This window comes from Muscardinus avellanarius (assembly GCF_963383645.1).
Source record: "Muscardinus avellanarius genome assembly, chromosome: 11".
NCBI classification, from domain to species: domain Eukaryota; kingdom Metazoa; phylum Chordata; class Mammalia; order Rodentia; family Gliridae; genus Muscardinus; species Muscardinus avellanarius.
The window spans coordinates 68,245,081-68,315,005 of NC_137797.1; the positions used below are offsets into that span (position 1 = coordinate 68,245,081).

At 51.9% G+C, this 69,925-nt stretch overlaps 3 protein-coding genes across 3 annotated transcripts in view; all 3 read left to right on the top strand.

Annotated features, from left to right (window-relative positions):
• Positions 1–34,143: 34,143 nt before the first annotated feature.
• On the top strand, positions 34,144–40,900 carry KRT78 (keratin 78; the record flags this gene model as incomplete). Its single annotated transcript, XM_080705893.1, has 9 exons — positions 34,144–34,585; positions 35,022–35,236; positions 36,125–36,185; positions 36,768–36,863; positions 37,851–38,015; positions 38,335–38,460; positions 39,723–39,943; positions 40,502–40,536; positions 40,617–40,900. The coding sequence occupies exons 1-9, from the start codon at positions 34,235–34,237 to the stop codon at positions 40,898–40,900; spliced, it is 1,554 nt and encodes a 517-aa protein (XP_080562019.1). The 5' UTR covers positions 34,144–34,234.
• A 4,737-nt stretch (positions 40,901–45,637) lies between these two features.
• On the top strand, positions 45,638–56,590 carry KRT79 (keratin 79; the record flags this gene model as incomplete). Its single annotated transcript, XM_080705865.1, has 9 exons — positions 45,638–46,105; positions 48,604–48,824; positions 50,398–50,458; positions 50,575–50,670; positions 53,588–53,752; positions 53,943–54,068; positions 54,869–55,089; positions 56,119–56,153; positions 56,409–56,590. 9 exons carry the CDS (start codon positions 45,638–45,640, stop codon positions 56,588–56,590), a joined length of 1,575 nt encoding a protein of 524 aa, XP_080561991.1.
• Positions 56,591–64,234: 7,644 nt separating this feature from the next.
• KRT4 (keratin 4) overlaps positions 64,235–69,925 on the top strand; it is a gene marked incomplete at both ends in the record, with an annotated part of 7,929 nt that continues 2,238 nt past the window's right edge. Inside the window, 5 exon segments of the mRNA XM_080705856.1 lie at positions 64,235–64,454; positions 64,457–64,977; positions 66,866–67,080; positions 68,181–68,241; positions 68,574–68,669. Coding sequence (XP_080561982.1) covers positions 64,235–64,454; positions 64,457–64,977; positions 66,866–67,080; positions 68,181–68,241; positions 68,574–68,669 — 1,113 coding nt within the window.

Below are 69,925 nucleotides of genomic sequence, written 5' to 3' on the forward strand. Positions count from 1 at the left end.
GTGCTCTGATGAGGACTGAAGGGACACAGACGTGCGGCAGTACGGGGAACCCTGGATCTCCAGCTTTCACTACAGCTGCCCAGCTGCCCTGAAGAATGGGCACCAACCTTGAGGCAAGGGTGCGCTCCTGCTAACGATGTTCCTCAGCCGTCCACCAGGGGGCAGCAGAGGAACAGAGAGGAAACTGCAGGCGGCCCAGCGCGGAGCTCGCCTCCCAATGTCAGCCTTCCTATTTCTGAGGCCAGACCTGGAGTCTCCTGCATTGCAGGCTAGCACTAACCCACAGAGTGGTTTTGTGCGAATCAGAGGAAGTTTTAGTTCTACCCACCTATTTCCAGCACCCTTGGCATAGCTGGAAAGTGGGTGGGTGGGTGCAGGAGCTGGAGCTGAGCGGGGCGCAGCAGCCCTGTTTCTGCATCTACGAGGTGCACTATTTTTTGAGAATCTGCAGGAGCTCCACTAGAGGGCGCCACACTCCTTCTGGCTCCCATCCTTCCAGCAGGGGGCAGCTCTTGGCTGGGTTCCATCAGCGAGGCCAGCGCAGGAGGCCCCCGCCTGCACAGGGCCGGCCAGTGGAGTTGAGGGGAGGGTGGCAGGCATCAGAGGAGGCACACCTGCTTCCGGAGAATGCAGCTGGCCTTGGAAGTCAGCAGCTCAGAGGTCCAGCACCCTGTTGTTTGGGGGCTTAGAGGGAGCAGAGCCAGGCTGACAAGTGTCCTCGCTGCCCGTCTCGTGTGTCTTCTTCTGGTTGAGTCTATTCTTATCATGGCTCAGACCAAATTCCTTCCTTGGGGATGTCCCAGGATCCTTATGACCTGGCTGAGGGCTGCTCTGCAGTCGCCCCTTCCCTTCCCTAATACTCTTCCTGGCAGCTTGCTTGAGAAAGCTACACACCTGGACCCTCATTCCAGGAATGTACTTCAAATGCCTGGCCCAGACACTCTGGGCCATATCTTCCTAACTTAGGATTTGCTTAAGTCCTTCCTGGGCCCCGTTGAGGCCCTGCTCCCCACTACCAGAACCCCACCCCTGGCTCTTTTGACTACAACAAGGTCTCCCCAGGCAATGGTGAGCATGGCTTGGGCTATGGCTGCTGTCTCCCCATGCCCCGCACTCTGTCTAATGGAAGGAATGGCTGCCTGTTCCCTCCCTGCCCTCTGCAGCGGCAGCCTTGCTGGGCGGCAAGGAGCTGGGCGGCTGTGTGTGCTTTCCTGCATGTGTGCACACACATGGAGGGCCTCAGGCACAGAGACAAGGAACAATCACGTGGGAGGTTATGTGCACGGGCGCAGGCAGGCACCGACAGGCACAGACAGACACGCTCACACAAATCCAGAAACTGTGAACACAAATGGGACTGATTAAAAAATTCATTAAAACAAACAAGGGGGAAGGAGGGGATTTTAGAGAGACCAGGGAAATAGAGACAGGGGGCTTGAGGGAGGGGGGAGGGAAGGGAAAGGGGAGATCCTGAGGAATGAAATTGACCCAATTATGTATGTCCATGTACAAATAGCTAACAGTGAATCTCACTATTAGGTATAATCATGGTACCAATAAAAAAAGCTGAAAAAATTTTTTTTTGCAGTACCGAGGACAGGACCCAGGGGCATTCTACCTCTGAGCTACACCCCCAGCCCTATTTTTAAATTCTTTATTTTGAAACAGGGTCTCACTGAGTTGCAGAGGCCCTCACTTAAGTAGCTGATGCTGTCCTTGAACCACTATCCTCCTGTCTCAGCATCCCAAGTGCTGTGATTACAAGCATAAGCCACCAGGCCTGGATTAAAAAAAATTTTTTTTCATTGAAGTATCACTTGCATGGAGAGAATGTACTTGTGTCATAAACATACAGCTTGATGAATTTTATTTTTTAAAATCTATTTTGGCAGTGCTGGGGATGGAACCCAGGGGCATTCTACCTCCTAGGCACAACCTCAGCCTTATTTTTACTCTTCCTTTCTTCCTTCCTTTCTTTCGTTCTTTCTTTCTTTCTTTCTTTCCTTCTTCCCTTCTTTTCTTCCTTCTCTATTTCTTTCTTTTTTCAGGTCTGGGGATGGAACCCAGGAGCATTTGACCTCCAAGCTACACCCCCTGCCCTATTTTTTATTCTTTATTTTGAAACAGGGTCTCATAAGTTGCAGAGGGCCTCACTAAGTAGCTGAGGCTGTCTACGAACCGTGGTCCTCCAGTCTCAGCCTCCCGAATGCTGGGATTACGAGCGTGTGCCACCATGCTGGGCTCTTATTCTTTATTTTGAAACAGGGTCTCACTGAGTTGCAAAGCGCCTCACTACGTAGCTGAGGCTGTCCGTGAACCCTGATCCTGCGGTCTCAGCCTCCCGAATGCTGGGATTACAAGCGTGCGCCACCACGGCTGGCTTAAAAACAAAAACAAAAACAACAACAAAAAACACCCCTGAATACTTGATGTTAGTGGCATCAGGATTTATAAACAGAGCAGGTCCAGCTCCAGAGGCCTAAGTGCGGCCTATAAACAGCTGTTACTTGACTCCAGTCAGGAGATGGAGGAGCGAGGGGCTGGAAGGAGAGGCCCCTCCCTGCCCCTCCAAGGCCCCTCCTCAGTGTTGCCCCTGGGCCTTGGCTGCTTTTTGAACCCGGGCCTTATTCCCAATGCCTCTTCTAGCCTCTGCCAGGCCCTTAGGTGGCCCTACCTGGGTCTGCAGGTCCTGGGATGCACCATGGTGCCCTAGGTCCTGAGGCTCTGTGCTCAAAGCAGCCCTTAGCGTGCGTTTGCAATGCCAGGAGCTGGCTGTGAGAGGGGCCAGCTCTTAGGTTACATCTCCCAGCCTCCCAGACTTATTGTAGCTCCAGGAGAGGGGCAGAGCAAGGGGCAAAACAAGGCCTTGGGTTCAATGTGTGCCGACTGCAAACATGAAGGAGGGGCAGTGTGCAAAGAACCTCCCCAACCCCATTCATCAAGCAGAGCTGGCATGGCTACGCTGGGGACAATCAGTGACCAGTGCCTCAGGATACGGGGCGAGCCTATGCTTCTGGCCTTCACAGCGCCGCTGTGTCTGTGTATGTTTTATGGTGGCTGCATGAACCTCTGTGTGTGGATGAGGGTTTGGTGTGATGGCGCATTTCGGCGCTGGGACATTGTGTGAGGCGGGCTGGGAGAGCAGGATGGCGCGGTGGCGTGCAGGCTGCGTGCTGAGGGGCCGAGGCGGGTGCTGGCTGTCTGCTCCCGTGTGTGAGGATGAGTGTCTGTGGGTGAGGGTCAGCGTGGACGGAGCACCTGGAGTGGGACAGAGGTGGAGCACCAGGTGTGCATGGCTCCTTGGAAGCTGCCTATGACTGTGGGGACCCAAGGCAGGTGAGGAGGGGTCCATCCAAAAGAAAGAAGGCGCCGGGGGTGGTGGCAGCAGGCTCTAAGCTGAGCTTCCCCCTTCCCTAGGCCTGGATGCAGTCCCCCTCCTGGGCTCTGCTCTGGGGTCAGGTGTCCCGCCTCCATAGGTCTGCAGAAACGGGCTAGGTGGGGCCCAGGCCGGGCCAGCTGCTGAGGTGGCAGGCTCAGGAGGGGATGGGCCGGCGACTGCGGGAGCAGCGGGCAGCCTGCCCTGTGCTGAGCTGGCTGCTGGCGCTGGGAGCAGGCAGGGCCCCACCCAAGCAGGCTGGGGCAGGCAGGGCAGGGCCTGTCTCGGGCAGGGAGGGGATGGAGCCGATGGGCAAGCCCAGGCCTTGTTTTTGCCAAGGCGGAAGGTGCAGGGGCAGTGGGGTGTGCTGTGGGGATTCCTTCTGTGGTGGGGGCCGAGGCGTGTCCCGCTTGTGGTCTGGACACACTCATCCCTGCTGTTGTGTGTGTGTATGCACTGGAGCTGTGTGTGCATTTCTATTCCTGACACATTGTGCACATGCATCCACGGGTGGAGGCATGGATGGACTGTCCCGAGTGTGCAAAGGTCTTTCATGAAGTATGTGTGGGGGGCTGGGAGCCCGAGCTCTGTCCTGTGTGCACACTAGCTGGAAAGGCCTGTGAGGCTTTTGTGTGTTGTGTTTGGGGAAGACCTCCATGTGAGTTAGTGTTCAGAGGGATGTTTCATGGAAGGTGTGTGTGTGTGTGTGTGTGTGTGTCCCTCTTGTGCACATAAACAGTCCAGGTCTTGGGCCCAGAGGGCAGCAACAGCCTAGTAAGCGGGTATGGGGAGCGGAGTGGTCTGGGTTTTTGGTTGAGATGTGAGTGGCGCTGGCTGGGCCTTTGGACCGGCTTGCTCTGGCTCCTTCACACCTCCACCTTCTCACTCCTCCCGCCCTCTCTTGTTGGTGGTTCTGACAGTGTGTGCAGAATGACCCACAAACCATAGTGAGTCTGTGTGTAACAACACCCACTCTGTGCGGTGCTTGTGGCAATTGTTTTTATTCGGAGATAGGGTCTCACTGTTACCCAGGCTGATATCGAACTCCGAGGCTCACGGGATCCTCATGTGTCAGCCTTCCCAGGAGCCCTTCTACCTCTGGGCTACACCCCCAGACCTATTTTATACTTTTTTATTTTTTGAAACAGGGTCTCTTAAGCCAGCAGGGCTGGCTTTGAACTAGCGCGATCCTCCTGTCTTCCCCTCCCAAGCGCGGGGATTACAAATGTGCGCCACCACGCCCGGCAACCTATTTTGTATTTTATTTGGTAACAGGGTCCCACCAAGTTGCTGAGAGCCTCACTAATTAGCTGAGGCTGGCTTCAAACCTGTGTGATCCTCCTGTCTCAGCCTCCCAAGCGCGGGAATTACAAGTGCCCGCCACCACGCCCGGCTTTGTAACACTTCTTAAGCCAGGTGTGGGAATTGTGGGTCTCTGAGTCTGTGCACGCCCCCACACACTGCGGGATCTGCACGTTAAGTGTGTCTAGTAGTTGCCATGCGTGCGTGCGTGTGTCCTTCACAGAATGTGTGAGCCAAGCTCAGTGTCCTTCCCCAGCCCGGTCCCTGCTGGGAACCTGGCATGCCCTGTTGCCTCCTCCAAACCCCACATGTGCTGACAGCGTGTTTCTGCTCCCCACTCCATCGCCTCTCACAGCCGTCAGGGATCCTCGCTGGGAAGGAAAGCCTGGGGAAGTTGAGGACTGGCCTCCCTGTGGCGTTGGCGGTTTCCCCCCACATTTGCTGTAGTTCACCGGGGCCAGCTGGAGGCCATCTCTAGCGAGGGTGTTCAGGGGGCAGCCGCAGCCTGTGCAGAGAGCGTATGTCTGAGAGCTACACGGTCAGTCCTGGTTTAAATTCAGACTCACAAACTCAGACACATCACCATAAGCCTCAGTATTGCCTCTTAACGTGGAGGTGGTTGGTGTTTGTTTTTGGAGCTGCTATGAGCAGCAGCAGATGAGATGATCACAAAGCTCCCAGGTTACTGGGCACCCAGCAGTCTTTGCACAATTAGAGTTCTTTTCCTTTTCCTTTTCCTTTTTTTTTTTTTTTTTTTGGTTTGCCGTAGTGGGGATGGAACCCAGGGTCATTGTACCTCCCAGCTACACTCCTAGCCCAATTTTTATTCTTTATTTTGGAACAGGGTCTCACTGAGTTGCAAAGAGCCTCACTAAGTAGCTGAGGCTGTCCCTGAACCACGATCCTCCTGTCTCAGCCTCCCTAGCATCCGGATTACAAGCGTGCGCCACCACGCCCAGCAAGTCCTTTTCTTTTTTAAAGGATCCCTTTGAGCTCTTGCTTGGAGATCATTTTAAGGTCACTTTGAGATCTTGCAGGAACAGCCCTGCGGTTGGAGGGGCTGCCTCCAGCCTGACCTGCAGGGTAGCTTCAGGGCCCTGAACAGGTGAAGGTGGCAGAACGGAGCTGGAGGACTGCTCCAACATAGCCCCAGCACCCGTCCTGGCTGTCAGACAGCAGCGCAGCGCCCATGTGTGGGGGTTGGGGGGGCGTGCAAAGATGATCTGGGAGTGGTCCTGGAGGGACCAAGATGCAGGTGCCAAAAGGCCACAGTGAGTGGATCAGCTGGTCCTGCAAAGATGGCTGAGAGTGGAGACCAGAGGCCTCTCTCTCCTTCCCCTTTCTCCTTCCTTCCTTCCTTCCCACGGGCATTCCACCTCTGACTTCCACCCCCAGCCCTTTTTATTTTGAACCCGGGTCTCACTAAGTTGCTGAGGGTCTAACTATGTTATTGAGCCTGACTTCGAACCTATGGCCCTCCTGACTCGGCCTCCTAAGTACTGGGATTACCAGAGTGCGCCACAGCACCCGGCACAGAACCTCCATGTCAAAGGGACAGAAGTTCTCCCTAGTCCACAGACAGACACACAGAGCCCCCAAAAGATCCGACACGGGGTTCTGCTCCCCTCCAGCGGGGCGGATCCTCCCACAGGGGTGGGAGCAGCTCCCCCACCCCGGGGACGCGCAGGGGCGGCGGGCGGCCCGCTGGGCTGCTGACTCAGGCCGTCCCGGCTTAGCGGCGGGCGGGGCTTGGGTGGGAAGAGGCCGGGCGCGCGTCCAGCCCCGGGGTGGGGTGGAGGTGAGTCACCGGCGAGCCGGCAGCCGGCGCCGCCCTGGGCCCCGCGGGCCGTGGGAGCGCTCGCGCCAGCCAATGGGCGTCTGCCACCCGGCCTAAGCGCTGGCCCCGCCCGCCGCCGCCGCCGCCGCCCTGGTTCCCAGGGCCCTGTGCAGCCCCGAGAGACCCCATCCCGGCGCCCGGCCCGGCCCCGTGGTCTCTGTGCTGGGGCGACGCTGTAGGAGCCCGGGGGGGGGGGCTCGGCTCCTCCCCAGGGGCTCCCTTCCGGCCACCCCTCCTGCTGGTTAGGGACCTCTGCCCTGGTCTGCGGGGCACTGTCCCCCCCCCCCTCGCAGGGAACAGACTGCCCGGTTTGCGACGCAGAGGCACCAGGCTGGCCGTAGCAGCCTTGATGGCAAAGTTGTGTGTCCTGAGTCAAGCACCACCTTCTGTTTTCAGTTTTAGAAAATGCTGTCACTGTCCTCGGGGAGGATCGCCGTTCCTAATACTCTGGAAATCCCAGCTTCTGGCTGGCCTGCCACAAATACAGTATGCACGACTCACCTGAGCAGTTTAGACTGAAAGACACAGATACACACAGACAGGTGTCCGGCCTGGGGTCTCATATATGTGCATAGGAGCACACACACAGACTCAGAGCAGTTGACCCAGCATCTCAGCTCTGTCCCTTTCTACTTAATCTGACTTTTGGTCAAGTACTGAATCTTTCCAACCCTGTTTCCCTAATCTATACAATAGGGATAGCTAAAATATCTTCCTTATAGGATTGTTGTGAGGATTATAGAAAAGTGCTTGGTACACCGAAAAAAACGACAAATTGGGAACTATTATCTTCCACATAGATATATTCTCACAAATACACTTGTGGACACACACTCTTCACATACAGATACACAAAATCTCAGACATCTGTTCACATCAACACGGGTGTATTTGCGCAAACATACGCAGACACAACAGCCCCCCTGCCCAAGGAAATCAGCAACCCCCGCAACAACCATAAAAGCAGGTTTTACTGCCCAGGGTGTGATGGGAACGGCAGCCCAGCTGGGCGGGGGCTGGAGGCCTCGGCGTCGGGCGGTGCCTGCTCTACCAGGCACCCACTCAGCCCCAGGCTCAGGACGCCTTCGTTCCCCAACACACCCCTTTCTGTCCCCAAGAGCAGTCACCCCATCCTTTCTCCACTGTTGCTTGAAATCAGGCCCCACCTCTCCCAACCCCGCCTGAGCCCCAGGGTGGGGACCCCCAAGGACTTGTGCCCTGTGTGGCTAGTGGCAGGGTGCCATGACCTGGCTTTCTGGGGGGGAGTTGGCAGGGGTGGTCCTGTTCTCTGGGCTGGTGGGTTCCGGTTCTGGGGATTTGGTTGCTCAGTTCCAGAAATAGCCGGAGGGGACCACCAGCAGCTGGGAGGGCCCTTGGGGTCCTGGTAAGCTTGGGACAGTCACTCTCCACTATGCCTACGCTTCAGCTGCCGGCTCATGTTTGACCTGCATTCCTCCCCAGAGCTGGGGAGGCTTGAAAAGGGTTCTCAAGAGCCCATGAGAGCTAAAATGAATACTTAACTGTTGGCCATGGCTGCACCAGCCTGAATCGACACTTAGCATTTTCCCAGTGTCCTACTGTCCCCTCGTCCAGGAACGCTAGAGGATACTAGATAGTCTTAGTACCAGAGACTGTCAGAGTGGCCCCCAAGGCTCCTGAGTCTAGTCCTAAGATGAGAGCCCCACATCTGAGGCCACGCAGGCTTCCTAAAGAGCAGCAGTGAGACTCAACCCGGGGCTCCTGTCTCCCCGTCCAAGTCTCGGTGCTCTCCACCACCCCCGCTATCCATGTTGGTGGCAAGCAGGTCTGCTTCTCTCCTGTGGACTGTCCAGTCTGAGGGGCTGGGGCTGGAGACTGGGGTGGGAGGGACTCGGGCCTTGTCCTCTGGAATGCCTAACCTGATGGGAACATGGGTGTCAGATTCTGGCTGGAGGCATATGTAAAGGTGGGAACTGAGCCGGGCGTGGTGGCGCACGCTTGTAATCCCTGCACTTGGGAGGCTGAGACAGGAGGATCGCACAGGTTCGAAGCCAGCCTTAGCTACTTAGCGAGGCTCTCAGCAACTTAGTGAAACCCTGTTTCCAAATAAAATATAAATAGGTCTGGGAGTATAGCCCGGGGATAGAAAGCCCCTGGGTTCCACCCCCAGTAACACACACACACACACACACACACACACACACACACACACACAACACAGTGGGAACTGAACATACCAGATGGACAGACCTCATGGATTTTGGAATGTTCATCAGGTAGCTGCCAGGACAAGGATTTTGAGGGAGAAGGTGGGCATGGACAAGGTGAAGGCTTGGGCTCTGGACGGTGGGGCTGGGGCCTTGAAGGAATGGGGTGCGGCTTGCCTTTTGTCCTTCCTGGACTAAGCTTGCTGCTGTTGGCCCTGGGGGCTGGGTTCTGGAGGTTGACCATGGTGAACCATGTAACTTTGGTTAGGATTTTGGGTTCAGCTGAAATAGCCAGAGGAAGGCCCAGCTGTCTTGTTGGGGCCTGGGTCTTGATGTAATGTCCCGTAACCTGCAGGCCTGGACACTGGTCACTCTCAGGGCTGGTCCTTTGGGGGAGCTGATTCTCCCACTGTCCTGCCAATCTCCACCCCCCTGCTCTACAACGACCCAGCCTAAGCTTCCCAGGGGCCACCTGGGCCTCAAGGTCCCTTCTGTGTCCTGCCAAAGGTCCTTCAGAGGACTGACAGGCCTCTCGAATGCCCAGGCCTTCTGCTTCTTCTCTGCCCTCAGATTTCCTGTCCCCTTTCTGCCCCCAGGCCCTGGATGAGCCAGAGGGGTGGGACTCCCAGTTGGCAAGACTCAATTTTGCTGGCTGGGAGTTTTTCAGGGTGTTAATTAAAAGGAGACACCCAGAGAGAATGACTTCACTCGTTCACACACACACCCTTTGCCCTGCCCTCCCCGCTGCCCCCATTCACACGCCTGAGCCAGGGCAGGGGCGGCAGGCAGAGCCCCACGGCGAAGGCAGGGGCCTCGTGGATGTCAACAAGCAAAGTGCAGGCTCAGAGCATTTTTGACATTTTCCCCCCCATCCAATGTTGCTGTCTCTGCATCTGTGCTTTTTGTTTCTCTCCTGCTGAACTGGATGGGCAGAAACTGCCTCTGAATGGGAAGGGAGCTGGGTGTTCCCCAGGGCGTCCCTGGCAGCTCCCTTGCTGCGGAGGTCTCCTGACTTCAACCTGCCAGCTGTAGCCCATTCCCCCAGCGTCACCCCTGTGGGCCTCAGTACAGCTGTGTGAGTCTTCTCCAGCTCTCTACAACCCTACCTGCTTCCCAAATTCTCCCCAAAGTGAAGCCACAATCTCTCCCGCTGCTGGGCTGCAGGGTGGTTTATGGTACCCTAAGTGGACAGGGGTACCGCCAGTCCCCAGATACCTGGATGGTATTACCTGGAGCTCCAAAATATTCCTGCTTTTCTGCTTGGTACAACCCATGCTAATCTCATTATTCTTGGCTACCTGGGGGATGTGAGCTTCTGGATTGTGTCAGGATCTGGTGAGGGACAGACCCCCCCCCCTCTACCCTTTGGTGTGAGGGAGCACCAGGTTGGATCGGAGACCCAGGCAGCAGCCTCTGACTGGTGTGGGGCGGGGCCAGGGCTGGCTCTCCTCTGCCTCCCTGCGTTCTGGGATCGCCCTCTAGGGGGCGCCCTAAGCCAGGCTTCCTGAGAGTACCTGGCGTCTTCAGATGCTGGGTTCCATCTCAGACCCTCTCCCCACGCCTGACACCCCAGTTGGGGTTCTCCCTCGGGGCCCCCTACCCCTCAGGAATCTAGGAAGAGGTACGAAGGAACGGAAACGATATATGACCCAGAGGCTTGAAGTGACAGGAGTGACAAGTGTTGGTGGCCCGACGGCACAAATGCCATGCAAATGAGCCTGGCTAGCGCACCCTGCCTCGCACCAGCCCCTTCTGGCCCAGGCACCTCTTCAGGAGCCCCGGTCTGGGAAGAGAATATCTGCCTCTTTCCCATCGATTTTTGCTGCTCCTCCCCACAGGCAACTAACTGTTGCCAGGCGCGTGCTAAATGCTTAGCTATTTCCCTTAATTGTCACAATAACTCACAGGCAGGGACAATTACCTTCACTTTACATATGGTCTCCATGGGGCTGACGAATAGTACCTCGTCTCTCCCCTTCTCCTTCTGTAAATCAGGTTTTGAGTGAGTTTGAGAAAAAAAAAAAGTAACAGGACCTCACTTGCACCCTTTGGAGAACAGGGTCCTCTCGAGAGGTCTCAGTATGGGGGCTCTGATCACAGTGTGGCACAAAAACTCTGGCTGCTCACGTGTGGGAGGGGCCTCTAAGGAAGGTGTGCTCACTCCTTCCCAGGCTCTAAGGGACGACCTCTCCCTGCCCAGCCCGGGTCCCCTGGACCTTATCCTGCCCACTCACCATGTCCTTCTCACTAACTTTGCATGAATAGGTTTCATGGTTTAACTTCAAGTCCCCTTGGGTGCATCACCAGCCTCTTCCCCTGGGGGGAGCCAGGCACACCAAGGACCAAGGAACTATTTTTTTTTTTTTTTTTTGGTGGTCGTCGGAGTTGCACACAGGTGCATTCTATATTTGATCTACATCTCCAGACCTTAAAAACCTTTTCCTCTTCTTTTTTTTTGTTTGTGGATCTAGGGATGGAACCTGGGGGCATTCAACATCTGAACTACACCCCCTGCCCTAGTTTTTATTCTTTTAATTTGAAACAGGGTTTCACTAAATTAAGGAGGGCCTCACTAAGTAGCTGAGGCTGTCCATGAACTGTGATCCTCTGGTCTCAGCCTCCTGAATGCTGGGATTACAAGCGTGCGCCACCACGTCTGGCTTCCATTTTTCCTCCTTTCTTCTTCTCCTTCCTCTTCCTCCTCCTCCTCCTCCTCCTTCTTTAGTGGTACTGGGGTTCCTGGAAACCCTTCTACCTCCAGGCTTCACTCCCAGACCTATTTTATATTTTTATTTGGAAACAGGGTCTCTTAAGCCAGAGAGGCTGACTTTGAACCTGCGCGATCCTCCTGTCTCCGCCTCCCAAGCGCTGGGATTACAAGCCTGCGCCACCACACCTGGCTCATTTTCTTCTTTTTTAAAAACAGGGTCCCAAACTGGGTGTGGTGGCGCACGCTTGTAATCCCAGCATTTGGGAGGCTGAGACCTGAGGATCGCGGTTCGCGGATAGCCTCAGCTACTTAGTGAGGCCCTCTGCAACTTAGTGAGACCTGGTTTCAAAATAGAGAATAAAATATAGGGCAGGAGGTGTAGCTCGGAGGTTGAATGCCCCTGGGTTCCATCCCCAAACCCGCAAAAAAAAAAAAAAATAAAAAAAAAAATAAAAACAGGGTCTTGCTACATTGCTAAGACTGGCATTGAACTCACGATTCTTTTGTCTCAGCCTTCCAAGTATTGGGATTACAGGCATGAGCCCAGCGCACTAAGGAATTTCTTTGGTACTGGGGACTGAACCCAGGGGCATTCTACCTCTGAGCTACACCCCAGCACTTTTTATTTATTTATTTGTTTGAAAATAGGGTCTTACTAGTTTGTGGAAAGCCTCCCTATGTTGCCGAGGTTGTCTTTGAACCTGCAACCCCCTGTCTCAGCCTCCCAAGTACTGGGATTACTAGCATGCGCCAACATGCACAGCTTTTACTAAGGAACCTTTAAAGGGGCTTTGGTGCCGTTTCTATGCCTCCTTCTGGCAGAAGAAGTTCAAGAGGCCCCAGGCTGGGGCACAGGGGCGGGCTGCAGTGGCACTTGCCCCCTTCTCCTTCCCTGGAGTAGAGGCCTGGAGAGAGAGTGGAAGGGTCTTGGGTTTTGACACTGGTTCTTCTGGCATTTATCTGGGCCTATGGAACCTGGGTGGGGCTGTGAGTGAGGTCCCAGGCGAAGCTGGTCTTCCTGCACCAGCCTGGCCTCAGTGAGGGCCCCTTAACCTCATTTCCCCTCCCACGTTCTCCTCCATTTCCCCTGCCTGTCCCTGCGGCCCGCCTTGCCTTCTCAGACCACTGCCTGTCTCCTCTCTCCTGAAGTGCCAGGCAGGGGCCCCTTCTCTGTCCCTGCTCCTGTGGTCACCTTGGCTGGTCATCTGGAGTTCCCTGAGTCTCTCTTCCCTGTAGGCTCAGGGCTTGAGTAGCCCCTCCCTGTTGCTGGGAATGAGGGTTGAGGAATGAAACCCAGGCACATTCCAGAGTTCGGGGCGCTCTGTCACCAGGAAGTTGCCCGGCATCTGGGTCCTTAGGGCCTGAGACCCGGGGCAGCGGTGGCCATGAGGAAGATGGCTTGGGCCCCTTTGGGCGGTGATGTCACGGGGGGACATGTGGTGGGGGGCTCAGCCACGTGCCTCCATTTCCACCTTTTCAGCCACACTGCACGAAACCACAGAGCTGACCTCCGCACCCGGTGTCGCGGAGACTGGGCCGCTCCATCTCTTTGTGAGGCCCCCGCACTCTGCCAACTGCCCAGCCCACTCTTCCCCTCCTGGCTCCATCAGGCCTGAGGGTGTGCGCGTATGCGTGGATGAGTCTTTTTCTCTCTCTGGATTTCCCCTGCTAAAGGAAGAAGAGCAGGGCTGTGCAACCAGCACATACAGAGAACATACAGACAGATGTGGGCGTAGACCTCGGAAGACTTCTCAGACAGACCTGGGTTTAAATCCCAGCGGTGCCACCATTGGTTGTGTGATCCATGATAAGTCATTACCCCAACCCAGCCTCGGTGTTCCCATTTATAAAGTGGGGCTAAGAGGTATGATGTGTGAGGTGCCTGGCATGCAGTAACTGAAAATCTGTATTGCTCTTAATACATGCGCTCTAATACATACAGTTTCCTAAGGAGAGGCCATGAGAGGAGGCACCCTCTTTTTTGCACAACTGGGGATTGAACCCGGGGGCATTCTACCTCTGAGCTACACCCTCAGACCTATTTTTATTCTTTATTTGAAACAGGGTCTTACTATGGGTGGAGGGCCTCACTAAGTTGCTGAGGCTGGCCTTGAACCTGCGATCCTCCTGTCTCAGCCTCCCGAGTACTGGTATTACAAGAGTGCACCACCTCGCCGGCTCCCAGCCATATTTTCTGAGTTTGCCTTTAAAGAGCTGGTGTCTGCCCCTGGGAGGGGATGGTTGTGGGCTCTGACGCTGCCCCATTGCCCTCTGGCAGGGAGCTGCCTGCTGCCTGTGGGGCCTGCCCAGGCAGGCGGAAGCCACTGTCAGGTCTGGACAGGAGCTTAGGCTTTTGGAGGTGAGGAGCTGTCCCGGCCTCAGCGGGAGGGGGAGAGCTGGAGATGCGGGGCCACCCGGTGTGAGGGTCCCGTGTCAGGGATGCCCAGGAGTGTTCCCTGCAGGAGTGGTGGGGAAGTAAGGGGTGCTGGCATTGTTTTTGATCACTGGGGTGGGTTTAGAGCTGGGCTGGGTGGTATTAACTGCTTTTTCTTTTCTTTTCTTTTTTTTTTTGTGGGTCTGGTCTGGGGATTAAACACAGAGGCATTTGACCTACGAGCTCTACCTCCTGCCCGGTTTTTTATTCTTTATTTTGAAACAGGGTCTCACGGAGTTGCAGAGGACCTCACTAAGTAGCTGAGGCTGTCCGCGAACCACGATCCTCTGGTCTCAGCCTCCCGAATGCTGGGATTACAAGCGTGCGCCACCACGCCCGGCTATGCTTTTTCTTATAAAATATGAAAGTTTAGAAAAAAAATCAAAGTCTAAGGTGTGAGGCATAACCCCTTAGCTTGGGGCATTTTTGTCACTCCTGAATCCCCTTGCACTGAAAGATGTACGCTCACAATGGGGGCGGAGAACGTGGACAGTCACAGCCAGCCCTCGCACACTATGTCCTTACACACTCATGGCACACAGCGTCATAACATTTGTATCGCTCTCTCACCCATGCTCACACACTGATACAAGCACTCTCGATCACATTCCTGAAACCATACACTCACCTCCTTCCTTCCACGCACACAACCTCGTTTTGTGTTCACACACAAGCTGCACATTCCGAGCTCCTACACTTTTACGCACACACACACACACACACACACAATCACGTACAATCTCTGCACGCCCACACTCGCTGCCCTCATATTCATTTACAAATGCACTGCCATACACCGGGTGCCCCTACACATGTCCCTACGTGTCCTCTCTCCCTCTCTCATTCTAGAGACCAGAAGTGACAGCTGTGCTGAGTCCTGGGGGACCAGCAGCCATCAGTGCAGGCCTGGTGGGCGGCCTTGAAGGTCATAATGACAGCAACAGGGATGGAGGCTCAGAGAGGCTAAGGCACGTGCCTGAAGCCACACAGCAAGGCAGTTGAGTGGACTGCACGGGAGCGGAGCTGACTGACCCCTACACATCGGCCCCTCGGGCCCCTGTCTCCCTGGCACTCAGCCTCACTACTGTGATGGGCCCCAGAAACCCCCAGGAGGCCGGGAGTTCACTTCCAGGGAGTGCATGGATCACGGATTTTCCCAGGTTGGCCAGGAAGGCTGGGATTCTCAAGGCCCAGACATCACTGGTGCTTTGAGTCTCCCTTGGTTGGGGGCCTCGGACTTTATCCTCACACCAAGCACTGGGGAGGCGATGGCAGAGAAGGGGCTTCTGGGCCACCAGCAGCAGTCCCAGCTTCTGATGAGGCCTCCCCTCCTCCCTGCGGGGCTCCCAGGCTGCAAGACCCTCGGCAGCCTCCAGGGGGTGCTGAGAATGGGAGGAACCTGCTCCTGCTCCTGCTGGGAAGGGAAAACGGAATAATCCGTGTGCTGGAAAATCCTGCAGAGGTGTCCAGGACCAGGGCTGGACTAGGCTGCGGTTCCTGGTGGGCTGATGGCCGGCTCGTGTGTGTGTGTGTGTGTGTGTGTGTGTGTGTGTGTGTGATCAGATGGGGCTTCCGGAGCACAGCTCTTTTCTCCTCTGATAGAAACCAGGCAGTAGAGTTGATGAAAAGTCTGAGCTGTGCAAGGAGACAGTCATAGCACTCACAGTTAATCTGCGTGTGTTTTTATTGACACAGATGGGGAAAACGAACGTAAATCCATATGTGTAATATGATCCCGTTTATGGGAAAAGCATATTGATCCAGATAAATGCTGCTTATACAGAGGCCATGCTAGATAAATGAACACATATCGATGCCTACTTACAAATGTGCATGCTACACAGTAGACATGCACACACACACATATATACACAGAACACTGCACACAGCCATGAAATGCAAACCCCACGAGATCTTGAATTTTTTTTTTTTTTTTTTTGATGCTGGGGATGGAACCCAGGGGCATTCTATCTCCGAGCTACACCTCCAGCCCGAATTTTTATTCTTTATTTTTTGAAACAGGGTCTCACTGAGTTGCAAAGGGCCTCACTAAGTACTAAGGCTGTCTGTGAACCGCGGTCCTCCTGTACACGTGTGTGCCACCACGCTTGGCTGAGAACTTGGATTTTATATTTCGTTTGCTACTTTAGCCCAGTGCTAGAATAGTACTTGATACATGATAAGTATATAATAAATGAACATTGACTGAGTAATGTTAAAAGATATTTGAATATAGAAAAGTTTGGAAAGCTTTATGCCAAATATTAGTAGTGGCTAATGCTGGATGGTAGTTTATTTTTGGGAGAGTTTGATTTTTCTTTTCTTTTTTTTTTGTGGTACTGGGGATTAAACCCAGGGGTATTCTACCTCTGAGCTACACCTCCAGCCCTATTTTATTTTTATTTTGAAACAGGGTCTCAATAGGTTGACAAGAGTCTCACTACTTGTTGAGGCTGTCCTTGAACCTGGGCTTGTCCTGTCTCAGCCTCCCAAGTACTGGGATTACAAACCTGCACCATCATACCTAGCTGTGTCTGATTTTTTTCTAATTTTATTTTATTGCCTGTTTTCAACAATGAGCTCATGTTATTTGTATAAAGAAGAGAAGCCGGTTGTGGTGGTGCATGCTTATAATCCCAGTATTTGGGAGACCAAGACAGGAGGATCGCAGGTTCGTGGCCAGCCTCAGCTACTTAGTGAGGCCTTCCATAACATAGTGAGACCCTGTTTTAAGAATTAAGAGTAAAAAAAAGCTTGTAATCCCCGTGCTCGGGAGGCAGAGACAGGAGGATTGCGCTGGTTCAAAGCCAGCCTCGCTGGCTTAAGAGACCCTGTTTCCAAATAAAAATATAAAATAGGTCTGGGAGTGTAGCCTGGAGGTAGAAGGGTTTCCAGGAACCCCAGTATCACCAAAAAAAAAAAAAAAAAAAAGAAAGAAAGAAAAAAATAGGGCTGGGGGTGTAGCTCCAGCGGTAGAATGCCCCTGGGTCCCATACTCATTATTGCAAGAATAATAATAATAAAAGAAGAGGAAAGCCGGGCGTGGTGACGCACGCCTGTAATCCCCGTGCTTGGGAGGCTGAGACAGGAGGATCGCACAGGTTCAAGGCCAGCCTCAGCAACTTAGTGAGGCTCTTAGCAACTTAGTGAGACCCTGTTTCCAAAAATAATATAAAATAGGTCTGGGAGTATAGCCCAGAGGTAGAAAGCCCCTGGGTTCCACCCCCAGTACCACACAAAAAACCCCAATCAACCAAACAAACAAACAAACAAAGAAAGGAAGAAGAAGAAGAGGAAGTATCACAAGCCTTAGGATCTGTTTGCTCCTCCACAGATTCAAAGCTACAGGCCTAGACTTCAAGAAGCCAGGTGGTAGGTTCCTGGGATCTGGTTGATCTCCCCCCATGAACCCCACCAGCATCCTCCTGCCCCAGTTTCCTCCTCCCCTTGCCCCCTCCCCACCCACAAGATTCATCTGGCCCCATCCCTGGCTCCTGGGGTTTCATGCCACACTAGCAGGCCAGGCCTTCTGAACAATAGCCCGGGCTGACTCAGGAGCTGGGAGGGCGCCCTGGGCAGCACAGCACCCTCCCCTCTGCCAGGGCAGGCCAAGAGGAACTGGGCTGATATTTGCAGCAGGAAGGATTAAGGTTAGGCCTCGGAGCTTCCTGACCGCACAGGAGGCTGTGGGTCACTGAGGCCACAGAGCCAGCCTCCGTTCTGGAGGCAGCAGGTGCACCCCGTTCTTCTCCGGAAGGATTGTTGGTTGGAGCTGGAGCACCTGCCTCACTGCTTGGCCCTGAGGAGTGGCCGGCTAATGCTGTGGCTGCTCGATGGCGTTTCAGAGCTTGTCTGAAAAAGCGGTGTTACAGTCCCCTTCCATGTACTCTCAGAGTCTGTTCCAGGCTGTCCAGATGCAGGAGGAAATGAGTCCTGGCTTAGTGAGTGCTAGTCCTTTCTTTTTTAAATATTTTATTTAGTGCACTGTAATTTTACATCATACTGGGGTGTAGCATGTCAGACAGACGCAGGTACATAGTTCTTGGTGCCCTCCCCACTGGGGCCCTCCCTCCCTCCCCATGGATGCCTCTGGCATTGAAATTGGTAGTTTTGTATACATTAATAGCATTATTTCAACTATTATACCCTTTATGAATTTATTTCCTATCCCTGATCCCCTCAGTCACTCCGCGGGAGTCTCTGCTCCTCTGTCTGATGTTGACCTTATTTCTGAGTCTCCCTTCCTTCCTTCCTTCCTTCCTTCCTTCCTTCCTTCCTTCCTTCCTTCTCCTCTCCTCCTCCTCCCCCTCCTCCTCCTCCTCCTCCTCCTCCTCCACCTCCTCCTCCTCCTCCTCCTCCTCCCTCCTCCTCCTCCTCCTCCTCCTCCTCCTCCTCCTCCTCCTCCTCCTCCTCCTCCTCTTCTTCTTCTTCTTCTTCTTCTTCTTCTTCTTCTTCTTCTTCTTCTTCTCTCTCTCTCTCTCTCTCTCTCTCTCTCTCTCTCTCTCTCTCTCTCTGCAGTACTGGGGATGGAACCCAGGGGCATTCTACCTTTGAGCTACACCCCCAGCCCTATTTTTTAGTCTTTATTTTGACGTAGGGTCTCACTAAGTTGTGGAGGGCATCACTGAGTAGCCGAGGCTGTCCTTGAATCGGTATCCTCCTTTCTCAGCCTCCCAAATGCTGGGATTACAAGCGTGCACCACCACACCCGGCTCCGAATATCTCTCTAGCTTCCACATCTAAGAAAGAACTTACATCTACTAGTTTTTGGAGACTGGCTGTACTTGCTTAGTATAATTTTCGAGTTCCATCCATTTGATTTATTTTTTTGTGGTACTGGGGATGGAAGCCAGGGCATTTTACTTCCGAACTACATCCCCAGCCCTATTTTTTATTCTTTATTTTGACATAGGGTCTTACTAAGTTGTGGAGGGCCTCACTAAGTAGCTGAGGCTGGCTGCAAACCTGTGATCCTGTCCCATCTTCCCAAGGACTGGGATTATAAGTGAGTACAACCATGCCTGGCTGAGTTGCATTTATTTTTTTTTCTGCAAAAGATGAAATTTTGTTCTTCTTTATGGCTGAGTAAGATTCCATTGTGTGTATATACCAGAGTTTTGTGGTCCATTCAGATTGACGGACACCTAGGCTGGTTCCATAATTTGACTATTGTAAATTATGCTGCTATGAACATGGATATGCAAATATTACTATAATAGACTTCATTTCCAGATGCTCAGGAGCACCATCGCTGGCTCATATGGTAGTTCCATTCCCACTCTTGCAAAACCTCCACACTGACCTCCTTAGCACCTGAACTAGTTTGCAGTCCCACCAATAGTGTATCAGGGTTCCTATTTCCCCACAGCCTCGCCGGCATGTTCTGCTGGCAGTTACACCAAATACAGAACAGGCTGGAGGATAACCCAGCAAAGTCCATCTGTTCACTAGGCAGTGAACACTAGACGAGGTGCATCTCCTTACAAATTGGAAGGAAGCCTGTAAAGAGTGGCTGTTTTAGGCCACATTCCCAGTATCAACAATACTACCAAGGAGGAGAGACCATCTTTTTGAATAGACAATAAACACAATAAACCCTGCCCAACTCACACAGCAGCTTAGAGGCAATAATGTGCCAAAGCAAACACTGAACTGACCCAGTCACTTCAGACCATATAGCCACTTAAAGAGACAGTGAGGGGCCGGGCGCGGTGGTGCACGCTTGTAATCCCAGCATTCCGGAGGCTGAGACCGGAGGATCACGGTTCATGGACAGCCTCAGCTACTTAGTGAGGCCCTCTGCAACTCAGTGAGACCCTGCTTCAAAACAAAATAATAAAAATTGGGGCTGAGGGTGTAGCTCAGGGGTAGAATGCCCTGGGTCATCCCCAGTATGAGAGAGAGAGAGAGGGAGGGAGAGAGAGGGAGAGAGAGAGAGAGAGAGAGAGAGAGAGAGAATGAATACGAGGGTTGAGCTTAAACATGATTAGAAATCCCTGACATTATGGGAAAAAGTTCACCAAGCCTAAAACTAATCCCCACAATCCCATAACCATGGGACTCACTGAAGCAGAGGTGTAGAGGATGCCAGATGGAAATTTCGGAATTTTGATATCTATCTCCCTTCTTTTCTTCCTTTTCTTCTTCCTTCCTTCCTCCCTTCCTTCTTTTTTTTGGTACTGGGGATTGAACCCAGGGGCGTTCACCTCTGAGATACACTCCCAGCCCTATTTCATTTTTTATTTGGAAATAGGGTCTCACTAAGTTACAGAGGGCCTCACTGAGTTGCTGAGGCTGGTCTTGAACCCGCGATCCTCCTGTTTCAGCCTCTCAAGTACTGGGATTACAAGTGTGCGCCACCATGCCTGGCTCAGTCTCGTCCTTTCTGTGTGACCTTGGCATGGCCCTTTTCCCTCCCTGGGCCTCAGTTTCCCCTGCAGTGAAACGCATTGGGCCAGATGATCTGCTGGGTCACACTGGCCCGTCATCCTGTAGCCGTCCAGCGGTGTGCGCACACGGGATGCGGCTGTTATCTGCTGCTCTCCAGTTCTGTGGTCTTCTGAACCCGGGGCCATGTTCCCCCAATGTAGGCATGGAAGCTGATCTGGTTCTGTGGCTCCACATCGTACACAGGACTGGCCCACAGGAGGCCCTAGTGGGGCCTGCCCGGCTGCATGTGCCTGGCAGACCTCACCTGCCTGGACACTGATGGCCATGTTCTGACCTTGCCACCATCAAGACTCAGGAAGGAAGGTTATCCAGTAAGGGAGGGGAGGTCCTCCTTTTGGGGAGTGGGCGGGCTGTAGGGCGGAGCACACATCAGTAGGCTCAAGGATTAGATGGATATCAGGGGAATTTCCTAACCATCAGGATAGACCGGGAGATATCCCTCAGTCTCCCCTCACCCTCTCAAACCCTCTCCCCATTACCTCTCTTGGCTTTAAAAAGTTCCCAGTGAGGCTTCTGGTTCCCCCCAAATCTCATACTTCCCCCCAACCTGGCTTCTTGGGTTTGTGTGTGTCCCGGCATAGGGACTACTGCCTCTGTCAGAGTTTCCCAAGTTTTTTTGGGGACAATGGTCCTTAGTAATAAATTCATTTGGCACCACAGTTTCATACTCTCACTTATATACACCTCGGAATTTTGTGGTGCAGTGTCACCCTGATGACCTGCGACATAATCTCATGTGCTGGTTGAGACCCACTAAATTGATTTCCTAATCCATTAGTGGTTTGTAACTTGCAGTTCTGAAAATATCTTCTCTGGGATTGAAGTTTCTTGAGGACAGGGCAGAATCTCACCCCAACCCCCAGGTCTGGTGGTGGGGGGCTCTTCACGGGGCCAAGAAGGAAGGCTGGTGAGACAGTTGAGGGGCCCAGTGCACAGAACCCCTACACATCTCCCAGTTCAGGGTCCCTGCGGGAGCCTCAGCCATCTATTCCCAGGCTGCAAGAATGCTGGGAACTTTCCCCTAGACGTTGCCTGGCAGCCTCTGGGGTGTTGGGAGGCTGTCCTTAGCAACAGTCCTCGTAATATTTGCCAAATCTGGGCCGGTTGCTAGCAGCAGGGCACCCAGCTGGCTGAACCTGATTGGGTCAGAGTGGCAGTGGCTGGCTGCTCAGCCCTGGAAGGGCAAGTCTGGGCTCGAGAACTGAGTTTTCTGATTTGAACACTTCCCTTTCCCTTTGCAGGACCCCCAAGCTCTCTCCAGGAACAAGTCTGGCTGTCCCTGACTCTCAGTCTGGGACAGTTGCCCTCTGCAGGAAGGCTGCCACCTCCTCCACCCCCGCCCCTGGTGTGCTGGAACCCACGTGTGTGAACCCAGAGGCCCGCTGTGGGCGTCTCCTCCTCACTCCACATCCTCTGGCATCACCTTGGTAGCTTGAAATCAGCCATGAGACTTGGCCGCTTTGCGACTTCAAGATCGGGGGCGATGGCTTTTGTTTCTGTGCCTGGAGAGTGAATACAAGTAATACCCACTTCTCAGATGGTGGTGAGGAGGAAGAGGGGAGGAGAGACTGCGAGGGCCTAGCATGGTGACCGGCACTCAGAGGGGCCCTGGAAGGATTCTCAAAAGTGCTTTGTAAAAGGTGACCACGTTATGCATGTACGCAGGTTATTATCCCGAAGATTGGCATTGCCCCTCAATCCCACCCTTAAGTTGGAGCTTGTAGGGTATGCTTAGATTCCGAACACTCAGAGAGAGTTTTGTGACTCCCTCTCTCCAGGCCCTGGGAGAATGCCCTCCTCGTGGCTCTGGGGTCCTCCTTACCCAGGCAGGAAAGAGTTTCCTAGGCAGCAGCTTGGCTCACCCGTGGGCCACAGTGGGTGCCACCTCTCTTCAGTGCCAGCTGGGTGAGGAGACCAGGGGCTCCGTACTCTAGCCCAGCAGGTAGGAGGGACAGGTGCAGAGCAAGACTGGCCACACAGAGTCTCTAATCGGCTCTCTCCTCTGTCAAAAGTAAGAGGCCTATTCAAGATGGGGAAGTAGCCTCGTCTGCTCTGGGCTTCAGTGGCTTTGGGGAAAGGCTTCCTGCTTCAGAGCAGCAAATGGCGTCAGTATTGGCTTTTGTTTCCCAGAGGGGGCCATGGCAACCGTGGGACTGGGTGGGATCAGATGGTATACAGACACACATTTTTATATTTTAATAGTTGTTATTGTTATTATTATTTATTTATTTGTTTTTTTTTGCAGTACTGAAGATTGAATCCAGGTGCATCCTACCTCTGAGCTATACCTCCAGCTCTATATTTTATTCTTTATTTTGAAACAGGGTCTCACTAAATTGTGGAGGGCCTCACTAAGTAGCTGAGGCTGGCTGCAAACCTGTGATCCTCCTGTCTCGGCCTCCCAAGTACTGGAATTACAAGCATGTGCCACCATGCCTGGTATTGTTGTTGCTGTTGTTGTTGTTGTTGTTATTATTATTATTATTATTATTATTATTATTATTATTATTATTATATTGGTACTAGGGATTGAACCCAGGTTATTTTACCTCTGAGTTCCACCCCCAGCCCTTTTGATTTTTTTATTTTGAGACAGGGTCTTGTTAAGTTGCTAAGACTGGCCTTGAACTTGCAATCCTCCTGTATCAACTTTCAAGTACCAGGATTACTTGGCATGTGCTACTACGCTTAGCTAATAGTTATGTTTTATTTGAATATGAATTAGAAAGTTAGAATTAGCATACAAAATCTCTAGTTTCCTGGATGTTATTGCTTAGGAACAGGATAAGAAAAAGATGAACTGCTAGGCATGGAGGCACACGTCTATAATCCCAGTATTTGGGAGGCTGGAACAGGAGGATCATGGCTTTGAGTTTAGCTTTGTCAAGTAGTGAGACTCTCACCAACCTAGTGAGACCCTGTTTCAAAAATAAAAATAAACCAGGTGTGGTGGTACATGTTTGTAATCCTAGTATTTGGGAGGCTGAGATGGGAGGATCGCAGGTTCACGGCTAACCTCAGGAACATAGTGAGGCCCTTTGCAACTTAGTGTTTCAAAATAAGGAATAAAAAATAGGGCTATGGATGTAGCTTGGAGGCACAATGCCTCTTGGTTCAATCCTCAGTACTGCCAAAAAAAAAAAAAAACCCAAAACAACAACAACAATAACACACACACACAAAACAAACAAAGAAACAAACAGAGCTGGGCGTGGTGGCACACACTTGTAATCCCAGTATTCAGGAGGCTGAGACAGGAGGATCAGGGTTATCCGACAGCCTCACCTACTTGGTGAGGCCCTTTGCAACTCAGTGAGACCCTGTTTCAAAATAAAGAATAAAAAATAGGGTTGAGGGTATAGTTCGGAGGTAAAATGCCCCTGGGTTCCATCCCTAGTACCGTAAAACAAAAAACAAAACAAAAAACAACAACAAAAAAATAGAGTTGGGGGTTTAGCTTGGAAGTAAAATGCCTCGGGGTTCAAATTCCAGGACCACCAAAAAAAAAAAAAAAAGAAAGAAAGAAAAAATGAAAAAGTGAACTGTACCCCCTCCTCACTAAGTAGCTGAGGCTGGCATTGAACCTTGATCCTCCCGTCTCAGTCTCCCAAGTACTGGGATTACAAGGGTGCACCACCATGTCTGACATAGATTTTATTTAAAGGAAAATCTCACTGGGTATGGTGGTGTACATCTGTAATCCCAGTACGTGGAAGACTGATCCAGGAGAATTGCAGGTTGGTTGGCAACCAGTCTCAGCAATTTAGTGAGACCCTGTTTTGAAATAAAAAATAAAATGGGCTAGGGATATATCTCAGAGATAGAATGCCCCTAGGTTCAACCTCAAAAAAAAAAAAAAAAAAGAGGTTGAGACAGGAGGATCGTGGTTCGAGGACAGCCTCAGCTACGTAGTGAGACCCTGTACCAACATAAAAAATAAAAAAATAAGGCTGGGGGGTGTAGCTGGGAGGTAGAATGCCCCTGGGTTCCATTCCCCAGTACTGAAAAAAAAAAAAAAAAAAAGAAAAAGAAAGAAATAAGAAAGGTGATCTCATGTCCACAACAGTGCCTATGGGTAACATGACTGGATGGCATAGATCAAAGGGGAATGTCTGGGATAATCAGGAATTTCTTTCTTTTTATATGATTTTATTTGGTGCACTATAGTCTCATATAATAATGTAAATCATGTTGCAGGCCACACATGCACACAGCGCTGGGTGGCCCCTTCCCCCTACCTCTCCAGCTCCCCCTCCCCACACAGAGAACTGAGATTGAACTGAGATTTGGTATTTTCACATCCGTACACACAGCTGATGGCAGCAAGTCCTTCAGTGATCCTCACTCTCCCCGCTTGCCTTCCCTTGGACACCGCCCTGGCTCCACTGAGGGTTTTCCTTCTTTGGAGCCCCTTTGGTATCTCAATTACTCCCGAGTTTCTGCATACAATCAAGAATTTCTGCCGGGCGTGGTGGCGCACGCTTGTCATCCCTGCGCTTGGGAGGAGGAGACAGGAGGATCACGCAGGTTCGAAGCCAGCCGTGTTGGCTTAAGAGACCCTGTTTCCAAATAAAAATATAAAATAGGTCTGGGAGTGTAGCCCAGAGGTAGAAGGGCTTCCAGGAATCCCAGTAACACCAAAAAAAAAAAAAAAAAAAAAAAAAAAGAATTTCTAGGCTAGAGTTTGGCTTATATTTCTTAGTTGCTAAAGCCAAAGACCAGGGTTCTGTGGTGACTGTGTGCACGGGGGACGGGGATGGCCAAAGGCGGGGGCAGGGCACAGGAGCCTTTCCTGACCAGTCCCCTCAAACAGCAGGACCTTAGCCAACCTCTGTGTTGGCCTGGGGAACCAGGGAATCTGAATGAGTGTGAGTGGCCGGCCTCCCTGTGACTCCGCGCCTGGCCTCACCCTGCTTCCCACATTGCTCCGCTTCTTTTGTGCCTGGGGGGCCTCGAGCCCCCAGGGAATGACTTCCATTTTTTTTTTTTTTTGGAACATACTAAGAATAAGAGTAGCTGCTATCCCGGTGTGGTGGCATACACCTGTAATCCGAGTACTTGGGAGGCTGAGACAGGAGGATTACAGGTTTGAGGACAGCCTCAGCAAGTAATGAGATGCTCATCTACCTAGTGAGGCCCTGTTTCAAAATAGAATAAAATGGAGCCGGGCGTGGTGGTGTATGATTATAATCCCAGCATTTGGGAGGCTGAGACAGGAGGATCGCAGGTTTAAAGCCAGCCTCAGCTACTTAGTGAGGCCCTCTGCAACTTAATGAGACCCTGTTTCCAAATAAAATATAAAATAGGTCTGGGAGTGTAGCCTAGATGGAGACGGATCCTGTGTTCCATCCCCAGTACCACACACACAAAAAAAAGGTCGAATGCCCCTGGTTTCAAGCCCTAATAGTGCACATGCACAGTTGCTGCTGCCGCTTCAGAAGCCCCCCAGGCCCCACGGTCTCGTCTGCATATCCCTACGGCAGCACTGCCAAGGCCTCATTGCATTTCTTGGTTGTCATATGGGTTTCTCACACCCTCTCCCCTCTCTCACCAGACTTCTCTGAGGCAGAGACTTTTTTATTAATCTTCATTTACCTGGGATAGCATGTGCCTGGCACCTGGTAGGTGCTTAGTAGATGTTAAGTTAAATGAATGAATGTTGAGGAATGGTTTCAGTTTGGGTCTGCTGTGTGACCTTAGTTCAGTTGTCCCACCCCTCTGGGCTTCAGTTGGCTAATGGCCCCCTTCAACAGTGACATTCCCGAGCCTCTGAGAATGGCACAGTGTGGTGGTTAAGGGCATAAATTCTGAGCCCCGCTACCTGTGTCCAGATCCTGGTTCTGCTGCTTACTAGCTGCCACAGAAGAAGAGACAACCAGTGCAAAGGCCCTGAGGCAGGGCGTTCCTGGCATGTTCAAGAATAAATCTGGGGATAAACTAGGTTAGGCTTTCTTCATGCTCTGTGTATTTCTCTCTTTGTAATTACAATGAAAATTATTTGTTTACTTTGTGCCTCCTTTCTGCGAGTTTCCCCTTCTGTAAAATGGTGATAATAATAGCACCTACTTTATAGGGTTATTAGGATTAAATGCTTAATATATGTAAATTTGGCATGTAAATTTAAATATTCATGCTCAATAAATGTAGAATTCTTAGAATTCAGAACAGGGCCTATTATGTAGGTTCCACTTGTTTTGATGGTGGATAAATAACTCATGGACAATTTGTTGTCTCCTCCTCTTTCTCCTCCTGTTCTTCCTTCTTTGTCCTACTGGAGATTGAACCCAGGGCCTTCTACCACCAAGCCTCGGTCCTCAGCTCTTTATATTTTTTGTTTTTTTCATATTTGTACTAATAAAATTTTTTATTTATTTATTTTACTTGAAAATATATTTTATTTATTTATTTATATTTATTTATTTTATTTATTTATATTTTATTTATTTATATTTATTATATATTTATTGTTTTTACATATTTTTTATTGAAAATAAATGGTATGCATTTAAAATGTACTTGGGGTCCTCTCCCCCCACCCCTGTTTTCCCTTTCCCCCTCCCACCAATGATTGTCCAGGGTAACCATGCCATATTCATACTTTTACACATATTCGGATGTGGACCCTCATTAACCAACCTCAGCCTTCCTCCTCTCCTATCCTTCCATTCAGACTTTGCTGAGATTTCCCTTCCATTATCTGGAGTCCCTCTGGTATCCCCAATGCTCCCTAGTTTGGGCATATTAGAGGAAAGATATGTCCCTTCTCTTTCTGTGTCTGGCTGATCTCACTTAACATAATGTTCTCCAGGACTTTCCATCTTCTTGCTAATGACATGATTTTGTTCTTCTTTATAGCTGAATAGAATTCCATTGTGTGTATTTCCCATAATTTTGCAATCCATTCATCTGTTGTTGGGGACCTGGGTTGGTTCCATATTTTGGCTATTGTGAATTGTGCTGCTATGAACATAGGTATGCATATGTTGCTGTGGTCCTCTGATTTCAACCCCTTTGGAAAAATACCCAGGAGTGGTAGAGCTGATCATATGGTGGATCCATTCCCAGTTTTCTAAGGAATCTCCTCACAGATCTCCATAGTGGCTGAACTAGTTTGCATTTCCACCAACAGTGTAAATGAGTTCCTCTTTCCCCCCATCCTCGCCAGCATTTGTTGTTGTTTGATTTCTTTATGCTTGCCACTCTGACTGGGGTTAGATGGAATCTCAGTGTAGTTTTGATTTGCATCTCCCTGATGGCCAGTGATGAAGAACATCTTTTCATGTACCTATTGGCCCTTTGTATCTCTTCTTTTGTGAAGTGTCTATTCAATTCATTTGCCCATTTCTTGATTGGGTTGTTTGTTTTGCTAGTGTAGAGTCTTGAGCTCTTTGTATATTCTGGATATTATTAGCCCCCTATCAGAGTGGTGGCTGGTAAAGATCTTTTCCCATTCTGTAGGCTTCCTCTTTAGGTTACTGATGGCTTCCTTTGATTAGAGGAAACTTTTTAGTTTGATGCTATCCCACTTGTTAATTCTTGCCTTAATTTCCTGAGCTTTGAGGTTTTGTTGAGAAAGTTACTGCCTGTGCCAATATGCTGTAGTGTTGAACCTATGCTCTCCTCTAATAACTTCACAGTCTCTGGTCTAATTTCTAAGTCTTTGATCCATCTCGAGTTGATTCCTGTGCATGGTGAGAGGTAAGGATTTAGTTCCATCTTTCTACTATATATATTTTTTTGTTTTAAACGGGGTCTCACTAGGTTACGGATTCTTCCTAAGTCTCTGAGGCTGTCCTCGAACCTCTCAAGTACTGGGATTACAGATGTTCACTGCCATTCCTGGCTAACAATACTGTCTTGATAGTGACTGTAGACCAGACAAAGGTTCTCCAGGAATCAGTGAGACATTGATACACTGCCCGATGTCCTGGTAGGCAAGATGGGACAACGGGGTCTGAATAAAAGCACAACTGGGTGGACTCCCGGATGGGGAATATTTGCTGTGGTGTGCTCTAGAACTCTTTCCTTGCCTTCCCCAAAGGTTTTATATGGAATGAGGTGAAAAGATGGAGCCTCCCCCTCCACCCATCACACTCCAGGCCAACCTGCAGCCAACACAGTTCCTCTCGGGTCCTCCCCACGCTTGATTTCCTGTTTCATGACTGTATCTTGCACGAGGCTAGATGTTCCTTCAGCACACGTGGGGGGCTTGTCCATCTCGTCTGTCCTATATCACTTATACCAGTGTCCATCTCGTCTGTCCTATATCACTTATATCAGTGTCCAGCCAGAAGTAGATGATCAATAGTGTGCGTGTGCACGTGCACACACACACACACACACACACACACACACTCACTCCTGTTTGTCAAATGTGTGGGTGCTCCCAGCTTAGGTGGGCTGGTAGGGATGAAGGAGGGATGACGGGCACTTTAAGAGGAGAACTGAGACTCACGAGGATCTCCAGAGGCTACAAGATGGCAGGAAATCGACAGGACGAAACCAAGTGCAGAGACATTCATTCCACAAGCATCTACTGAGGGCCTGCTGGATGCCAGGCGCTTAGAAGACACAGAAGTGACTCAGCAACTAGATCCCTGCCCTCACGAGCTCACAGGCTAGTGCCGGGAGGCTGGCCGGCAGAGCGAGCCAGGAAACCACTGGGTGTGTTAGGAGGGTTAGGTGCTAACTAGAAAGAAATGGAACAGGAAGGGCATCAGAAGTGTCCGAGGAAGCTGGGCACATGTGGCGCATGCCTGTAATCCCAGCATTTGGGAGGCTGAGGCAGGATGATTGCCGGTTCATGGCCAGCTTCAGCAACTTAGCAAGACCCTCGGCAACTTAATGAGACCCTGTTTCAAAATGAAAAAGGGCTGGGAGTGTAGCTCAGAGGTAGAATGTCCCTGGGTTCAATTCCAAGTAACACACACACACACACACACACACACACACACACACACACACCCCAGAGGAAGGATGGCCTTAGTAGTCCACCTGCCCTTGGTTTAGGGTAGTCAGAGAAGGTGACTTTTGAATAAAGGCCCAAAGGAAATGAGAGAGCAAGCTTGGTGGGTATCTGGGGAGGAGCTAGGAAGAAGAGACAGACAGTGCAAAGGCCCTGAGGCAGGGTGTTTCTGGCATGTTAGAAAGTAAATTAGGGAATAAACTAGGTTAGGCTTTTTTTCATACTCTGTGCATTTCTCTCCTTATAATTACAGCAAAAACTTCTGTAATTACCTATTTAATGTCTGTTTCCTCATCAATCTCTAAGGTCTTGGTGCAGGAGCTGAGCCTTGGTGCCAGACAAATTCCTAACTCAGCAAAAGGGCTGGCTACATTGTAGGCACGCAGCCATATTTTGTTGAATAAATGAATACATGGCATTTGGACCAAAAAAGACATCACCTGCATGTACAAGAATAAGTTTGAGAGTGACTAGAGACAAAGAGATCAGAGTCCGCCATGGTGGCACATGCCTGCAATCCCAGTACTTCATAGGCGGAGACAGAAGGACCACAGGTTCAAGGCCAGCCTCAGCAACTTATGAGACCCTGTTTCAAAATAAAAAGCGTTGAGCCAGGTATGTAATCCCAGCATTCGGGAGGTTGAGACAGGAGGATCGCGGTTCGTAGACAGTTTCAGCTACTTAGTGAGGCCCTTTGAAACTCAGTGAGACCCTGTTTCAAAATAAAAAATAAAAAATAGGGCTGTGGGTATAGCTCAGAAGTAGGATCCCCTGGGTTCCATCCCAGGTACCGCCAACAAAAATAAATAAATAAATAAATAAAAAGGGCTGGAGGTGTAGCTTGGGGGGTAGAATGCCTATAGGTTCAATCCCCAGTAGCAAAAAAAAAAAAAAAAAAAAAAAAAAAGAGGCCGGGGAGTCCTAACCAGGTGGACCTGGTGTGGGCAGCGGGAGGCGTGGCTGGAGACCACAGAAGTCGCGTTGCCAGGGCCTCTCCTGGAGGGGGCGCTCTAGGGCGGGCTGCAGAGCACTGTGAGGCGGAGGCCGGGTAACCTAGAGCAGGGGTATGAGAGGAGTCATGACCCCTGGGGCCTTTGCGCTGCTGGATGTAATGACAACGAGGCGAGGCGTTAGCCTGTGTAGTTTCTCTGCTGCACGATCTGGGACCTCACTGTCCACCTTTGTGTGCTGGAATAACTCACTCAGCTGGTCCCTCTATCTCCACACTGTGGTGTTTTTCTCGGCTACACCCCCAGCCTGTTTTATGAAACGGGATCTCCTTAAGTTGTCGAGGCTGACCTCCAAGCTGTGATCCTCCTATCTCAACCTCCCTAGTCGTGGGATTACAGGCTTGTGCCATCTTACCTGGCCCAGTATGGTTTTCATATGATGTTCACACGGGGGGATCATCTAGTACAACAGCGTTTGCAAATCTGGGGATTCAAGAAGGTCTCTGGGTGTGATTGTCACAGATCAGAATCCATCTCTTTAAATGAACACGTACTGGCCTACTGCATGCCGGCCCCTGTATATCCACCAGGTGGACACTGTGGAGTCATGATCGTGTCTTGTGGTGTTTTCTGAGAAAGTTTGACAGGTGAGCACGAAGAAGACGGGTGGAAGAGGTTCATCTGGGGCTACTGCAGGGAGCCTGGTCTGAGCGGGGTGTGGGTGGTGGCTGCAGCCTGACTGGCTGTGTGGGTGGCCTTGGGCAAGTCCCTCAGATCCCAGCATGAGGGTCAAAGTAGGGTTAGAGGTCACCTGGTGCAATCCTGCAGGTTGCCGGAGGGCGTGCAGGCTCTACACCCCGCCCCAGACCTCTGGAGCCTCACAGTCCTCAAGTGTCAAACAGAGGCCGCAGATTAGAAGACCTTGAAGCTCTCTCTGGGCCCTAATATTATGTATGTAATATTACAAATATGCGGATGTTCCATGGAGGTGGATTTGGCGTTGTGCCAAGTGTGCCCTCCACACGTACCATGGAGAGGGATGGATGATAGAGTTTGGTCCATGCAGCCCTTTCTTATTTTATTTTATTATTTTATTTATTCTTTGGGTGCATCTCATGTTTTTTTTTATATAAATTTTTATTGGTGCATTGTATTCATACATCTCAATGGGATAAAAAACCTTGCGGAGATATACATGCACACATCACCCAATCAGCCCCTACCCAATCTCTAACCCTTCCCTCCCCCTCCCTCCCACCCATGCTTGGCTTCCTGATTGACTTTGATATGTTTAAGTACATCATGTGCTTTAAAGAGTTTCCTTTATCCTCCCTCTCATCCCCTCAGATATGTCACCTTAATTGCTCCTCTATAGGGTCCCTTCTTCATCTAGAGCTCCCCTGTTACCCATTTCATTCATATATATATATATATATATATATATATATATATATATATATATATATATATGATTTGTGGTACTGGGAATGGAACCCAGGGGCATTCTACTTCTGAGCTATACTCCCAGCCCTATTTTTTTTTCTATATTTTGAAACAGGATCTCACTGAGTTGCAAGCGCATGCCACCACACCTGGCTCTTTCTAATATTTTGCACATTAAGAAAAGCATCTGATTTCTTATTTTTTGTGACATTTCACTATAAATGCCATAATTTTGTTCTCCCTTTTGGCTGGGCAAAATTCCATTGCATATATATCCCATGGTTTTGAAATCCACTCATCTGTTGAAGGACATCTTGGCTGGTTCCACAGTTTGGCAATGGTGAACTGTGCAGCTATGAACATGGTTGTTCATGCATTAGTTTGGTATTTTGGTTTTCATTCTTTTTGGTAGATACCCAGAGGTGGTATTGCTGGATCATATGGTAAGTTCGTTTTCCTTCTTCTGAGGATCTTCTATACTGCTCTCCAAAGTGGTTGCACCAACTCGCAATCCCACCAACAATGTATTAGAGCTTCTATTTCTCCACACTTATTCCCACTTACTGAAAACCTGAAAGCTAGAAGGTGAGTACCTTTGACAGGATGATCCACTCACAACCAATTTGTTTTTAAATAGAGGTCACTTGGATCTGGAAATCTGCTGAGAGATTAGGTGAGGCAGCGGCAGCTTCTAGTGCTTCCTGGCCACACAGTTGAAGAAACCCGCTGGCCCTTTGCTGTTGAGCAGGCCCCAGTTCCAGGCCTGCCATGCAACAGGCTCCGGGCCCGGCCTCGCTGGTTCCAGACCCGGCCTTGCTGCCATGCAGCCCTTTTTTTTTTTTTTTTTTTTCTGTTTTTCTTTTTTGGTGGTACTGGGGATGGAATCCAGGGGCCTTCTACCTCCGGGCTACACTCCCAGATCTATTTTATATTTTATTTGGAAACAGGGTCTCTTACGCCAGTTGAGGCTGGCTTCGAACCTGCGTTATCCATCTGACTTTGCCTCCCAAGTGCAGGTATTACAAGCGTGGGCCACCATGCCCGGCTTCACGCAGCCCTTTCTAAGCACATCCTGCCGTCTAGAGTAGAGGCCGAGCCTCCGCAAAGTGGTCGCTGTGGGGAGGGTAGGGAGCTGTGTCCTCAGTGGGATCCCAGCCAGTTCCCAGCTCTTCTCTCTGGACTCTGGGCAGCACCACACTGCTTCGTCTGTCCTTGGGGACGCCGGGACACGGACCCACTGTTGGGTCTTCCTCTTCTCTCCTTGGTGTCACCTGGCCCCTCGTTCCCCAGACTCCTCCTTTTCTCCTTCATCATCACAGGGTGCTGTGGATGGGGCTGGGGAGGAGGAAGGGGCTTGGGATCCTTTGGTGGAAGTGCGTCCTGCATGGTTGTCTGTCCTGCCTGTCAGTGGGGTTGTTGTAACTGCCTAGTGTGACTTCCTCATTGCGTGCCTCTTGGGTGTTCAGTGTGCTTTGAGTTGCATTGTCAAAGGCACCAGTCTCCTCTCTTTCCAGTGCACCGCGCTCTAGAAAGGGGGCAGAGGACAGGGAGAAGTAGCCTCTTTCCATGTAAAGAAGAAGCCACAGCTGTTCCTCAAATCCAAGCCATCTTACCCTGCAGACCAGCAGGAAGCTGAGCCCCCCTCCCGGGTCTTGCCTCAGGGGGGAGCTCACCCTCAAGTGCTTCTCCACTAACTACCCTTTCTGCTCTGAGACAGAATCCAGCCTGTGGAGAGCCCTCTGTTTCTATCCCCAGCCTCCCCTCCTCAGTAGTTTTCTAAATACCCGTTTTATTTTGGAGCCGGGGTGCCTCTGACTTGTACCCTGGACCTGCAGAGCTTGACCCAGGTGGGCGGGCTGGGCTCTGGGTGTGTGGGAGGAACAGGGACACAGGCTGGGCTCAGAAACGCTGCCCATGCAATCCCAGATGGAATGCCTGCTTCGAGCGGGTGGTGCCTCATGGATGATTGCTGGGTTGGGCAAAAGGAGGGACTGGGACACCCTGCTTTTCTGTGTCATTTCCAAATCCTGAAGTGTCTTTTAGCTCTTGAAGGCAGCAGCACCTGTGCGAGCCTCCTGCACCGGGCCTTCCTTCTCCACCTCCCTGGAGAAGCTCCCTCTCCCCTCTCTGGCACCCTGGGGTGCTCTGATGCCTCATCAGAATCCCTTCCGTCTTCCTCTTCTCTAACATCCCTCCCCTCCTTCCCTATCTCCTCCAGGAAGCCTTCCTTGAATGGCCCTCAGCCATCGCTGCCCCCGTTCAGCACGGTTTTTCTGGGCCTTGGGTGGCTTCCTTGTCTGCAGGGTGGGCCCATCTCTCCCACCAGCCCAGGGCTCCCTGGACAGGGCCTGGGTCTCCTTCTCCCTTGGGTTCCACATGTGCTAGACGCCTTCTCCAGGTGTGTCAGCGTAAGTCAGCTGGAGCCAAGTGCCAGACACAGTCAGGTCAAGGGCATCTTGCTCTCCAAGGCCCAGCCCAGGGACGGGAGGGGATAAAAGTCTCGTGCCGGGGCCCCGGGGCAGGAACACACACACCTTGACCATCTCTTCTTTTGTCTGCTGTGCGGCTGCCTGTCTCTGCCATGTCTCTCTCCCCATGCCGGGCTCGCAGGGGCTTCAGCGCTGGCTCAGCCTGTTCTTTCTCAGGGGGCCATGGCAGGGGCGGTTTCAGCAGCAGGAGCCTTAGTCCTTTCAGGGGGTGCCGAGGGGGATCTCGGGGGAGGGCCTGGGGGCCAGGGGGAAGGTTTGGGAAGGGGAATGGTGGGTCTGGGCTTTCCCTATGCCCTCCCGGGGGTATCCAAGAAGTGACCATCGACCAGAACCTGCTGACCCCGCTGAAGATTGAGATCGACTCCCAGTTCCAGATGGTGAGGGCGCAGGAGACCCGAGAGATCAGAACCCTCAACAACCAGTTTGCTTCCTTCATTGACAAGGTGAGGCCCACTCAGCCTAGCCCCTGTCGCTGGGCCTCCCTCCGAGGAGCCGCTCTTGAGGAGCAAGGAGTGGGGGGGTCTGATCTCCTTCCACCACTTTCCCAATGGCTTCTGCAGGAGAAAGTCCTCCTGTGGCCTAACTGGAGTCTCCCTGGTTATGGCGAGACCTGTTGTTCCATGGCTGGGGTCAGAGATAGGCAACAGGTGGCCGACAGGGGGAAGACCCTTCCCTGTTAGGCTGTCTGATCCTTTTGAAGTGCACAGGCTGACACGGAAGGTTTGTGAAGGGGAATGGGCTGGAAGGCAGGGGAAGGGGGAGGGCTGAAGGGAGGGTCCCTGAGGGTCCCTGATGGGAGGGCTGATGGGAGGTCACTCGCCAGAGGCTGTGCCTGGGGAGTCCCACAAAAGCCGCAGGGACCCTGTGCTTGGGCTGCAGGTGCGGTTCCTGGAGCAGCAGAACAAGGTCCTGGAGACCAAGTGGCACCTGCTGCAGCAGGTGAGGGTGGGCGACGGCCCCCGGGGCCTGGAGCCTGTCTTCGAGGACTACCTGTGCCGCCTTCGGAGGCAGCTGGAGCAGCTGCAGCAAGAACGAGGGTCTCTGGATGTCGAGCTGAAGGCCTTCCGCGACCAGGAGGAGGAGTACAAGGCCAAGTAGGCACACTGAAGTTTGCCCCATGGGGTCTGGGGCACTCAGATGGTCTGTTAGCCCGAGGGCTCGGGGTCACAGCACGAGCCGAAGCCCATTTTCTTTGGGCCCCAGGTGTGAGGGCTCCTGTTTCTAGCTGGAGCTGGGAAGGGCTTCTTTCAACAGTGCCTAAGTGGGTTTTCTCAAGAAATTCCTGCTTAGCAGGCTGTGGGCTGAAGTGACTCAGATGTTCTCTGGTCTCAGGAGTGGAAGGAAATCTATTTAGTGGGACCATCCCCAGGCCCGTGGCATGATTCACTGCGGGCTGTGGTTCTGGGCTCCCCAGGTAGGTCGCCCGGTGGTGTTGAGAGAGCCCTGGACTGGCAGGGCGTGCGTGCTGGAGAGACCGTGAGCAGTGATTGGCTGTGTGGCCCGGGGCAGCCTTCCAACCTCTCCCAGCCTCAGTTTCCAAATATTTGCCTTGGGAAAACATCTCCCACCTTTCTTACCTCCCAGGCAGGGCTGGTGGGAGTGGGGAATGAGGTCGAGGAAGGAAGGCCCTGGACGGAGCCCGGCATTGAACTGGAGGCCTGGGTTCCAGGTCTGCCCTGGCTGGCCAGTCATGCATGGGATCCCTTTTCTCTCTGATTAAAAACTCAAGCTGCCCACTGCAGCTGCAGATGTGTGCGGTGAGCGAGGACAGTGAACGTGCCCCAGAAACAGGCCAATTGTCATGGGGAAGAGGGATTTAATGGTGGCGCGGGGTCATGGCTAGGGTGTGCAGAGCCTCCTGACAGGAAAGACGAGGAGGGGCGGCCCGGGTCTGCTTTGGGCGTGCCAAGCCGGGCTCTTCTCAGGAGGGCATGCGTGGAGGCAGACCTTAGGCTCTGAGTCCTTTTCTACTTACTTGGCAGGTATGAGGAGGAGGCCTTCAAGCATGCTACAGTGCAGAACGATTTTGCCATCCTTAAGAAGGTAGGGGAGCCAGGTGTGGTGGTATGCACCTGTAATCCTAGTACTTGGGAGGCCGAGACCAGACCATTCCAGGTTCGAGGCCTACCTTAGCAACTTAGTGAGACCCTCAGCAACTCAATGAGACTGTATCAAAATATAAAATAAAAGGGGCCGAGGGAATAGCTTGGGGGTAGACTGTCTCTGGGTTCAGTTCTCAGTACCAAAAAAGAAAGCGAGCTCCCCGTGGAGCCTGAGTCTGCTCCTAGCCTGGGAGGTCAGAGGGTGGAGGTCCTCATTGAGGACCCAGGGCTCCCATCCCCAGGAAATGGCACAGGGACCCCCCAAGACAAGACCCGATTGAGGCCCTGCACGGCCAGCTCCGGGGGTCACTGTGGGAGAGGGTGGGCAGGCAGTGGAAGAGGCAGAGTGGACGGGATCAATCAGGGAAGGCTTCCCCAAGGTGGCGTGGGGCAAAGTGTGGCACTGGGGAGCGAGGAAGGGGTCTCCGGAGACAGTGGCGGGTGGGTGCACCGAACTCCTGAGCCAGCCCGGGGCCCGCACAGAGGGAGGGGAGGGTACATGCTTCTGCCTCCCTGTCCCCAGGACGTGGATGGGGTTTTCCTGAGCAAGCTGGAGCTGGAAAGCGAGCTGGAGTCTCTGAAGGAACACATCTGCTTCTTGAAGCATCTGTATGCAGAAGTGAGGCTCTGCCAGGGGAGGGGATTGAGGAGGGGGCCGGGTGGGCTGCCCCCTGTGGCCCGCAGGGAACCGTTAGGGTGGCTTGGATTTGGGGTCATCGGTCATCTGACAACCAATTACCGAGAACTTACTTTGTGGATTGCTAGGTGATGGGGCTGCATCTACACTTAACCAGACAGCCGGGCGTGGTGGCGCACGCTTGTAATCCCCGCGCTTGGGAGCAGAGACAGGAGGGTCGCTCAGGTTCGAAGCCAGCCGCGCGCGCTGGCTTAGGAGACCCTGTTTCCAAATAAAAATGTAAAAATAGGTCTGGGAGTGTAGCCCGGAGGTAGAAGGGCTTCCAGGAACCCCAGTACCACCAAAACAAAACAAAACAAAACAAAACAAAACAAAACAAAAACAAAAACCAGACAAAACCCACGAAGCTTGTTTTCTATGGGAAGACAGGCATAAGTTCTAGGCTTAGTAAAGAAGTAAGCTATTTAGCATGACAGAGGGTGATACATGCTGCGGAGATGGGGGAAGGAGGACTGGAAATGGGGGGCAGGTGGTGACGGCAGGTAGGCCTTACTTAGAAGCCAAAGGCTTCGTGAAGATTTGGAGGGCACGAGGAAGTTCACCCTGCGTCTGGGGTTGCGGGCACAGGAACCAGCCAGCTGGGTTTGCGTCCCTGAGGACAAGTGGGAGGCCTGGACGGCAGGAGAGTAGCAGCGGGTGGGAGAGGCGTGTGTTAAGGAGAGTGGCGGGGACAGGTGACTCGGGGCCTCGCGGCCATTTTCATTTAATGTCCGCACCGCGAGTTTCTAGAGACCGCTTTCATAGCCCTTATTTTCAAGTGAGGAGACCGAGCCACGCAGAGGGCGGGCCAGACACAAGGCCACCCAGTGTGCAGTGTAGTGTGGGCAGAAACTCAGGCGCCCTCTGCCAACCTGGGGCCCCGGGGGCGAGGAAGCCCGGGCGGGTGGCCTGAGCCAGTCTTCCCTGCAGGAGCGGGGCCAGCTGCAGACCCAGGAGAGCGACACGTCCGTGGTGGTGTCCATGGACAACAACCGCTGCCTGGACTTCAGTGACATCATTGCTGAGGTCCGCGCCCGGTATGAGGAGATCACCCAGACCAGCAAGGCCGAGGCTGAGGACCTGTACCGGACCAAGGTGCCTGGGCAGGGTGCCGGAAATGGCCGGCTCTCCATGTCCATACCCTAGGGGGTCACCGGCCTCAGTCCCTTTGGGGAGTTCTGACAGCCTCCCTGAAGGCCCGTGGCAGGGTGGGCAGGGCTGCAGCCCACCTCCAGGAGAGAGGCATGCGGGGAAACCGTGGGAGACAAGCGTGGCCTCTGTAGGCACGCACACCAGGTCCTGGTCTCAGCTGTTACCCCACCTGGGAAGATGTGGGGGGTGGCCACAAGGGCTGAGAGACGGTGTCTGCCATGGTGCTGGGGTCCAGCAGCACTGTCGCCTCTGTTCCCCTCAGTACCGGGAGCTCCAGGCATCTGCCCAGCTTAATGGGGACAGCATGCAGGAAACCAAGGTCCAGATGTCCCAGCTGCAGCAAGCCATCCCGAGGCTGCAGAGCCAGATCTCCAGCCTCAAGGACCAGGTCAGCACCCAAGGCTCCCAAGGCCGCGCCTCCGCTGACCCGCCAGGCTCACCAGAGGGCTGTAGGGGGGACCTGGAGCCTGGCTGGGGCTTTGGGTAACTCTGGGGTGGAAAGACCCTCATGCCCCCTCCAGGATGAATTCCGCCTGAACAGTGGCTTTTCTGGGAGAGGGCCACTGCACTCCACAAACCCTGGGGGACTGTTCCTTGCAATCTGCATCCAGGTAGACGCCTTGCTTCCAGTTCCTTAGAGAGAGGGTACGTTTATCTCTTTCTCATTTCTTCTTGTGACTTTTACTCCTCAAACTGAACAGGGACTTAAAGGCCAGTCATGGAACCACCTTTAAGTGCCCTGGAAGAGACCTTCTAAAGCGTGGGAGTTGGGGCTGGGAAGAAATAGGGGAGGCTTTCTTGAGGAGGTGTCAAGGGAAATATATTAGTTCCTAGGCTGTCATGCAAATTAGTACAAACTTGGTGGCATAAAATAGCAAACATTATTCCTTCATGGTTCTGGGGCCTGGAAGTCTGAGGTCAAGGCGTTGGCAGGGTTCTGCTCTATCTGGGGTGCTGGGGCGGATCGTTCCTAGCTTCTGGTGGCCCCTGGGATTCCTCAGCATCCTTATTTTATTGCCGCCTTTCTCTGATCCCAGCTTCTGTCTTCACACAGCATCTCTCTGTGTCTCTGTGTCCTGCCCCTTCCTATAAGGACACCAGTCCTTGGACTTAGGGATCCACCCAAATCCAGTATGTTGTCATCGTGAGATCCTAACTCATTATGTCTGTGAAGACTCTGTTTCCGAATAAGGTCACATTCTGAAGTTTTGGGTGGCTGTGCAAACTTAGGGGGAAGTCAGGCGTGGTGGTGCACTTCTGTAATCCCAGTACTTGGGAGGCTGAGACAGGAGGATCAAAGGTTTGAGGCCAGCCTCAGTAATTTAGCAAGCCTCTCAGCAATTTAGGGAGCCCCCGTATCAAAATAAAACATAAAATGGGGTGGGGGGTGTAGCTCAGAGGTAGAATGCCCTTTAGTTCCATCCCCGGTACCACACACAAAAATAACCTGAGGGGACCCTGTTTATCTTTTCCCTTAGAATGAGAGAATCTGGTGTGTGTGTGTGTGTGTGTGTGTGTGTGTGATCATGGAGAATTCTGAGCTCATGAGACGGGTCCACTGTAGCCTTCAAGTTACATGCACAGTGGGTGCTTTGGGAGGACGGGTTAGACTTCCAGCTACTCTCTCCCTCATTTCTACCCCTCTTTCAGAATGCCAGCCTGCAGTCGGCTATTGGTGACGCTGAGCAGCGTGGGGAGCTGGCCCTCAGGGATGCTCAGGCCAAGCTGGGCGAGCTGGAGGACGCTCTGAGGACGGCCAAGCAGGACATGGCCCGGCTGCTGTGCAAGTACCAGGAGCTGATGAGCACGAAGCTGGCCCTGGACGTGGAGATCGCCACCTACCGCAGGCTGCTGGAGGGCGAGGAGTGCTGGTGGGGCAGCTTGGAGGGCCTGGGAAGAAGCGACTGGTGGGGGAGGAGGCGGGCCTGCCAACACTGCACTCTCCTCTCTCAAGGGATTCTGAGAGATTTCTTGACACTCTGAGTCACTAAGGGCAGCCAAGTCTGCTGAGAGGGATTTTAAATTGGGGATTGTGGATTTTATGTGCTAAGAGGATAGATAAACTGCTCCTAGAGGCATACAAATACCTAGGGAGGTGCTGGGTGTGGTGGTGTCTGCCTATAATCCCAGTACTTGGGAGGCTGAGACAGGAGGATCACAGCCTCTGCAACTTAGTGAGACCCTGTGCAATTTAGTGAGACCCTCTACAACTTAGTAAGATTCTGTTTCAAAATAAAAAATAATATAGGGTTGGAGATGTACCTTGGTAGAATCCGGGGTTCAGTCCCCAGCATCATCATCATCAACACACACACACACACACACACACACACACACACACACACACACACCATAATAAAACCAAAACCACAGTTGGGGATGCATTCTGTGTAGCCTTTCTTAGCACTTCTTCTTGTTCTTTTCCTTAGGATGTCTGGAGAGTGTGCCAGGCAGGTCTCTATCTGTAAGTAACAGGGGATTCTGAGAGTGGGAACCCAAGGGGCACCGAGGATGTCGCCATGACCCTGGTACATTTCTTGGCAGCCACAGTGGGAGGCAGTGCCGGGGTGTCTGGAGGAGTCTGCGGTGGCCTGGTGGGCACTTGCGGCCTCAGAGGTGGGAAAGGCCGCTTGGGATCTGGCTGCTCCAGCATCGTGACTGGAGGCTTCGGTGGCACCCTGTGCTCTGGAGAGGACCCTGCTCTGGGCTCCTGCTCTGTGTCTGGATCTGGCTTCAGCTCCTGCTCCAACTCCAGCTCCAGCTCCAGTCGCCACACCATCCTGAAGAAGACGGTGGAGTCGAGTGTAAAGACATCCATCACGTACTGAGTGACCCGGGCCCCCTTCTTCCTCAGCCATCAGCCCTGCGCCCACCCCATCCCCCAGCTCTGGGTGGCCAGCTCCATGCCCAGTGGATTCCAAGAGTCAATAAAGGCCCACCCACTTGCTGTTCAGAGAGCTTCTCCTGGCTGGCCTTGCTCTGCACACTGATTTGCATCTCATTTGTGTGGTACCCACCCCATGTTCAAGTGTGCTCGGTGGCTTCTCCCTGGGCATCCTAGTGAGCTGGTCAAGGAAGTCCTTTAGGCTCCCCAGTGGGCCCCTCGAATGTGCTTCATCTCCTCCAACTCCACTGACATCTTAGTGGTTCTTGTGGGTTCTTCCCTGGTAAGTGCCTGCTGGAGAATAGTTCTAGTCTTGACTCTGGGAGCTCCCTTCATCCCTGTTCCTCCGTCTCCCTAAGTCTGTACTCAAATTTTCTCCTGGAAAGCTTCTCTAATTCCTCTGTTGTGCCCTTCCCGTCCCTGGCACGTTCTGGCTGCACCGGGTGCTGTTCTGAGTCTGTGTCTGCTGGTTCTGGTTGGGGACTCGGCTTCTCTGTTAGCCTGGACCACAGGGCAGGCTCTGCACCCAGGAAGAGGATCTCAGCTCAGCTCAGCTCAGCTCAGCTCAGCTCAGCCTGGGGGTGTGATGGAGATTAGGGGCTGAACTCTGCCCCTACCCCTTCTCTCTGGGTCCCATCCCACCCGCAGGCCTGTCTGAACACGAGGCTGGAAGCTTCTCCTTTCCTCTCTTTCAGGAAGTTCTGCGGGAAGCCAGGAGTATGGGCGCCAGGGCCAGGCTGGGAGAGGCAAGGAGGACCGCCTTTCCACCCACCCTGGCAGCTGCCGGGCTTCTGCTATGGCGCCTTCCCTTTCTCCCTTTTTCAGACCAAGGTGGAGACCTGGTTTAACCCTCAGCTTCACACCTGGGCGGCGGGGGTCACATACCTCTCCTTGTGTTAGGGGAGGGCAGCCTTCTTCTTATCTCCATGGATCTCTCCATCAGTGGTCCAAGAAGAGGCCTTTTGAGCCTTGTGCGAAGCAGGCAAGAGGCTGAGAACGTGGCCCTGTAGCTGGAAGTCCTGGCTGCAGCCCAGCTCTGCCACTTCCTTCTGTGGACTTTGATCCAGGGACTTGCCCTCTTCCGTGCCTTGGTTTCTTCCTCTGTAAAAGTCATTAACAACAATTCCTGCCCCGTGGGCTTGTGTGGGATGGTGCCAGCCAACATCCCAGGAGGAAACAAAACTCATCCCAAATAGCTCAACTAAATTGACTTTTTTTGTTTTGTAAACAATGACACTCTCCATTTCCCCCTTAGAGGATAGTCTTTCTTCAGTGCTTAAGGACTCGGCTCCTTACATGGGCTGAAGGAGGCTGGGTGGCACTAGCTGTCTAAACCCGGGTGGGGGTGTTCAGTCCTCCCTGGCTCGGCCTGGATCCCTGGCCACCCTGCTGTGAATCGCTCAGAGGCCTGGGAGATGTCCCTGATGGCTGCGGCTTCTGGTGCATTTCCAATGATGAATTATTTTTGTACTGGGGGTTGAACCCAGGGACACTCTACCACTGAACTATATCCTCAGCCCTTGTCATTTCTTATTTTGAGACAAGGCCTCACTAAGTTGCTGAGGCTGGCCTTGAACTTGCGATCTTCCTGCCTCAGCCTCCCTAGTTGCTAGGGTTACGGGCGTGCACCATTGTGCCTTGCTTGGATGATGAACTTTTAAAAATTTTTTTGCTCTTTAATTTTTTTTTGGTAACTGGGGATGGAGCCTAGGGGTTGATTCTACCTCAAAGCCATATCTTTAGCCCTTTTTAATTCTTTATTTAGAAACAGCTTCTTGCTAAGTTGCTGAGGCTGGCCTCAAACCCGTAATCCTCCTGTCTCAGCCTCTCAAATACTAGGATTCCAGGCATGCACCACCAGGCTGGACTGGAATGAGGATCGCTTTCATGACCTTGTTTGGGGTATATACCAGATGCAGTTTATGCAACAAATTTCACGTGTCTGTGGCTCTTTTTGGCCTGGCCTTTGTCCCTTCCTTTCACATGAGGGGCGGCAGCAGCAGCTGCGGCTTCGGGCCCCTCTCTTCTAGTCTCCTGGCAGTCCCTCCTGGCAGCTGGGAGGGACTCTGGGTGCCTGATAGTCTGCAGACCTGCAGCCCCAAGGTGACAAGCAGCAGCAGGTGGCAGCTCCCCCTCACCTTGGAGGGTGGGATGGGAAGAAACCACTCCTCCTTGGGCTGGTTAAATGATATTAGTGGGAGGCCATTGGTTTGGAAAGGCGCCTGCACTTAGCACTAACAGACCAACCATGCGAAGTTTCACTATAGTGGCCGAGCTCTAGTTCACTGAAGGAGCTCTAGTTCACGCGGCCTCTGCACTGCCCTCTGTGTCTTGTAAGCGTGGTCAGATCTTGTCGTTGGTGGGAGTCCTCTAACCTGCTTTTTTTCCCTCAGGGCTGCCTGATTCACTGATGGATTAGTTTTACTTTGTTCTATTTATTATCGTTCCAATAAATTCTACTAATTTTAAAACTCGGAGTCTTTCCTTTTAAGAACAAATAGATGGTCTGAGCTAGGATATGTCAAAGTCGGGTGGAGAGTAGTGTGGGGGAGGCAGAGTGGCTGCCCGTGGCCCTGTCTGGGCTGGACCTGTGGGCCGTCCGGCTTGGGTGGGAGGGAGGCCCCCGTGCACCTGTCCCCAGCTCCTGGCACCCAGCCTGGTGCAGAGGGCATGCTTGGTAAATACGTGGCAGAGTTGCGTGAGTGAATGTCAGGCTCTGGGGTGGGGCGCATTTGTGTTTACAGCCCCACTCCCACTCCCACCACCCCAGCCATCCTGACTCAGAGGGCTGACATCACTCCCTTGCCAGGGGCCCACTGCCGGCTCCTGGAGGCTAGGCCCCACTCACAACTCTCTCCCCTCCCACGCTGCCCAGGGAGAGATAAGGGAGGCTGAGAAAATGATTGCATCCTGGGAGAGGAGACAAAGGTTGCTGGGAAGTCACAGCTCCATCTGGGGATCACAGGCCATCCTTTTTCCAAGGACTTTTGCTGTGCTTATAGGCAGAAGAGATGAGGCCCAGAGAGGCTGAGAGTTGCCTCAGAACACACAGCTCAGTGGGGATTTGTGTCTCATCCCTGCTCCTCCCAGATGTCTGGTACCCTAACTCCAAGCAGAGAGGACCGTCTCTTAGGCATCAAGGGACTTGTTCTGTGAGCGCTCCTCACTCCATCCCTCGTGGGAGCTGGGCACAACTTCTCTAAGCATTTGGAGCCCACTTGCAGCCTCCCAGTGGTCCCAGGAAAAGATACTGCAGCCTCTTGGGGCCTGGAGTGGACTCTCTCTCCACCTGCCTTCCCCAGCTTAGTAGGATGCCTCCCCCATTGGGGTCCCAGTCTTCTTTGTTGGGATCTGGGGATAAGCTGTCAAGGCCCCAGCTTCCGCCTGTGGGGCACAGGGAGCAGGCAACTGTCCCTGCTCCTTCCCTTCAGCCAGTGGGTCCTCTCTGGGCCTTACTATTGCTGAAAGCTGAAGCATTGAGGAAGGCCAGTCCCCAAGCCCCCTCCTCAGTCATCCCACAGCCTTGATACCGGAGTCTCTCCCTCTTTGCTTGGGGCTGCATTTGCTCCCAGCTGCCAGAGGTGGGGAGGGAACAGGGGACTATGTGAGTGGTTTTTACTTTTTTGGTATGTGATATTAGGAGTTGAACCCTGGGCCTCCTACATGATAGGCAAGTGCTAGTGCTGTGCTTTGGAGCTCATCCCCAGCTGAAGTGGCTTAAGGAGGCCCCTGACCCCTTCTGAACCAAGCATTTGGGCTTCCGGTGGGCAGGGGAGGAGGGGGCTGGTGGGGACCTAGCATGGGCCTCTGGGGGTTTCTGAGGCCCGTGTGTATCTTCATTCAGGAGGGGTCCTTCACTCACCTTCAGTCCTCTCCAAAGTGGCTGGGCCCTTCTGGGGAGGCTCTGCCTTAGGGAAGTTAGGGAAGAGGGTCAAGGGTCTCAGGTGAGGTTGAAGGCCCTCCGTCCCTCTGGGTCCCAGGCCTCAGGGCCTTGCTGGAGATCCCAGGCCCCACGTTGGGCAGGGGCCTCTCTCTGTCCTTGAATCCCTGCACAGAGTCTCCACCCAGCAGATGCCTGCCAGTGTATGACATAAGAACAGAGCACTACCTTCCCACCCTGTCACCTGTGCCCCCAATCTTAGACCTGATAGGAGGCTGTGAGGCTGTGGGCCAGGAGGGTGGGACTGGAGCAGGTCTGGGCGCTCTCTCCAGCGGCCAGTTGCCCAATGCTCCTTCCCTTACCGCTTGCACAGCCCTGGGCCCCCGGGGCCTTGGCTTGCAACTGGGCCCTGGGACAAACCCCACAGAACAGAGCCCCATTGACTGCGGCCTTGGGGTTGGGCCGGAGGAGACCAAGTCAGACACTGGGTGGTGGGGGCGGCCGTGGGAGTCCTATCATCCTGTTCCAAGTGAGGAGAGCCCGAGGGGGGGAAGGTGGCATCCGGCTCTGCAAGGTGTCGCCAGGTCTCAGCGGCTCTGGAGCACAGGTGGTAGCAGGGAGGGGCCTCCCGCCTGCTGGGCAGAGGGGACTCCCTCTAGGCCCACGGCCCCTCCCTCTGCTCCCAGGGGATTGTGGAGCCCAGGGTCCAGCCCAGCTGGGAAAGGATAAAAAGGTCACCAGTGGCCCCGCTGGCACTGCTCTCTCCCCTACTTCCAGCTGTTCCTGGCAGCCCTGACAACCATGAGATCCTCCATGTCTCGACAGACCTATTCCACCAAAGGAGGCTTCAGCTCCAACTCGGCCGGTGGAGGGGCTGGCTGTCGGACCCGAACCAGCTTCAGCTCTGTGACGGTGTCCCGGAATGGTGGCAGCGGTGGGGGGGCTCGCTGTGGCCCCAGCTCGGGTGGCTTTGGCAGCCGGAGCCTCTATAACTTGGTGGGCAACAGGGGCATTGCGGTCAGCGGGGCCTGCACGGGCCGGGCTCTGGGGGGCTTCAGCCTTGGCAGCGGGGCCTACATGGGCCTGGGGGCTGGCAGGCAGACATTTGGGCCTGCCTGTCCTCCTGGAGGAATCCAGGAGGTCACAGTCAACCAGAGCCTACTCACGCCCCTCCATGTGGAGATAGACCCAGAGATCCAGCGGGTGCGCGCCGAGGAGCACAAGCAGATCAAGACTCTGAACAACAAGTTTGCCGCCTTCATCGACAAGGTGGGCCGCGGGGGGTAGAGAAGTGGGGTGTCTGGGAGGTGGAACTGGGCTGGGCGAAATGACTTCTGTGTCTTTAAGTGTGTGTACAGGCGACTTGCTTTTCTTTTTTTGGTGGTGCTGGGGATTGAACCCAGGGGCATTCTGCCTCAGAGCTACACCCCTAGCCCTAGTTTTTATTTTGAAAGAGAGTCTTCCTAAGTTGCTGAGAATCTTGCTAAGTGGCTGAGGCTGGCTTCAAACCAGCGATCCTCCTGTCTCAGTCTCCCAAGTACTGGGATTCCAGGTGTGCGCCGCCACGCCCAGCACAGGTGACTTGGTCATGTTGGAGCCTTTCATGGAGCCTTTCCCTTTCATTCATACGACTGCATAGCAGTTTTATCTCACAATTAAAATTGGGATTGTCTGCAGTGCCCCTCTCAGCATGGTGGCCCTTACTGCTTTTTGTTATTTCATAGCTGGGGGAACTAAGGCTCAGGAGTCCAATGGGTTACCCAAGGCTGAGGGGTGGGGCCCTGTCTAGCTCCTGTTCTTTCAGGTTTGGAGGAGGCTTAAGGGCAGGATGTGATGAGAACTCCCCCAGATCCCCCCTCAATTGCTTCTCTTTCCCTGCTTTCTGTTGACATCAAGGAGCTGGGTTCAGGGTGGATAACATGGAGGGTGGTCACCAGGTCACCATGTCTTGAGGGTGTGGAGTTTGACCTGTTGCAAACTGGGAGTATCCTGAATTCTTCTCTTGCCTCCAGGCTGACTAGGGTGATTATTGTTAGACTCTGGGATTTCTTGGTCCATTTTGCTAGCTTTGTCTAGCATGGCCCTGAGCCAGGGCAGTGGGGCCTTGATGGGGAAGAACTGGGGGCAACCTTGCTTTGGCTCAGTGGTTTGTGCTTTTTACAAAGGAGACATTCGCATCTCCTTTCTCATGCAATGCCCGCAGTGGTCACGTGAGGAGGCAGGTAGATGACATTGTGCCCAGCTTTGAGATGAGAAAACAGAGGTCTTAGAGAAGTGAGGTGATTTTCTCAGGATCCTGAGGGTGACAATGGCAGAGGTGGCCAGGAACTTGGTCCGTGGCACCAAGAGGAGTGCCCGCTGCACGGAGCTGCCAGGCCATGTGACTGTGGCCCGGGGACCTGCGCAGCGATTGACAGCAGAGGGTGAAGCCAGCTCATTCTCATTCTCTCCCGTAATGAGCTCAAGTTCTTTTGTGGGACTATTTCAGAGGTCAAATATGCAAAAACATTCTCAGGCTTACAGAATCTTGGCCTAGGATCTGGGGGTCTGAGAGATTGGTGATTGGGGTTTCAGAACCTTGGCTGGGCAAGACCCCCACCCCAGGGTGGGTGCTGTTAAATGAGCCTCCTTCTGGGTTTAGGGAGAAAGGAAATCAACATTGCTATTTTGAAAAAAATTCTTTTTCTTTAAATATAGAATTTACAGAAAAATTGCAAGATTGGTATAAGATGCTACTCTGTACTCAGACTGAGCAGTTTTAACATTTGGCCACTTTCCCCCCCTTCTCTAGGCATGTGTAACATAAACAGTTTTTTCTTTCTTGGTTTTGGGGATCGAAAAGGGATTTCTACCTCTGACCCATACTCCCAACCCTTTTATTTTTAATTTTTAATTAAAAAAATCTTTTCTGCGATACTGTGACTTGAACCCGGGGCATTCTACCTCTGAGCTACACCTCAAGCCCTGTTTTATTTTTATTTTGAAACAAGGTCTCATTAAGTTGTGGAGGGCCTCACTAAGTAGTTGAGGCTGGCTGACAACCTGTGATCCTTCTGTCTCAGCCTCCCAAGTACTGGGATTACAAGCTTGCGCCACCAAGTCTGGCTTTATTTTTTGTTTTGAAATAAGGTCTCCCTAAGTTGCTGGGGCTGGCCTTCAGTTTCAGCCTCCCAAATGCTAGGATTATAGGCGCACACCACCACACCCGGCTTATCATCGACATTTTTTTTGGTGATACTGGAGATTGAACCCAGGGGCATTCTATCTCTGAGCTCCACCCCCAGCCCTGTTTTTATTCTTTATTTTGAAACAGGGTCTCACTAAGTTGCAGAGGGCCTCATCAAGTTGCTAATGCTGGCTGCAAACCTGTTATCCTCTTGTATCAGCCTCTGGAGTACTGGGATTGTAAGTGCGCACCACCACACCTGGCGATCATCATCTTTAATGGTTGATTTTGATGCGGATTCAAGAACATCACCTTAGTTCTGTCTACCTGGGATGAATGAGAGAGGGAGACCCAGAGAGAGGTGACTTGACTGAGTCACCAAGCAGTAAATGTCTCAGCTGGGCTCTTACAATTAGGAATTCTTTAGAGTCCTTTTCGTCAGGCTGGACTGTCAGGCTGGTCCTCTCAGAACCGCCTTCCCTCAGCAGGTGTGGGTGCTGCCGTCCTGCTCCTCAGATGCTGGCCTGGGATGAGTGGGTGGCAGCCCTTGTCCTCCACTCTCCTGTGGCTGAGGGATGATTCTCCTCTTTCTCTGGCTCAGGTGCGTTTCCTGGAGCAGCAGAACAAGGTGCTGGAGACCAAGTGGGCACTGCTGCAGGAGCAGGGCCAGACCTTGGGTGTGACCAAGAACAACCTGGATCCCTACTTTGAGAATTTCCTGGCCAGCATGCGGAGGGAACTGGACAATAGGCAGAACGAGCGGGGGAGGCTGGACGCAGAGCTGAGGAATGTGCAAGATGTCCTCGAGGACTTTAAGAACAAGTGAGGAGACCGGGCACCTTGGGCCTGGGGAGGGTCCATGGGGAAGACCTCCTTGGGGAGAGCCACCCATTCCCGAGGTCCTGGGACCCACCTGAGGGACATGTGAAGTCCAAGCTGGCTCCCAGTGTTCAGGTCCAGGGTCCACTGCTGCTTGGAGATTGGTGCATTTGTTTACAATTAGAAATCATTTTTGCTGGGTGTGGTGGCACATGCTTGTAATCCTAGTACTTGGGAGGCTGACACAGGAGGATTGCAAGTTCGAAGCCAGCCTCAGCAGCTTAGTGACACCCTGTTTCCAAATAAAATTTAAATAGGTCTGGAGGAGTAGCTTGGAGGTAGAAGGACCCTGGGTTCCATCCCTAGTACCACACACACAAAAATAATTTTTTGTAAGTTAGGGAGAATAATATACTAAGCCCTCATGTTCTCATTAGCCAGCTTTAGTAATTATTGGGTCACAATCTCATTTCATCTCTCCTCCCTTATTGTCTTGAAGTAAATTGCAGCCATCAAGTCATTTCACTCACAAGTATTTTATAGATATATTAATGTCGTTGCCCAAGTTGATTTAATAAAACATAAACACAACACTATAATCATATCTAGAACTTTTAAGATGGTAATTTCTTTTTTTTTTTTTTAAAGAAAAACAAAAACAGCCTTAATATTTATTAACCCTAATGTTAGACAACTCAGAGATTGAGTTAGCTGGCTTACATGTATTGCCTTTCTTAATCCTTACAATACTTATATGAGTAAATATAATTGTGCCTACTTTTAAGTGATAAAGTTGAGTGATAGTGTTTAAGAAATCTATCTAAAGTCATAGATCTAGATAACTGAGGAGCCGGGATGGGGATCCAGATAGTCACCTTCATTTACTATTTGCTTGGTTTCAAGGGCAGAAGGTACTTGGCTTGGAAGTTTTTCAGGGTATGTACTATGTACTACTGGCCTCTTTTTGTGGATCTAATTGGTAATTTCTTAATATCATCAAGTTTTAAATTTCTAATTGTCCCATAAATGTTAAATTTTATAAATACAGTTTCTTGGAATCATGTTCAAAATAAGGTTCACATATATGTGATGAGTGGATATGTATATTTATGATTTGAAGGTGTGATTTTTAAAAATAACTTTTCCCATAATCAACACTTCCCATAATCAACACTAGCAATTTCTCAACCTCCCAGTGTCAGCTGATGGCTGGGGAGGCGTGGGTTGTTTTAAACGACATTCTGTTGTTGAAAGTGAATGCAAAGGTAAAGATTGTTTGCACATCCACACTTGCTCCTATCACGTCTTGGAAGGGCTCTGGTCCAAAGAGATGGTGGCTCTTGATTGCCATATTATTGCACAAAGTCTGTGTCCCTTTGCTTAGGAAAGGGTTGGGAGCTTATACAAAGGCAGTAAGTACCCCAAGTTTCTTCACTGGTCAGCTGCATTAAAGATCTGCTCCTTAAGTATCCTTGGGCGGTGGGTGACCCATCAGGGGTTCCTTGAAGCTGAGCAGGTTCAATGCCTATGAGGCAGAACTGGGCTGAGCTCAGTCTGAGTCTTCCCTGGGTGACAGGTACGAGGATGAAATCAACAAGCGGACTTCCGTGGAGAATGAATTTGTGATGCTTAAGAAGGTGAGCGTGGTGGCAGGGAGTGGGGGAGGTGGCCCTCTGGCTGCCAGGGTGCCGGGCTGACTGGGAGAGAGGTAAGACCCCTGACGGCCCGCCATCGGCCTTGCTCTCCCCCTCAGGATGTGGACACCTCATACCTGACCAGAATGGATCTGCACGCCAAGGTGGAGAGCTTGATCCAGGAGACTGAATTCATCCGGGCTCTCTATGAACTGGTGAGGTGGCCAGTGAACAGGAGTAATCGCTTACATTTACTTACGGCACTGGGGATTCCACATGGAGGTCTGAACTGAATGCACCAGTGCAACCTAGTTGGCAAAAGATGGGACCTTAACCCTTTCATTAGCACTCTCTTGAACTAAGCTCATGAATTAAGTGGTTTTGATGGGCCAGAACTAAGCCAAGCCTGTTGTGTAATCCTTTTAGCAACTCCATCATGTAGCGATGGTGGTCTCCACTTTATAGTCGAGGACACTAGGACTCAGAGTAACTGGCCTGTGGTCACAGAGCTAGAAAGAGAGTATCGGACTTCAACCTCGAACTCCAGAACCTGACTCTGACTACTCTATCATATCGCTTTCTTCCTATTTAATTGGTGTTGGAGGAACAGAGATGGGCAGAGAGGAAGGATGGGATTCTAGGCTGGAGCAGAAGGCAAGGTGGGGCTAGTGGGTAGATCAAAGAATCCAAGAGGGGTCCTAGGAGACAAAGGGGCCTTGGGGGCTAGGGCGAGAGTGTCAAACTTAACATAAATTGGCCAGAGAAGAAGAGGTTTCTAGGGTCAGCAGGGACCTCAAGCCTAGCCTAGCCAGTGCAGGAACCTTTTCTATGACGTAGCCTCTACTAGAATACTCCCAGCAGTGAGGAGCTCACTACTTTTGGGCTCAGGCACTGCCATTGTTGGTAACTCTATTGAAAGCTGACTTGTGCCAGGAGTGGTGGCGCATGCCTGTAATCTCAGTACTTGGGAGGCTGAGACAGGAGGATCACAAGTTTGAGGCCAGCCTCAGCAACTTACTGAGACCCCGTTTTAAGGGCTGGGGGTGTAGCTCAGAGGTAGAATACCCAGTACCACTTAACAACAACAGCAGTAGTAACAACAATGACAACAACAACAACAACACAGCTAGCTGACTTGAATTTTGTTCCCATTTCTGTCTTTGATGGGCACTGACTGTCCTCTGGGCTTGATATACCCATTTGTTTTCCATATCACATTTATCTTTGATATGACAGCCTTTTAGGGGATGGGTCTATCAGGGAATAAAAAGCTATGATCCTTGAGAACTTTAGGAAACACAGTATTTTTTTTTGGTAGTTCTGGGATTGAGTCCAGCGGTGCTCTACTGCTGAACTATACTCCCAGCTTGCTCTCTTTTCTTCTTCTCCTTCCTTCCTTCCTTCCTTCCTTCCTTCCTTCCTTCCTTCCTTATCTATCTACCTATCTGTCTGTAATCATCATCTATTTATTATTTTTGTGGTACTAGGGAGTGAACCCAGGGGCATTCTATCTCTGAGCTACACCCCTATCCCTTTTTACTTTTTGTTTTGAAACAGAGTCCTGCTACGTTGCTGAGGCTGGCCTCAAACCTGCAAGGACTGGGATCACAGGAGTGTACCACGGCATCTGGCCAGGAGACAGGGCTCCTAATACAGTACTCAGAAAACAGAGGGGCAGGAGGAAGAATGGATGTCTATCCATGCAGCCTAATGCTGCACTAGACTGCTATTTTTAGAAGCCATTTCATCAAGCTGGCTCGTTAGACAAGCCCTGGGCTTCCTCACATGAATGTTTTCAAGGAAGACATGTATCCACTCTCCTCTAACCTTCTGTATCTGGGTAATCAATTTTTTGAAATGGGATGCAGGAACTAATCATTCTCTTTCTTTTCTGTGAAGTGTTATTGTAGTTTTATTTTTTATTTATTTTATTTTTATTTTTTATTTTTGGTGGTACTGGGGTTCCTGGAAGCCCTTCTACCTCCGGGCTACACTCCCAGACCGATTTTTACATTTTTATTTGGAAACAGGGTCTCCTAAGCCAGCGCGCGCGGCTGGCTTCGAACCCGCGCGATCCTCTTGGTTCTGCCTTCCAAGCGCGGGGATTACAAGCGTGCGCCACCACGCCCGGCCTTTATTGTAGTTTTATTTCGAGCCACTTGGGCACTGTGAAACTCGATTCTCCTATCCAGTATATTACTGATGTCCTGCTTTGGATGATCTGCAAACCAGATAACTTTCAGTTTAGTTATTTGCGGTTCTCTCTTGACATCCAGCTTAATTAAGAGAATCCTAAATCTTCCTCTTTTGAAAACCCGTGCATTTGCTGGGGTTCTGGAGCCTCCCCTATTCTCCTGATTTTACAGACCACTGGGTGTCCACCCACCCCCTTGGCCATCCCCATGGCTTCCCAGGATCCTCTGGGCTAGATCCCTGAGACCTCTTAGGCCAAGGCCTCTTATACTCTCTTTATCTATCTCAGATTTCTATTTCCCCTCAGGCATTTCCCTGCTGTGTTCAATTTGATGGCTATTTTCCATGATGAGGCCAATGGTGAAGCACCTGGGTTGTTGGCTTTCCTGGGTCTCGCAGGGGTTAGCCCAATAGCACCTCCCTTGCTCTTCTTGCCTAGAGCTTGTCTAGCGCCTCTGTGCACTGACCTGAGCATTTCTCTGGCTCCTCTCTGGCTGCACGCAGTCTGCCAGGAACTCCTCATTTTTTGTGCTGGAATCGCCTGGGGGTGGGGCTCTTCCCACTTTGTACAAAAGCTCCCTATGGGCCATCCGGTGGGCTTGCCTGCCTCACAGGGTGATCTGAGGAAGAGCGGGAGTAGAGGATGCGCTGGCCCAGGGCCAGGCACCTGTGTAGAACAGGAAACACATATTCCTTTTCTCCTTTGATCTCTTAGAACCCTCAAATCCATACAAATAAGTGAAGTTTGTAAAGCTGAGAGCCCCATTTCACAGGTGGGGAGACTAAAGCCACTTCTGGCGGTCATGCTTCCTCGTAGGGAGGGGCCTGGGGAAGCCTAGCATGGGCCTCCTGATGCCACCCAGAGACCTGTCCTCCGGCCCCTGCTGCCCTCCCAGGCCTGGGCAACGACACTAGTGGCAGCTGCTTCTGTTTCTCCAGGAGCTGAGCCAAGTGCAGACCCAAGTGTCTGATACCAATGTGATCCTGTCCATGGACAACAACCGCAACCTAGACCTGGACAGCATCATCGCCGAGGTCAAGGCCCAGTACGAGATTATCGCCCAAAAGAGCCGGGTGGAGGCTGAGACCTGGTACCAGACCAAGGTGAGAAGGATGGACGGCTCAGGTGCGTGGTCTGGGATGGGACACAGACCTCCTCCATGGTGAGAGGCCTGGGCCCCGGGATGCTCGGAGCTCCAGCGATCAGATGCACTCAGTGCCCACAGGGCCTGGGGCAGTGGTCACCCTGTGGGCTAGGCTCTCTGATACTCACCGCCACTTCCTTGGCCTCCAGTATGAGGAGCTGCAGGTGACAGCTGGGAAGCATGGAGACAACCTGCGGGACACCAAGAATGAGATTGCGGAGCTCACCCGCATGATCCAGAGGCTGCAGAGTGAGGCAGACGCAGCCAAGAAGCAGGTGGGCCTCTCCTTGGGGCCTGGGGTCCGGCTGGGCATTGCAAGGCCAGAGAGGCTTCTCACTGATAGATGGGACAGCTCAGATGTTGGACCCTCAAGATCAGCGTGCTTCTTTAAATGGGAAGAAACTGGGACCCAGGGTATTAGGGCGGGCATTGTCCAAGGTCACACTGTATATTAATGGTAGAGCAGGTGGGGCTATTTCCATCCCATTTCCAGAGCAGAAGGCTGAGGGTTCCAGGATCCAGGTTACAGATAGCACCCCCTAACGGGGGATGGCTGAGAAGTGTGGATTCTCCAGATCAGAATGAGGCTAATAATGAGGTTACATCATGTATTTTATCTCTTCTGAAGCGCTGGGCTGAGCTGTAGTAGGAGGGACTGAGGTTAGACTTCAGTAAGGGCTTCCCCAGTGCTGCTACAGGATCAAATAGATGTCTTTGTTCAGAGGCATGTTCTCTTCTGGTGTCCCCCAGTTGGCTGGGGCAGGGGCATGGGGCTGGTGACCCCTGGCTTGAGGGTAGAGAGGTGAATGGGATGACCCTGGAGGGTATTCCTAACACTTTTTTTTGGGTAGTACTGGGAATTGAACCCAGAGCATTTGACCTCTGAGCTACATATATCCCCAGCCGTATTTTTTATTTGGAAACAGCCATCTCACTAAGTTGCAGAGGACCTCACTGAGTAGCCGAGGCTGGCCGCGAACTCGTATCTTCCTGTCTCAGCCTCCCAAGTACTGGGATTACAAGTGTGCGCCACCATATCCAGCTTCTCAACACCTTCCACCCCCCACTCCCGTAGTGTCAACAGCTGCAGACGGCCATAGCAGAAGCGGAGCATCGTGGGGAGCTGGCGCTCAAGGATGCTAAGAAGAAGCTTGGGGATCTGGATACGGCCCTGCACCAGGCCAAGGAGGACCTGGCCCGGCTGCTGTGTGACTACCAGGCCCTTATGAATGTCAAACTGGCCCTGGATGTGGAGATTGCCACCTATCGCAAGCTGCTGGAGAGCGAGGAGAGCAGGTGGCGGCCCCTTCGCCCTAGCTGAGGGGGCTTCCCAGCCCTGCCCTTGGGAGGCCGTGCAGTCCGTGCTGGTGGTGGGAAGGGGAGGCATGGGCAGAGGGCCGGGAGCAGAGCCCTAGCTCATCTTGAGGGGAGTCGCCTTTGCTGCTGCCTCTGGTGCTCGGCTCCTCCACGGCACACGCACCCTGCATTCCTGCAGTGACCAGCAGTGACCAGCAGCGCCACGGGAAGGAAGCTTCCTCCTTCACCTCAGACTCCACCACCAGTGGAAGCTTTGAAACACACACACACACACACACACACACACACACACACACACACACACACACCTATCTATCTTTTTTCACAAAATTTATAAAAGCTTTACGATTCGAATTTTAAACAAATGACTTCACAGGCAATCTGCTCTGAGAAATATTTTTGTAGGCTAAGCATCTGTTTCCCCCTAGCCTCTGACAACAGAATATACTTATTAATGACTTATTCTCGGTTTGCAATCAGCACAGTCTCACCTACAAATGAGATTAGACCCAGACCCCCAAAGTAGAGTCCTGGATGTTGTTCTTTATACCCTAATTTCACTAATTACCAAAGGACTTGGGGGATGATTTCAGCCAATCAAATTTCTTGGCTACTTTATAAGATGGAGTCCAAAGGGCTCTCTCTTCAATGATGCTTTGGGGGGGCCTAGCTCATCGGCATCCTTCTGGGCACTAGTGGAGAGGAGCCAGGCAGACCCTGGGTGGCTTTGCGTGATCTTGGGTTTTGTCTCCCCTGGAGTGGGGCACTGTCCACGGTCCTCCTGGGGAGAGCGTGAAGGGGAGTGGGGGATGAGGTGGTGTGGCTGCCAACAGCGCTGCGGCCTCTGCAGCACTGGTGTTTGGCCACATGCACATATTTCTCAGGTCTCCTGGTTTTGTCACTGGACCCTGGCACCGAGCCGGCCCAGGTTAAAGGCAGAGGGAGGGAGAAGGTTTCCCATGGGCTCAGGGCCACTGACGCCTCTCCTGGCCTTTGTGTTTCCCCTAGGATGTCTGGAGACTGTCCCAGCGCAGTCAGCATTTGTGAGTATTTGCTGTTCGGTTCCTGCCCTTGGCCTGGTCCCAGGACCTTCTCGTTCATTCTACCTGTCCTTTCCCTAAGGCAGCCCCTCACCATTTGAGCCCCTGGAGACAGGCTGAGAGGGGCTCACAGAGTGAGCTCCCCGTCCTCTGGCTCTGGGGCTGGCTTTTGGGTCAGCCCTTGCTGTCGCCCTGCCCCGCCCACCCTTTCCAGTAGAAGCCCGGCTGCCAGCCTAACCCAGACCCTTTGCCTTGCAGCGGTGACCGGCCACTCCACCACCATGGGCGGCAGCGCTGGCTTTGGGGGCGGCATCTCGCTGGGTGGGGCTGGGGGCACCAGCAAGGGAGGATTCAGCACTGTCAAGGGCGGGTCCGCCTCTGGGAGCACCTCCATCCTGCGGAAGACCACCACGGTCAAGTCGTCCAGCCGGAGATACTAGCCGCTGAGCCTCCCGAGCAGGGGATCCCTGTGGTCCAGCCCTACCCCAGCACCCACCTTTCCTACCCACCCTACCCCCTTCTCAGGAGCAGGGACAGCCCAGGGAACCCAGGTCTTGCATATTTTCATACCACATGTTTGTGTATAATTTGCATTCCCCAAAGGGCTCAAATCTCTTAGGTTTTTCCCTCAGTTTGGCTGTGGGATGGGAGAGGAGGTTGAGATGGCGGGCTGGAGGGATGTGTTCGGGTGATATGGGGGGGTGACCGTCTGACCATCCAGGGAAGGCTGGATATCCCAGGGCATCTCTGCTTCCCGTGTCACCTTTGCCCTGCTCAGAGTCCAGGGCAGGCTGGGCGAGGAGATGGGGTAGTCAAGCGTGGTCCCCAAATACCCTCCAACCTCCCAGTTTCCCACCGTACCCACCTGAGCCCCACATCCCCATCCCATCTGTGCCTGTGATGTGTCTCAATAAACAGCAACTGCAGCTGCACAGCTGCCTGGCTACGGCTCCCTCTGTCCCCCGGGAACTCGGACTGCTTAGTTGATTCGCGCCCTAGTTGATGGCTGAAGCAGCACCGGCATCAACCAGTGCTGCAGCCACTGTGTGGGGAAGCGCCTTCTCCCTGTGCCACCGCTCCTCTGGGGCTTGTGGGGTTGCAGAGGAGCTTGAGGCTCAAGACAGAATGTGCATTGCTGAAGAAGGACCCAGCTGCTAGGTGGCCGCCTGTCCCCTGGTGCCTGTTCAAGGTTCACTGCTCTGCGGGGTGGGCAGCACAACTTGTTCTGTTCAGAGATCCTGGACTTCAGGACGAGGCAGACTTTAAAGCTCAGTTCTGCCACTTACTAGCTGTGTGACTTTGGGCACGTTACTTAACCTCTCTGAGCCCCAGATTTCAGGGTGGTGAAGACTTGTGCAAAGCATCTGGCTTAGGAGGCCCCTCACAGGGACTGTCCCCACTTCTGCATTCCCAGTGCATCTTCTCGGAGTCAGATTTCTCTCAGCCGTCGCATCCAGTCATCAATGTAAACCCTCACTGAGTTGGGTTTTATGGTTCACAAATACATTACTTCACTCCAGAATTCAGTAGTGAGCGTGAGATACCTCATTTTTATAGGTGAGGCCGTTGAGGCTTCCAGAATGACCTCTTCTGCCTGCAGCTGCACGGCTGGTTAAGGGCAGGCCATTGGTGTCCAGGGCTGTGATTTTAAACTCTCGGTCCTTTTTCCATTAATGTTTCCACCTCTTGCCAAGTTGTGTGGTTTTTGTGTTTTGTGGTACCGGGGATTCTTCTTGCAAGTGTCACCTCCAGCCCTTTATGGTTTTTGTTGTTGTTGTTTTGAACCAGGGTCTTGCTAGGTTGCTGAGTCTTGCTAAGTTGCTGAGGCTGGTCTTGAACTTGGCAACTTAGCTGGTCTTGATCTCCCTGTCTCAGCTTCCCAAGTACCGGGAGTGCAGCACTACACCTGGCTTCACCAAATCTTATGATCTTACCTCCTTTGTGTCTCTCAGAATCTCTTTTACTCTTCTTTAGCTCCACGGTCCTCTACTCTGAGCCTAGACCCCGCCCCTCCAGCTATACCCAAGAAATATCAACCAGCTGACTGCTCAGCCCGGGCCTCCGGGGCCCCCAGCCCCGCCGCCTGCTCCTCCATTGCCTGCACGGAGGCTGTCCTGGCACTCCCTATGGGGCCCACGGAGGCCCTGCCCTTGCTGGAAAGAGAGCCCAAGCTCTTCAGCCTGCTCGCTCTGCACGCCTCAGGGGAGCTGGAAAAGCCCGGGCAAGTGTCCACCAGGGCCAGGGGATGCCAGCAGAGGGATTCTGAGCCCAACCCTACTGCGCAGCTTGGGAACACAGGGCTTGGCACTCGGCAAAATCCACTTGCCCTCACCTGGGCGCTCCCCAGCCTGGGAGAAAGGTACGCTCACAGGACGAGGCCCGGTGTGGAGAACACTCCTTGTGCGCACCCTTTGGGAGAAAACAGCCAACGTTTTCAGAGTGGCCGCTGTGTGCTGGGAAGCCTCAAATGGACTCAGTCTTCCCAATAGCCTACACTGTAAGCGCTGCTCTCAGTACCATTTGGCAGATGAAGAAAATAAGACACGAGTGGCCAAGTACCTTGTCTAGAGTCACACAGTTGGTGAGCTATGGAGCTGGGGCTCGAATCCAAACACTCTGGTTCCAGACCCCAAGCTCTTAGCCACGGGCTGATGCTAGTCATATAGGAAAAGCAATGGGGAAGTAGAGGGTGCTGGAGCATTGGACATAATCTAGTGCAGGGGTTTAGGATGTAATGTAGGTCAAACCTGTCATTTTATAGGTGAGGAAAGGGGCTGAGAGAGGGAAAGGACTTGTTTAAAAGTCTCAAGTTAATGGCAGAGTAAAAAAAAATAGCTTCATCAAACTTAAATTTAGGGCTTAGCAATGGAACAATGGAGACAGTTTTAATTATGCCTCAAATTCAGCGATGACATCTCAGTCCAGGAGACCCCACGATCAGTAGCATACTTCTGACCTAGAAATACTTGATGAGAGCTGTGTGGGGTGGCACATGCCTGTAATCCCAGTACTCAGGAGGCTGACACAGGAGAATTGTGGTTTTGAGGCCAGCCTCTGCCACTTAGTGAGATCCAGTTTCAAAATAAAAAATAAAATAGGGCTGGAGGTATAGCTCAGAGGTAGAATATCCCTGGGATCAATTCCCAGTACCAAAACAAGCAAACAAACAAACAAACCAACAAACCAACACATAAAAACAAAAAAATTCTTGTTAAGAGCTGGGTGTGCCGGGCGTGGTGGTGCACGCTTGTAATCCTTGTACTTGGGAGGCGGAGACAGGAGGATCACGCAGGTTCGAAGCCAGCAGCTCTGGCTTAGGAGACCCTGTTTCCAAATAAAAAATATAAAAATAGGTCTGGGAGTGTAGCCCGGAGGTAGAAGGGCTTCCAGGAACCCCAGTACCACCAAAAAAAAAAAAAAAAAAAAAAAGAGCTGGGTATGATAGCCCAGACCTGTAATCCTAGTACTTGAGAGGCTGAGACAGGAGGACCAAAGATTTGAGGCCAGCCTCAGCCACTTAGCACAGCCTTAGCTACTTACGGAGATCCCTTTTTAAAAGAAAAAATAAGCTGGGTGTGGTGGTACGTGCTTGTAATCCCAGTACTTGGGAGGCTGAGACAGTAGGATCCCAGGTTCGTGGTCAGCCTCAGCTATTTAGTGAGAGGCCTTCTGCAATTTAGTGAGACCCTGTTTCAAAATAAAGAATAAAAAATAGGGCTGGGGGCGTAGCTCAGAGGTAGAATGCCTCTGGGCTCAATCCCTTCTGCCACAAGAAGAGGAGGAGGAGAAGAAATACTTGTGAATACTTGTGGGGGGTTCCCACACAGCATCCCTGAAGCCTGGGCACCTGGGGGCTGCTTCAGGGTCGGGAAGGCCCGCAGCTAGAGCGCCCATGGTGCCCTCCTCGGCCCTGCTCAGAGGCTTTCTCCTTTTCCTGTTTCACTCAGGTTGGCATGTGACTCTGTTGCAGGAATGTTTTTGCTGCGGAGACTGTTAGCCCCCTTGCTGGCACCTGCATAGGAGAGGAGAGCCAGAGGGGCTGCCCGAGCCCCTGGGAAATAGGCGAGCCAGGCGCTGAGCCCACCTCAGTTCTGAGGCGCCCCGGCCCGCCGGTGGCCTCTTCCTCTGATCCCCGGGGTTGGCTGCGGTTCTTTGAGAGTGACTCAGGCCTGGCGGGGAGGTCAAGGTTGGGTGACAGTTTCCCACACCGTGTACCAGGTTTGGGCTGACAGAGGCCCCAGGAACTGTAATCCCAGGCTGAATGCAGGTGGCCTCCCTCTCCCAGGGAGCCCCGGGGCGGGCACGCCTCCCACCCGGTCCACACCCTGTCACCGCTGCTCAGCCCTGACGGCAGGATCAAGATGGGAACAGCTGCCAGAGGAAGAGGGTCGCGGAGGGCAGTGGTGAAGCTGTGGGGCCAGGGGCGCGGGGCAGCTCTCAGCTGTCGCTCTGGTAGAACCCTGTTGTATTGGCCAGGTAGGAAGGAGAGGTCTTTCCCAGAATGCAGCTCTTCTCTCTGCTTTTCTCGCCATACGGTGTAAAAGCTCTCTTGCTTGAGAAGTTCTTTATGTCTACCTTTAGTTTCTTATACTATGGGTTGAGGATTTTGTGAACTTCCAGCAATGCTGATTTAATAGCAAGGTCACAGGATACAGCTCCAGACTAGAATGTTCTTCCTGTTTGATTTGAGCTTATCACAGGTTTTGCAATTAAATTAATTTGGATTTGGTTACTTGGATGATATAGGGGTGGCCCCTTAGGACAGCGTCCTTATGGAGTACCTATGAGAGGGCCACGTTAACCAAGTAGCCAGTCACGTGACGAGAGTGAGGACAGAAAGGAGCTGAGCTACATCAGCAGACCCCTTGCTGTTCCGATGGACCATGAGCTTCGGGCCGTATAAATTGCTGTGTTTTTTTTTTCCCCTGAAGATTCTGTGTGGGGCAGATTCACTCATTTTTTTTTTTTTTTTTTTTTTTTGGTGTAGTGCTGGGAATTGAACCCAAGGATGTTCTACCTCCGGGCTATACCCCAACCCAATTTTTTATTTATAGTTTGAAATAGGGTCTCACTGGGATGATGACAGTCTTGCTACCTGCTGAGGCTGTCCTCAAACCCGCGATCTTCCTGTCTCAGCCTCTCAAGTACTCGGATTACAAGCGTGTGCCACCAAGCCTGGCTAGAGTCACTCTATAAAACACTGCAGTGTAGATGTTAAGGTCGCAGCTGTGAAGTCAGACAGATGGGACTGGCTGCCCGTCTCCATTACTTCCTACCCGTGTGAGCTCAGGCAAGTTATACAGCTCTGAGCCTCAGCATCTGCAGCTCTAAGTTAGGTATAGCAACACTTCTTCGGCAGAGTCACCGTGAGGAATAAGACTGAAGAAGAAAAGTGCCTAGTATTCAGCGCATGACATACCTGCCCCCAAACACTGTGGCCTTTCCTTTGGATTTGTCCCAGGGATGACATATATTTCTAGTTACCTTCAAGGAAGTCTTCAATTGAGGCTCCATAATTTGAGTGTCCCACAGGCTAAAATCAGATTGGTTGCATATTATATATTACTTCCCTGAAAATTCCGTCCAGGCCCGCTTGCTTTTGTTTCAGGTGCTGGTCGTGACCTGATGCACATTGTCCCCATCCCTTCCTCCTAGTTTTGGAGCCATTACAGCCACAGATGCAAGACATGTCATGAGCCACCTTGGGGCCTCTGCTGATGCAAAGCTTTCCCAAGCCTGTGAGAGTCTCCAGCAAACCCTCAGGGTCAGCAGAGGTCAGAGTGGTAGGTGGAGGTAGAGACCATTGTGAAGCAGCCCCACTCAGAAGAGATCCTGGGAAGCCGGGCGTGGTGGCGCACACTTGTAATCCCAGCACTTGGGAGGCTGAGACCGGAGGATCGCGGTTTGCGGATAGCCTCAGCCACTTAGTGAGACCCTTTGCAACTCAGTGAGACCCTGTTTCAAAATAAAGAATAAAAAAAAATAGGACAGGGGTGTAGCTTGGGGGTAGAATGCCCCTGGGTTCCATCCCTAGTACTGAAAAGAAGAAGAAGAAAAGAAGGAGGAGGAGGAGAAGGAGGAGGAGGAGGAGGAGGAGGAGGAGGAGGAGAAGGAGGAGAAGGAGGAGAAGAAGAAGGGGAGATCCTGGAGACCCTCACCTCCTTTGGGAGCAGAGAACCATACAATCAGACCTCAGCTTCCCCAGGGGGCTCACAGGTGTCCTCAGTTCCCGCAGCCCCAGAGATCTGTAGTCGCTCCCGTGTGGAATCAGCCGACCTGGGAGGCCAGTTTGCTACAGTGTCTTCACCCTGAACTGCTGGCTCAGTCAGGTGTGAATTTTCGGACTGGCCAGTACACAAAGTAGACACAATGACTTCATGCCAGGCAGGATGGGGCAGGCGAGGGGCCAGGCTGATGTGGGTTCAGGTCACTGCTCCACCACGTGCTGTGTGAACCCAGGGGCTACTTTACCTCCCTGAGCATCCACGTCATCATCTGTAAGCAGAGCCAATGATACCAACTACATAGAGCCTCGAAGAAGACTAAGTGATTCTGTGTATATAAACATAGAGCACAGAATCGAGCTTAGTATCGGGCACAGTGTTGGTGCCCAGCCAGTGCTGGCTGAAAGGACCAGTGAATGTCCCACCCTGACCCTTGCAGGAGGTGGTCCTGGCTGTAGAGTGCTCACCTGCTGCGGTGGACTGACCCTCTCTTAAGCCTTCTCTTAATGATGTTTGCTGGGCCTGGGCCTCTGGGCCTTACAGTCACAGCCCCGCCATTCCTCTCCATTCACTTTGAGGCCACCTGACCAACTGACCACCCTGTCCCCACCCCACGCCCATGTCCTCTCTGCGTGGAGGGAGCCTTTGCTCGTGCTGTGGCTGGGTTTCATCCAGCTCAGATCTGGGGCCGTTTTCTCCATGAGGGATTGAGGCAAGGAGGGGAACGCAGTTCCATCTCATTTCTCCTTGTAAGTGGAATGATTCAGCCTGAATGGAAGGCAAGGAGCGCTACAGGCCTCCCAGGTGCCAGACGCCGTAGCTCTACCGTCTCACTAACTGTGAGGCAGGTGTCCCATTTAATAGATGAGAACTAAGATGCGTGGGTTCAGAGATGTTAGTGACCTGCCCAAGGCTGTACAGCTAGTTAGTGGCAATGGCTGGGATTTGAACACGCATCTGTTGTACTCAGTAGGGAAGAACTTAGGTTAGGGCTTAAAATCAGGATTTTGAATATTAAAAACATGGCTCTGAGAAAGAGCTTACTGGTTTCCCTATTCTGCCAAAGGGGTCTCTGCACCAAAAAAGTGATTAACTCCTGTCTTGAATGCTGGGACCATTCTGGAAAAACAGAACATGCCCTGTTCTGATGGAGCCAAGGAGACTGCAGAGCAGCAAAGGCAACAGGAGGTGCACTGCTCCAGGGCCAGCCTGGTGCCTCTGTTCCCGCTGCACAGATCCGAACGGGGTCCCAAGAAGCAATGGGAGTCCCAAGGGCCCGAGGCAGAAGAGCGGATGTGCCTTCCCTCTCCTCTCTATGATTAGTTCCTGGTTCGGCCTGGCAGCTTCGCTGTAGCTTTTGGTCCCGTTGAATAGGGTCTGGGCCTTGGTTTGGAAGGCTCTGGTGCAATATGGGGCCTTCTCCTTCTGCACGGTGTACACAGGCGGGGTACACATGGAGAAGTATGAATGACAGTAGCAACAAGTGTTCACATGGTTCCTGACAGTTCACAAAACATCCTCTTAATCACAGCCTCACTTTTCCCTGAGAAGTGCTGAAAGTAAATATTTGCATTATTTCCAGTTTATGGATGAAGCGACTGAGCATTGGTTGGGGACTTGTCAAGATGTGCTCAGCTGGTGAGGGGCAGGTGGTGCACTTGAACCCAGGCTCTCGCCCCGCACCCCGTGGCTGAGGAAACGGGAGATGGGGTGTCTTGCCTGGAGCAGGGACAGCCACTGGGCTGGCGTGATGGAGGGGCAGTGGGGGAGGCTGCGGGGCTGGGCCCGGGAGGCCCCGGGGTGCCGGTTCAGGTTCTCCTGGAGGGGAATGGGATGGGATCCAGCACCTGTGCCCTCCGAATGACTTCTGTAGGTGTGTTTAGTGACAAGCTCAGCAGGTGCGAGAAGGATGGGCCTGTGCCAAAGGCCAAGCCCAGAGATGTTTCAGATTTTTCCCTTTATGCCCCTGCAACCAAGCCCTGCTGCCCCAGCCCATATAAGAGACCAGGACTGAGGGCTCCAGCATGCACTGCCTGGCCCCTCTTGCTTCTCTCTGGTAGCTCTGAGCTCATCTTCCTCCCTTAGCCATGATTGCCAGGCAGCAGTATGTTCGGGGCGGGTCCCGGGGCTTTAGTGGCGGCTCAGCCATTGTTGGTGGGGGCAAGAGGGTTGCCTTCAGCTCAGGCTCTGTGTCTGGGGGGGCAGGCCGTTGCTCCTCTGGAGGCTTCAGCAGCAAGAGTCTCTACAACCTTCGGGGAAACAAGGGCATCGGCTTGGCTGGGGGCCGCCAAGGTGCTGGCTTTGGCGGTGCTGGGGGTTTCTGTGCTGGGGGTTTCGGTGCTGGGGGTTATGGTACTGGGGGCTTTGGTGCTGGGGGCTTTGGTGCTGGGGGATTTGGTGGAGGATTTGGAGGCTCCTTCAATGGTCGGGGTGGCTCTGGCTTCCCTGTCTGCCCTGCTGGGGGGATTCAGGAGGTCACCATCAACCAGAGCCTGCTCACCCCCCTCCACGTGGAGATAGACCCCGAGATCCAGAAAGTCCGGACTGAGGAGCGTGAGCAGATTAAGACTCTCAACAACAAGTTTGCTGCCTTTATTGACAAGGTCTGTGAGTGGTGTCCGGGGAGGAATGGGCGTGGAAGCCAGGCTTCCCGAGTCTTGGGATCGCACACCTGAGCTTGGCGCAGGCCTAGGGGAAGCTACTGGATTTTTCAGGGCCTCAGCTTTCAGCTGTGAAGGGGAACCGTTGCCTGGAGTCTGTGGGAAGATGCTCAAAGCAATTCAGTGTCTGCAGTTCCCTAGTGAAGCTGCCTGCCAAGTGCTGGGCAAAACTGTATGCTTTTCCAGCTCTAGTGGTGCCAGCTATAAACTGTGTTCATTGTTTTCCTGCTTTTTCTTGAGTTTTGGTTTTGGAAACAAAACCCATTAATCATTTAATGAATGGCACTTCTGAGAGCAGAAGAAACCCAAAGCTGGATTTGCAAATAAAAAAGGGACTGACTTCCAGGGCAGAGTCTTGGTCTCACCAGGACCTTGTGAGGTTACCTCTGTTATTCTCTTGACTCTCGGCTCAATGCTCACTTCTGGGGCTGCTTGAAGAGGAGATGGGTCTCTCTTTTTTTGTGTTATCCAAGTACTTTTTAATGCAAGGTCTGGAGAGTCAAGTCCTGAAAGCTCAGCCCCAGCTGGGTATGCCGGATGATAGTGAGCGGGTCGGCCCAGAGGGCCATGCCACCTGAAGGCTGACCACGGGTGGCCAGTCTAGCGCTTTGGTCCAGGCTGTCCTGGGACACTGTGCATCAAAGTCTCAGTCCTCTTAGATGTTTGGTGCAAGAAGGGACAATTCTGAGTAGGAATATTTGCTTTTGAATCGACCCTGAGTAACTTAAGGAGCTTTATTGAGACTAAAACGTACAAATGTGAAAGCAAGACTGAGGCTCTCCGGTGCCTCCCGAAGTCATCTCATCTCAGGTTCAGAAGGTGATCAGCCTCCTTTATCCGCTTTTCTTTTAATTCTTTTTTTTTTTTTTGGTGGTACTGGGGTGGAACCCAGAGGCTTTCTACCTCCGGGCTATACTCCCAGACCTATTTTATATTTTATTTGGAAACAGGGTCTCACCAAGTTGCTGAGAGCCTCACTAAGTAGCTGAGGCTGGCTTCGAACCGGCGCGATCCTCCTGTCTCAGCCTCCCAAGCGCGGGGATTACAAGTGTGCGCCACCATGCCCGGCCTTCTTTTAATTCTGAATAACATCAGTGGAGAGGTCATGCTAAGGTGCTTTCTTGGCTTATCTGACTAGATTGTTTCCTTCTTCCTTTCTTCTTTTCCCCTCCTTCCCTCCCTCCCTTCCTTTCTTCCTCATGGAGGACTGAACCCAGGACCATTTTACCTCTGAGATATACCCTTAGCCCTCTTCACTTTTTATTTTGAAACAAGGTCCACTAAATTGTTGGGGTCTGAAGGAAGGAAGGAGTCCCCGGTGGGATGGAGTTTACCTGAGACTCAGAGGATACATAGGGCTTTGGTGGTGGACAGTCATGCTCAGTTGTGTACAGGCTGTTCATGGGGCACTGATAAGCTTATTCATTGCACTGTTAAGCTTATTTTAAAAGTCTTTAGTGAATTTATTTTTTCTTTGCCTTGGGTGAGTAGCAGATGAATTCAAGAGACTGGGGTTGTAGCTCCTAATATTTTATTGTTTCATAGAAGTTCCATGTTCTCTAGTAACACATCCCAGGGCCTGTCAGGAAGTGCTGTCAGGCCCTGCTGCTCTGGCTGTTCTCCACCCTCCACAGCTCAATGGACCCATTTACTGCCATGGGCTCAGGAGTAGGGCTACAATGTTGACCCCAGTGAATGGTGCCCTGGTGTTGAACATGGCAGTCCTCCTTGGACTGGCTTTTGGGCCACATCAGTTGTGTTGTGGCCTTGGCCCATTATCCAGCCAAAGCTGCAGGCCCTCATCACTTGGCTGGTGTCTTTTTCAACACAGGTGCGGTTCTTAGAGCAGCAGAATAAGGTCCTAGAGACCAAATGGAGCCTCCTCCAGCAGCAGACGACCACCACGGCCCCCAGAAACCTCGATCCCTTCTTTGAGACATATATCAATGCCCTGAGGAAGCAGTTGGATACCACAGTCAATGAGAAAGGGCGCCTTCAGTCGGAACTGAAGATGATGCAGGACAGTGTGGAGGACTTCAAGACCAAGTAGGTGAAGAGGAAGGAGGGGCCTCTGGCCAATCTGCCCAACCATAGGCCAGGCTCCCTGGACTCCTCTCCAGGGCTGAAGAGACCCCAAAGGGCCAGGAAGGTCCTCTAGTTGGTTTACCTGTGTCCATCCACATGGTCACACACAAACAAGATCAGAAACAAGACAGATAAAATAGTATAGCACTATCAGAAGCAAATAGGTTATAGGCACAGCTGGTTTGAATATGGATTCCCCACTTACTAGTCTGTGGACTTGGGTAAGCTGCTTAACTGAACTTTGGTTTTCTAAACTTTAATGGGAATAATATCCTTTAGTCTTTAAAATGGAAATATGATTCCTACTTTATAGGCTGTGAGAATTGAATGAGATAGGGAATGGATGTGGCATGGCACTGGATATATAGTGAACACCTAACACATACAGTTCTTATTTTGCTCACTGCAAGACTGTGCCAGGGAAACAAATGCCGAGCCTCTCTCGACTCACACCCATACGAGGGGACTAGAGCACTGGCAACATTCTTGAAAATTTAATCTGCCCAAATGGCCAAAGTTTCTTTCGGAAATAAAATCAATAGATCATTGATGATTTTTTTCTTATATCTTATCTCTTGAAAATAGTCTCTTTCTCCCCTGTGGTGACTTCATTGTTTTATTTTATTTTAGTTTAAAATGAAGCATTATTTTCCTTTGCTATACTCCTTCATTATCTATTATTTTTATATTTTTATTTGGTCCATTGTAAGTATCCATCATATTGAGGTAAAGAGTAATAGTGATACACACATACAAAATTACCAATTTCAACCTCAAGGACATGTGCCGGGAGGGGTGAAGGGGAGGAGGTGGGCTTCAAAAGTAGCATGAAAATAGTCTTTTCACCGTTTGGTTTCTATGTCTCTGAAGAAACCAGGTTCTAGACTGTTATCTCATACATGGTAATTGCTCAGTGAATGTACATTACATGAATATGTTTGAACATGGGAAATATAGCTAATTGCCTAGATATTTTCAAATAGATGCTTGAGAACAAGCAGCAGAGATCCGAGAAACTAGCTCACTGTGGGCTTTGTCTTTTCCTTCCTGCCCCAACCCAGGTATGAAGATGAGATCAACAAACGCACAGCTGCAGAGAATGACTTTGTGGTCCTCAAGAAGGTAGGAGAAGGACAGTGGAAGATGCTCTCAGGGCACCCTCTCCTTTGTGAGTGGTCCTTGGTGTTATTCTGTATGCAGCCCAAAGAAGTGAGGACCATAATCAGTTTCTAAGGAATGAAGTTTGGGAGTAAAACCTACTTGAACAATTAACTTTCAGGTCTCCAGGTTGCATTAGGGGCAGAAATATCAAATAATTAGTCCTTCACCACCTTACCTGGTATCATATAGCCTTTCTTAAATGCAGCCGAGAACAACTTTAGGTGTTGATTAACACTTCTTCCTCACATTGTAATCCCAGCCCCTTATCTCTTCTCCTCTGTCCTCCTTTGCAGGACGTGGACGCCGCCTACATGGTCAAGGTGGAGCTGGCGGCCAAGGTGGATGCCCTGAACGATGAAATCAACTTCCTGAGGGTCCTCTATGAGGCGGTGAGCTTCCATTCTCCCTCTGTTCAGGGAGAGACTTCCCCATCTCTGAAGCTGCTGGTTGAGTTTCCTAATTCTTAGAAGGGACTCCAGCCCCTTTATGACAGGGCACTGGGTTCTCAGCAAGGTCAGGGACAAGAAGGGTCGGAGGGAAGTGAGATTCAACTGAGAGTTTTTCAAAACCAGGGGTTGTCTTAGAAGAAGAGATTAGATCTAAAGACTAATCTTTAGATGGGATGAAATTCCTTGCCTTCCACCATTTTTCTGGTGAAATAGACCCATTGCATTCCTTTCCACCATCACAGCGAGCACCCATAGCATTAGTGGGGAGTGCTTATGGTTCCCGGGGAGCAGTGAAGACTAGTATCGCTTTTGCTGTCCTGAGATGTTATCAAACACTTGATTTATACTTATAATTTTTTAAAAATAATTGAGAGTGCATTGCAATTATACATCGTGGTGAGGTTCCATGTGTTGAAAGCATACCTGCACACAAGTCTGTGTATTTCTTTCCACGTCCCAACAGGAGTTAAGGAGACTGGTACTGATACAGTCACATATTGCTATAGTGATATTTGAATTGTTTCCTTCCACAGTCCTCTCTTTTTCCCTCCCTGACTCACACTCCATTCCCCTCAACTACTCTATGGATCTATATTTGCATTATTTAAAGTACCTATCTTGCTGGGTGTGGTGGCGCATGCTTGTAATCCAAGCATTCAGGAGGCTGAGACCGGAGGACCGCGGTTTGCGGACAGCCTCAGCTACTTAGTGAGGCCCTCCTTAACTTAGTGAGACCCTGTTTCAAAATTAAGAATAAAAAAATAGGGCTGAGAGAGTAGTTCGGCGGTAGAATGCCCCTGGGTTCCATCCCCAGTACTAAAAAAAAAAAAAAAAAAAAAGCCGGGCGTGGAGGCGCACGCTTATAATCCCCACACTTGAGAGGCAGAGACAGGAGGATCGCGCTGGTTCGGAGCCAGCCTCGCTGGCTTGAGACCCTGTTTCCAAATAAAAAAATATAAAATAGGTCTGGGAGTGTAGCCCGGAGGTAGAAGGGCTTCCAGGAACCCCAGTACCACCAAAAAAAAAAAAAAAATATAGTACCTATCTTTTCTATTTTCTTTCTAGCTTCCACAAATGAGAGAAAACATTCCACTTTTGACTTTCTGAGACTATTATAGTGATACATGCTTACATTTTTTTTTTTTTTGCAGTCCTGGGGATGGAACCCAGGGCCATTCTACCTCTGAGCTACAACC